We start from the raw sequence: 72,089 nt of genomic DNA, 5'->3' as shown, positions 1-72,089 counted from the left end.
ATTTTGCTGAACACAAAAGAATGGAAAGTCAGAAAAGAAAAGAAAAAAGGAAGAATGATGGGCTGTGAAATTGGAAAATAATATGTACTGAACAAGTAGGTGAGATAGGTGAAATTTATCTTGGACATCTTGCCACTTTCTCTATTAGCATCTGTAACCTCTTTCCTTCCTTACTGGTACTCTCCCCACAGGAGCGCCATCTTGATTCTTCGAAAAGAAGGTAATTAGAGTTATTCTTAAGTACTTTTCACACATTCAGCCCTTGGTCCCTTCACAGACTCTCAACTATTTAATAAGGATTTGTGAGGTGTCCATTATATGCCAGAATAATCTTTCTATTGTTGTTGTTGTTCCTTTTAGAACGCAATTTGAATTTGTAATTAAGTTCATAATTATAATTTAAATTGCTAATCCCTTCTATTTCTGTGAGCATCTGGTCCTCACAGCGTCCCCACGTGGTAAGCACAAAAGAGACTGTTCTGCCAGACATCAGAGGAGAACCAGGATGTCTGCTGTGTCTGCACACCTAGTCCAGTGCCCAGCATGGAGCAGAGGCCCAGTCAGCAATTCGCAAATGAGTAACAGGAACATCCTTTTCACAGAAAAGGAAACAGAAACTTAAGGAAGAGATACAGCAGCCCAAGTGAAAATCAGGTGGATTAGAACCATGTGTGTGTGTTTTTTTAACACTTCCTTAATCCAGGATGTCTGCTCCTACAACCCACTCCATTCTGCCAGCACTTCACTGCAGTATACCCTGCCTGGCTGCAGTTTTACAGTCAGAAGCTGGGCCACCCAGCCTCGTCTCCAGTCTTCTCTCTTTCTTCAACCCCAGCTGGAGAGGGGTTAGTGTACCACACGGAAGACATACATAGCATCCTCTGCCAGACATATGCCCAATGAACCACGGACCAAAGTGAGACAGGCTGACAGTGGTGGCTTTCTCATGCATCCATTCCTTGGATTTCTTTTGACCCACTCAGATCTAATTTTCCAAATTCTATCAGCATCATTATCATTAACATCACTGATGTCTGCTGAGTGCTTACTATGGATCAGGCACTGTCCTGAGCTGTCTCACTTGCATTACCCCATTTCATTCACCAACAACCTTAAGAGGCTGTTATGATGATAAAAAGGATGAATTATTCTCTCTTTGCCAATGAGAGAAGAAAGGCTCAGAGACAACTACAAGGTCATGTAGCTACCTATTGGCAGAACCTAGGTATGAATTAAAGTTTCTCTTATACTCTCTCCTCCCACCAAGGCCTGAACTAATCAGTAGACAATGCAACAATCAAACAAAAGATATCAGTTTATCCAGCACAGGCAGCCCTTACCTTCTCACCTGCTTCATTTCTTTTCCTCTGTAACAAACTTGCTGTGTGACTTTGGGGAAGTCACTTGGTCTCTCTGGGCTTGGGTCTGTACATCTATAGAAGTGAGAAACTGAACTAGAACTGTCTGGCCTGAAAATGTTTAAGTGTCCTTCTAGCTCTAACATGTGTTCAGATTCCTTCCTTCCTGTTCAAATGCCACCTCTACCTTTTGGGAATGAAGAATGCCTTGTTAAAAGTGAAAAATACCTAGCATTGCCCCTTTGCAGGAATCCTTAAGTGGAACTGAAGCCTAGAGAGCCAAGAGAACATTCTAGTTGCAAATTAATTATTTAAAAAATCTAATAGCTATCATTTATGGGAACATTTTGCTGAGTACTCCATATATTGTTCCATGAAATTTTTGAACAAGCTTGTAAGATCTGTGCTTGTATTATTCACATTGTACAGAAGAAGAAAAGGAGGAATAGAGTGGTTAAGTAACCTGCTTGAGGTTACACAGCTAGCAAGTATTGAAATTCAACTGGGTCTTACTCCAAAGCATCTCTCAGAAATCTCATCCAAGTGTCCAATCCAGAGCAGAAATTGTCTCTGAGAATCCCAATTGCCAGGCTCTGCCTAAAGATCTGCAATAGTGAAGAATTTCTAAAATATTTAGCTTTTTAGAAGTGGAGATCACAGGCAAACAAAACGTATAGCCTTAGGTCCCAATTAAAGAGAGAAGAGAGGTATGTGTGCCTCTTTCTGAAGCAGTCCACCAAAACAGAAGGAACTCTGCCTTCTTCTTGTTGTATCTGTTTGTAGCAAAAATGGTGCTTAAAAAAATGAAAAACATTTTCTAAGTGCACCAATCAGTCTCCTGTGCAACATTGACATCATTAGTCTAGCTAGTTGCCATCAGGATGACCATCAATAGACCACTACATTAGACTGTATTCCTTGCCTTTAAGCAGAGATAGGTATGATGGTAATGATTCCTATGGCAACCACCAGGACAGGAAGGCAGTGTATGGAAGAATTTTGCCTCAAAGACCAGGTCTCCCATCCTCTCCCAGATTTGAAAACCTGTATACATCATTACAAATGCTGCTCTTCTACTTCACACTTGTACAAACCCTCTCAGGTTCAGAGAGTTCCAATCCCTGCCAGAAAGCCTTCCCAGAGTTTTCCAGTGACCACTGGCTTAGCTTTTTATTGCATTCTGATTCTCTTGTGGGATAGTTTATCTCCACTGCCCCCAACCAAAGAATGTGTGGTTCTAATTACAGCTCAACAATGTGACCTTGGGCTAGTCACTTTCCCCCTCTAAACCTTCATGCTTCATCTATAATAAAGTGGTTGGATTAAGAATGGCAGATCAGTTTTCTTCCATGAACTTTCTCCATTCATTGGCTAGTGGCTGTGCTCAAAAGGATTATGAGGTCAACTCTGAACTCAGCATCAAAGACTGTCAAGATCGATTGGTGATGTCTGCCATGGCCATAAGAGGAGTAAGAATCTAGTCCTGTGCTATGGCTGTGGCCATCCATGGACCAGATGATATCTGACAGTTCATCCTTTTTCTTCTTTTGTATCTACAATATTAGGAATACATTCAGTCAAACTTTCTCAAATTTTTCCAACAAAGTATTTCAAATGGAGACAGATGGAATAAAGATATATAGGAAAGCATAATGGAAGAGTCACTGGTTTTAGACTTATCAGGTCAGCCCTACAAAACCAGCTGGATTGTATTTCCCATCTTGGGTTGCCTAGAGATTACCTACTCTATTCTTCAATAACCTGCCTTTATCAAGCTCAACTGAGTTGAATGTTGTTGCTTACAACCAAATTAACTCTGCTTTTTAACAAGAACTTATAATAGTTACCACTTACTGAGCACTTACAGGTACCAGGCATCGTGCTAACAGCTAGACTTAATTACATTCAGTCTCCATTATCATCCTAGGAAATAGGTATTATTACCCCTATTCCACACATGGTGAAATTGAGATTAACCACAAGGTCTGTGTTCCTAACTGTACATTTGCTAAACAGCTTCCAAATTATATCCTAGTAATTTTAATCTTTAAGAGAGGAGGAGGTGTCAAGACCAACTGGTACTACAGAACATGTCATGTTTATTCTGTAACCTCATATGCCTCTGAGGCTCAGCACCATATACTCCTAAGGATACACATGTGCTATTTGGAAACACAAAAAATCAAGTAGGTCCATCAAAACTTATTCATGAAGGGCTATTTTGACATGTTTTCATAGAACATTTTGGAGAGTCTTCTTGCCAGCTCCCCCAGGCTGGTGACTGAAGCACCTACTCCATCTCAGCAACCCCCACCTGGCTGTGGCAATGTGACTGCACTCACTGCAGAGCAAACTCCTGGCTTTGAGTCCTCTATGCCTGCCCTCTTCTTGGAAAGCCGTCTATCTTCCAAAAAGGCAACCAAAAGTATTTCGTGTGTTTATTTGGGGACAACTTAGAAGTGGTAAATTTAATTCATTCTTCCATTTTTTAATCAAGAGTTTGATTTTAAGACATCAAGTTGGCAAGAGCAATAATAATTTGCCCAAGAGTGGAGAAATAGTATGCTATTAACAAGTGCCTTCAAATTAATCTGAGGATATTTCAAACATGGAAACGCACCTCTTAACACCCTTATCTTTTTGGACCCATGCACCTGGCTGTGGAAGAAATTTACACTTGCAAATTTTAAGCTCTAACGGAGTAATATTTCTGCTTCGACCAAGCTTCAAGCTGTTCTTAAAAGAAGAAAAGAAAGAAAAAGAAAAGAAAAGACTTTGTTGTATTTGGCATTGAGATTTGTTCAGGGCAAAGAGGTGGCATTTGCAGGGATGAAGGAAGAAAGAATATTTAAGAACTACTGTAAAAAACTGGAAAAGTTTATCATCCATGGGACTTCAGAACAGACCCAGTGGGAAGAAAGGCTTTTCTATTTCTGCAAATTTAGTTTGTTGTTATTGTCTTTTTTGGTGGACTGAGTGTGAGGTTTGATCAAAAGTGTAGATTCCCTCCAGGTGAGAGGAGGGAGCATAATAAGAAATACAGGAATAATTATAGCTGCTTACTATGGATGCACTATATGCTGGGCACTGTGTTAAACTCTCTACTTTGTGTTATTTGATTTAGCTTGAATCTCCCCAGCAACTCAGGAGGTAAGTCTTATTATCACCACTATTTTACATATGATGAAAATGAGAAGTGGATAGACTCAAAACCTTGCCCAAAGTCACACAGATAGTAAGCAGCAGAGCTGGGGCATTCTGAGCCAGAGGTGGCTCTACTGGCAGCTTTGTTATGCTACCACTGTGGAAAAGTCCCCAGGCCCCAGAAGTTCCAGTCCTGACCAAGGCCACCTTTGCCAGCACTGGAAAGGTGAGCCTGGGCTCCAGGCTGAGGCACACCTGTTCTGTAATAATTCTCTATACCTCCAAGGACCCCAGTTTTAGAGGCTTTTATAGTTCAAAAAGACCTGAAATATAATCAACTCTCCTTCCCCACTCCATTTTACCATGAGGAAACTGAGGGTCAGCAAGTCAAAAAGAACCTGTTCAAAGTCAGAACCAAAAGCAGTGTCTCCAAAGTCATCCTTTCCTCACTTCCTTATCTCTGCTGCTTAGTCACACCCTTTACCACCTGGGACTACCTATTACAGCATATCTACATTCAGTGGTACTTCTCTTACACCCACCCACCCCTTCAACAAAACTCATCCACCAGCATCCCAACACTACAGGTTTCTGCTAGTTGAACCCTATTGTGTTGAGAAACTGAATTTTAGAATGTCAGAGTAAGAAAGTCTCAAACATTTCATCTTACTGATTTCCCTCCCAACACCGCCCCCCCCCCCCGTTTTAAAGATGGGATACAGTATCCCAGAGAAGAGAAGGGACCGATAGTGACCAGGAACCTCAAGAGGCATTGGAGTACAGGAAGAAAACAATTCAGGACTTCTCTTATATTAAGTTTTATTTTGAAATTGAGAAATTTAGCCTTACTACTACATAATATGCAGGCCAGCACTGGTTCTTTCCATTTGAGGTGAGGACTCCAATGTGTTCTGAAAGAATGGAGTTACAGTGCTCAGAGAAGTCAAAAGTGGGTCTTCTCTTGTTTGCTTGGGTTTTGAGTATTACAATACACTGAAATTTATAGGCTCCAGGATATCACTAAAGTTGTTAACTGATAAAAGAAATAAGACTGCTGAATAGCAGAATATTTATACTACTCGGTAATGAGGTAGGAAGTAATCATGAAAATCTTTAGTATCCCACTGAGATTAGCTGATTATTTTACAGGAAAATACTGAACAATTGTTGAAATTAAAGTTAAGCAAAAAGGAAAAGAAAGAAATTAAAGTTAAGTTACTCATTTTTTATGAAAAAAATTAGAATCTTCCAATTTTGGTGTAAAAAGAAAGTAACTCTATGGAGAGAGCATTTTGAAAACAGATGTTGGAAATGTTGCCCCATTTTATATTGCCTCAATTGTGTCCTGAATAAAAACTTTGTTTCTTAACCTGTTTAAAAATCTCCCAAATGAATAATTTAAGTGGTTTTAACCCAGTTTTTATTAAACTTTTTAATATTTATTTATTTTTGAGAGAGAGAGCATGAACAGGGAAGGGGCAGAGAGGGATATAGACACAGAAACCAAAGCAGGCTCCATGCTCTGAGCTGTCAGCACAGAGTCTGAGTTGGGGCTCAAACTTACAGACTGAGAGATTGTGACCTGAGCCTAAGTCAGATGCTTAACTCACTGAGCCATCCAAGTACCCCTAAACCCAGTTTTTAAAAGATAGAAATTTACTAGCTAAATTTCAACCAAAACCTTTATGTGAGGTAGTGGATAGAATTTTAAAATGAATATCATGTTTTACAAAGTACATCCAATTATACCCTTTGGTGGATCAACATATTTCTGTGCAGCATATTTTCTATTTTGATAGTGAAAATTACATGTCAAAATAAACACAATTTGGACAATAATTCATAAGTATCAAAACCTTAAATAATGATTAAAAAAAAAAAACATAGTGAAAGAGCGCCTGGGTTGCTCAGTCTGTTGAGCATCAGGCTTTTGATTTTGGTTCAGGTCATGATCCCAGGGTCGTAGGATTAAGCCCTGAGTCAGGCTTTGTGCTGAGTGTAGAGCCTGCTTGGGATTCTCTCTCTCTCCCTCTGCCCCTCTCCCCTACTCATGCTCTTTCTGTCCCTCTCTAATAAATAAATAAATAAAATATAGAGAAAGAAAAAAAGTATTTTCTTTTAAAAAAAAACATAATAAAGCATAGTTCAACTACACTGACCTCTCTAAAATAGTAATAGTATGTAAATATTTTACATGTTTTATTAACAATATTTAACTGAGAGCAAAAAGATTTTGCTTTTATTTTAAACTCTTTTACTTCCATTCTCATGCTTTAAAATTTTCTATTTGTTTTTGATTTTATAATGTACCAAATATCTAGTACAGTAATAGTTAAATGTAACTTTAGAATTGTGCATATATTTAGCACTCTCCACAATAGCTAAAACATGGAAAGAGCCTAAGTGTCCATCAACAGATGAATGGATCAAGAAGATGTGGTTTATCTATACCATGGAATACTACATGGCAATGAGAAACAATGAAATCTGGCCATGTGTAGCAACATGGATGGACCTTGAGGGTGTTATGCTGAGCGAAATAAGTCAGGCAGAGAAGGACACATACCATATGTTTGCACGTATAGGAGGATTAGGAGGAACTTGACAGAGGACCAAGGGGGAGAAGAAGGGCGGAAATGGTGGGGGAAAGGGAGAGAGGCAAACCATGAGAGACTCTTGAATGCTGACAAAAACTGAGGACTGATGGATGTGGGGGGGAGGGGGGATGGGCATGTAGGAGGGCACTTTGGGGATGAGCACTGAGTGTTATGTAGAAACTAATTTGACAATAAACTATTTGTAAAAAAAAACAAAAATAAATAAATAAATAAATAAATAAATAAAATAAAAAAATAAAAAAAAAAGAATTGTGCATATATTTGAGGTGTATGCACAATAATATTTTACAGAGAGAGGAACTGGTCCAGAAAGTTTGGCAGCTTCTGGTGTAAAGGCTCACAGCTGGGGATGTGGAAATCCAGGGCCCAGAAGCACTCCTGGCCTCTGGTCATCTTTGCCAGAGTCACTGCAGCTCACCTTCAGATGCCAAGTTCCTGCCATGGCAGCCAGTAGATGAGAATAACTAGGCCATTCGAGTTCCTGAATCCAGAGAAAACCCCAAGGGTCACCCTCCAGCCCTATCTCAAGCCTAACAGGCTACTGGCTCTTAGAAAAGCCTCACGGAGTTTAAAATTTTGTGCCAAGCTGCTACCCACTCACATTAATCCTCTCCTTGAAAAATCTTCTAAATTTTCCTCCTGCCCAAAGTTTATAGTCCATGGACCTTTACCTACATTCCACTTGTTTTGTGGAACAAATCTTACAGTAAGAAATTGATTAAAGACTTAAGGGTACATCAGCCCATTGGAAGTGTAGAAAGCCTTTAAAATAATGAGGTAGACCTATAATTATTGATATGATGAATTACATCCATGATATATTATGAAGCAAAAAAGCGTATAAGCATATGTACAGGATATGTATAAAACATGTGCAGAATAGCTTCCTTCAAAAAAAAAAATAGCTCTCCTCAAAACACACACACACACACACACACACACACACACACACACACACACACACTTCTAACTATAGTTATCTCTGAGTGATGGGTTTAGGGACGATTCCTTGCTCATCTGTATTTGTCTCCATTACAAACCTGCATCATTTGTCCAAAAAAATAAAGAAGTTTTTATTACCTGAACTGATCAAAATAGATATTGCTATTGAATGGCTCCTAGTAAGGGTTTTACTTACTACAATAAGAATGACAATTACTCCTTAGCATAAGATGCTGGTTTTGCTTAAAAAGCCCATTTTTGCCCATTATCCCTGTCAGTCTTTACAACATAATGATATTCCAAAAGCAGTATCTGAAATTATCTCTCTCCTACTCAAAACACCTTCTAAGCCTATCTGCTCTTACCGAAAAAAAATTCCAAAATCAATTGTGTAACATTCAGATCTTTTATAATCTAGCCTTATCCTACCACTTCAGCTTTGTTTCCTTCTGCTTCTCACCACCATACATATTCCAGCCACCCTGCTTCTGAATTCATCATGTACTTTCCAGTCTCTTTCTATGCTTTTCTCTCTAGAATGTCCTTTCTGTATGTTCTGCCTTATAAACTCTTGTCAGTTCTTCAAACCTCAGTGTTTCTCTATAGAGAAATAATTACCCAAGCATTCCATTCTCTCTATCCCATAGCCCTTTCTTTGATCTCTCTTCTATAGTATGGTTTCCTGAGGTGACAGCAAACTCCTCAAGAGCAAGGGTCCTGTTTATTCAATTATGAATTCTTAACAACAAGCACAATTCCTGGCACATAGGAGGTACTCAAGAACTAGTACCTGCCTTGAGGAAAGGAAAACTAACCCTTAGATTAAAATAGTATTCCCAAGAGACCTGGCCTGCCTTGATAAGAGAAATCTCATGTGGTTCTACAATAAGTGACAAGACAGAACCAGCAGGGGAAAAAACAAATCCATCAGCCAATCAGGATACCTAAAGGTCTCAACTTCCCAGAGTCTCTGCCCTTTCATTACAAATCAGAAATTGAATCCATTTCAAGGAAGTTTGGGAAGCCCATAGATTTAGTGGGAGCTTTCCATGGTGCTGAAGCTGTTAAACTCATCCACCCATTTCCCTTAACTCATTCAATAAGGAATTATTGGTGTCGTCTGTAAAACGATTTTCTAGGCTCTAGGCTATAAGTTCAGTGAATGACCAACAATATAAATAATAGTTCTGCATTCCTGGAACTTACATTCTAGTTATAGACAAATACACTAAACACAGAAAGAAAAAATATATATACCAAATTCTGATGAAGGTGATACAGAGAATTAGAATAAGGTGACATGACACATAAAAAGTGACAACTGTGAATAGTCAAGAAAGCCTCTCTGATAAAGTAATATTTATTACAGGGTCTTGAGACAAGAATCTTCCAGCCAAACTAAAATTATTCCAGGAAAACACCTTAGAGAAAGAAGAAAAAACTTGGCGTGTTCGAAGAACAAAAACAAAGCCTGTGTAGCTGCAGCACGGTGACTGAGGGAAATAAGACTGAGAATAAAAAATAGGCATGATCAAATAGGGCTTTTTTATGCTACAGTAAGAGATTTCACTTCTTTCCAAATGTGATTAGATAATTTTGCTAATGAAAACTTTCCAGACAGAGCTTACAGATGGATGAGGGGCTTCGATCCTCCTCTGGACAAATCCCGAACCTTAACTTTTGGAACTAGCCAATCTTGCAATTTCTCTAGTTATGTTTTTGACCCTTAAGATCAGACATCTAAAACTGAGTTTATCAATCAAGCCAGAAATAATATAGGTAAGGAGTACACAGAAATGAGAGAGTAGATAGTTTATACATCTATGAAAGACAAACATAAACCTCAGGGGAGTCCAATGGAAAGTTGATAATCAGACCACTGCAATGTAAGCTTATTTAAGGCAGAGACTTCTGTTTAATTTATTACTAGATCTCCAATGCCTTAAGGGTGCCTGACCATATTAGATGCCCAATATATACCTACTGATTAAAAAAGTGAAAAAAAAATGCACTAAAGACATGGTGGCCATGCAAGTGTACTTCACATATCTGCAGCTACAGGGGGCATAATTCAGCAAAGGCCCCTGCTGATTAAATCCACTAAGTTTCAAATGGACTGCTCCAAACCAATGACTGAATGTAGCAGGGATATTATGGAAGCCCATTCCTGGAGACACAGGACTTCTTGATAGCCTTACTGAGCTTTCCTTTGACTGAACATCAGTCTATGATGCTTTTACAAAGGATTCTTTCCTTCTCTCCTTCATTAGGAGTGAGATTTGTGTTTCAGTCTGACTCCTCCCCCAGACTCTCCTGCCTCCCTCTGCATTTTTTTTCTAAGTTGTTTTCCCTAATGAAATACTTGGACATTTAATCCCATATTGACTTCTGTTTCCTGGAAGACCTAAACTAATGCAAAAGATTTAGGGTACTGCCAGCTGAGCTACATACTAAAAGAATCTCTTGCTCCTCTGGGGTTATCTAGTTATGTACTTCCTTTCAAAGCACTAATTTAGCAACCTTGGAGCCAAAGGGAGGACAGGCAAACAGCTGCTCCTAATGGAAAGGGAAATTAAGAGTGAGAAGTTGAAAAAAGATTCTGAAAAATCTTCCATCTAGTTCCTCCTATTGCTTACTGTATAAGAGCTACTTTATATCCCTGGTTTAAACCCTTAGTAAATTCTATTTTTAATGTCTTTAAAAATTAGTTCCTCTATAACTATAATTTCCATAACTCAAAGTGTTTGAACAGGCAGCATTTTCTCATCCAGTCTTTTGAATTACAATTGGTTGATAAAGGAACCAGTGATTATGGATTAGAAAATATTTGTGGTATAGTTTAAGATATGCACATCTTTTATACATCCTTGATCAAAATTTATTCTCCCAACAGCCGTATAAATTAAGTGGAACAAGGTATATTATCCCCACTCCACAAGTGACATTTAAGAATGTAAAATAACTTCTTAGTAATTTATAGAATTAGAGTACCCAGATCTAGTCTTTTGGCTTGGAGCACAGGGTTCTTTCTCCAAATCATACTGCCTGTCATACCTGTCATAGCTAGTCCATGGTGTGAACATTTTTTTCTTCTTTCTCTTCTTTTTCTTTCTGTTTTCTTTTTTGTTTTTCTAGGTTTTTGTTTGTTTATTTGCCTTCCCAGCAACCATTCTACTTTCTTCTGATAGAAGCACCTCTATTTTCAAAAGATGTGTTAATTATGGGACTAATTCCACCACAGCTCCAAAAGTGAACATGTGACCTGCGATAGGTCAGTCACAACACTGAATCCTCCATGGATAGGCGCAGGCACTGGAAGCCACTGGAAATCCTTGCTGAATCCATTAAGGGAAAGGTATTTTTTTTTAAATTTTTTAATGTTTATTTATGAGAGAAAGAGAGAGAGAGCACACAAGTAGGGGGAGGAGCAGTGAGAAGGGAAGACAGAATTGGAAGCAGATTCTGGCTTCCGAGCTGTCAACACAGAGCCCGATGCTGGACTTGAACTCATGAACTGCAAGATCATGACCTGACCCGGAGTCGGATGCCTAACCAACTAAGCCACCCAGGCACCCCAGGAAGTCATTTTCACAAGGGTTGCTAAGCTGACAGACTCTAAACCATATTATCACCACATGGAAGAATCCCTTCCTTAGTGAAGCAATATAGTAAAAATAAAGGCTGAGAGGTAGAGAAACATAAATTCCGGTGATTTCATTTGATCACCTAGATCTAGCTATGCCTGAAGCCATGAACTCAGAGCCAATAAATGCCCTTTTAAAGATTTAATAGCTTGAGGGGTGTCTGGGTGGCTTGGTCGTTTAAGCGTCCGACTATCGCTTAGGTCATGATCTCGTGGTTCGTGGGTTCGAGCCCCGCGTCGGGCTCTGTGCTGACTGCCAGCTCGGAGCCTGGAGCCTATTTCAGAGTCTGTATCTCCCTCTCTCTCTCTGACCCTCCCCTGCTCACGCTGTCTCTCTCTCTCCTAGAAATAAATAAAAATATTAAAAAAAAAAGATTTAATAGCTTGAGTTGTGTTTCAGTTAATTTCCAAAAGCTTGACAAATTGGAGCAATATTATATAAGTAGTGATAGGAGCAAAGTCACCTCAGAAAGGAAAAAAATAGTAACAGTAAATACTTTTCATGGTTTAGATATACAATGTCTTATGACTTCATACAAACTAATGCCCCCACCATTCATTTTTATTTCCCATTGCTATCAGTGAACAGAGAATAGAACTAAAATCAAACAATTTCAAAAGCATTTTTCTTGAACTTCAAAATATCAGTTGGATAATTCTCCCTAGACATGTTAACATCTGCACCAGAAAGATTAAAATACAGTGTCTTTAATTCCATGAGCTCTAGATTTTGGGGAGAAGAAATAGATAGTCACTGAAGTAATGAGATGGAAAATGGTCATAAAAGTATCTCTCCATTAGGTTCTCAGAGGAAAAAGAAGAAAGACTTTAAATCACTAGTGGATAATGTTAGAATTTATGAGTAACGCCTCCCTCAAAATGCTCTATCCCCCTTCTTTTACTTTTCTTCACAGCACTTCTAATCCAACACACAATAAGTTTATTTGTTTAATTATAACCTACCTCTTCAACCAAGAAAGTGGACTCTATAGGAGCAGTGACTTATGCCTGTTTTGTTCATTATTCTATCCCCAGCTCCTAGAACAATGCTGCTGCAAAGTGAGTACTAACAGGTAATAGCTGAGTATTTGTTGAAAAGTCTTTGCATTTCTACCACTATTAAATTATGTTTTATAATAAAATTAAAATATTATAGCAATACCAACTGATGGGCATGTTTACATTTAAGTAGAGCATTCTACCTTCACACAAAAAGCAGAAATGTATGTTATGACCACATCTCCATTTGCTATATAAATTGGAATTCTAGATGACTGAATCACGAACCAACTCAGAAGAGGAAAACAAGCTGCAGAACTGTGCTAATATATTAACCATCATCCACATGTAGCTATTGGGCACTTGAAATACGGTGAATCTGAAATGAGATATGCTGTAAGTAAAAACAAAACAAAACACACACACACACACAGGATTTTATACACACACTGAGTACAAAAATAAAGAATGTAAAATATGTCATTAATAATTTTTACTTTAATCCCATGCCAACATGACAATTTTTATGTATTTGGATTAAATAAAATATTTTTAAGTGAATTTCTCCTGTTTCCTCTTCTTTTCTTGAATGCAGCTATCAGAAAATTGAAAATCTGTGGCTTGAATTTGTGGCTTCCCTCCTACTTCTGTGGAACAGATTCCCTACAAGGTGAAAGCTCTGTAAACATAAGTCTGTAAAGTTGAGTGATGGACGCTGACCCCCTTTTCTGTCTCTGGCTTGACCACTCCAGGAAGCATTAAGAGCCACTGTAATAATAAAAACTTTCTCTTGGCTACATTCTTTTTTTCCTGAGCCAACTGTTTAATATCTTCAAAAGGTGATGCCTTTTTTTATGCCAAGGATTTCTGGGTGTGGAATTCCTGACAAAGCCAATGTCACAGAAGGTAGCCACAAAGTGTCCTGGGTACATGACAGTTTTGACTTCTTCATTTTGATGCCACCAACAGTTTGATATCTCTCTGTTAAAAATCCCCAACATCAAATTAGCAACATTGAAAAAATTTGGCTTCTCTCCGTCCTAAATCCTTTGCTACAATGCAGTTCAGAATGTTCTCTTTTATTGAAATTCCTATTTCATTTTTTTGTCAATTTTAAATGTTTTCTCATCTAGCCATATTAACAAGGAGCCTCTAATGGTTGCTTAACTACTCTCAGTGTCTATTTGTTTTGTCTCTCATCACTCAGAAGCAGATTAAATTTGGGTTCACATTGCCCTCTCTAATTCAGCAACAGTCTCAGAAACAATACCTTCTAGTTCTTCACTTAAACCCTGGTTCTCAGGAGAAAACAGTTGGAATGATTGAATGAATCCACCTCAGCCCTCAGGAATACTATCTATATTGCTCAGCTCATTTCTCAAAATCGAATGAAGCCAAGAGGAACTTCTCTGATTTCCCACAATCCAAGGTTTAGATGGCACCTGCATCCCCTTTCCAGGTTACTCAGGTCAAGTCCAGTGGGAACACTTACTTATAAAAGACTGGGAAGCAGGGAGATCAGGTAGTATGGTCTTCAGACAAGTCACTTCAGAATCACTGGGGATCTTGTTAAAAACACAAATCAGCCTACAGTTGGAAAACCAAAATGAAGTATAACTAAATGTCTGGAAAGGAAAATATAAGGAGAAAAAACAAGGGAAAAGCAGACAAAAAGGGTCAGCGTGCACCTTCTCAGTGGGTGGTATTGCCATAACATAGTAGTTGGACCCTCATTTCCACACCACTTTATAAATTTTCCTACCTCAAATGTTTTTCTTTAGAACACATTGCTGAAGGGCACCTGGGTGGCTCGGTTGGTTGGGCATTGACTTTTGGTTTCAGTTCAGGTCATGGCCTCCCTGGTTTGTGGGACTGAGCCCCACACCAGGATCTGTGCTGATGGCATGGAGCCTGCTTCAGATTCTCTCTCCCTCTCTCTCTGCACTTCCCCTGCTCATGCCCATGCTCTCTCTCTCTCAAAATAAGTAAATAGACATTTAGAGCACATTGCTCAGTGCACAACACTGATGAATATATTGTCTCCCAAAGTGTCTTTACCAAAGATGGCTGAAGCTTTGTGCCAATGTTTGTGGAAAATACATAAGAGAAGGCCATAGCTACACATAAGGAGCTATAGATCTTTCTTAAAAGGAAAGGAAAATAATGAAGGGGAGATCATAAGGACCTAGAATCACAATCTTGAGCATAAAGGCACTTAGGAACAGCAGCCAAGATGAAAACTATAAATATGCATAAGTATCTAAAGTAAGGAAATAAAAGAAAATTCAAAAGAAACAAACTTTAAGAGTTTAAAGACACAAAGTAAAGGAAAAGAGAGAAAATGTTCATCTTATTAGAAGTTGATCTGTACTTTGGGGTCTAGAGTGGAAATAATAGCTATGGCTGAGAATTTAAAGTCATGAACAAGTTTTATTTGAAGGCACTGGTGCTCCTGTGGACAAGTTCACTCTGAACCTAGGAAAGACAGCTACCCTACCTCCTGGGGATCTTCCCCTCTTGTTGCCTGATACAAGAAGGTTTAGCTTGAGGACCATTAGTCAGAGTTATCCAAAGAAATTCACCAATAGAATATATATATTCTTTTGATAAAGAGACTTACTATAAGGAATTGGTTCACATGATTATGGAGGCTGAAATATCCCAAGATCTGCAGGGACTGGACAAGCTGGAGACCCAGGAGAGTCAATGGTGTAAGTTCCAATTTGAAGTCCAACAGGCTCAAGGAAACAGGAAGAGTTTATGTTTCAGTTCAAGTCTGAAGGCAGATAAGACTGTTGTCCTGGCTCAAGGCAGTCAGGCCAAAGGATGATCAGACTTTTGTTCTATTCAGGGCTTCACCTGATTAGATGAGACCCACTCCCATTAAGGAGGGCAATCTACTTAATTCAAATTCAATTTGAATTTGATTCAAATGTTAATTCAAATGTTAATCTCATCCAGAAATACTCTCAAACACCTTCAAAGACGCACCTAGAATGTTTGACAAATACCTGGGCATTCCATGGCCCAGCCAAGTCAACATATAAAATTAACTATCACTGGACTCTTCCAACCTGTTGCAAACACACCTCATACTAGCTTCTACTACAGTTCCAACTATAGGACCCAGGATGTAACTTTAGAATAACAGCATCATCAAATCTTGCCCAGTAAAAGCTGATTTTTGTAGAAATATATCACAAAAGTTAAACAAGATGATTTGAACATCTCACTTAAGTAAGCCATACCTCAATTAAAAAAAAAGGAAGTGGAATGATGGTAATGTTACTGCCACACTATCTACAGTGAAACCCTCCCTACTGCTGTTAGAGCAACTGTAGGCTATGGATAAATGCACAACTGGAGAGTCTAGAGTCCAAAGCTGAAGAATCAGTATGTTAGAGAGGGAGGATTCCCCATGACCACCCCCAGTTTTGATCATTTATGAGAATGACAGGACTCAGCAAGTATCTAATATTTATTGCAGGAAAACTTATCATAGGATACAAAGCAAAACGAGAAAAGGGAATGGGCATATGGGGCAAAGTCTAGAGGAAACCAGGAGAAAGCTTCCAATAGTCCTCTCCCAGTTCAGTCACATAAAACTGTGCTTAATTCCTGCAGCATCAAATTATGACATATGTGAGGTGCTATCTGTCAGGAAGTTCATTAGAGACTCAGCACCCAAGGCTTCTGCCTAACACATTATAACATTCCAGACTCCCAGAAGGAAAGCAAGTGTGCAGAATAAATCACATCATTTGTACAAACAGTTTAGGCACAGTGAGAGAATCATTTAAGGAATTATGGGAACCTCTCAAAATCCAACTTTTCAAACACCAGCCACAAGTCAATCTTGTAAGTAGGCCTCTTTGAGGACAGTATTGTTTATTAACCTTTTCCTGCACAATCAGAAAAGATTTCCCGCAACCACCAGGTCCACGATGAGAATGAGAATGCAGAAAAGGTGCTCACTTCAGAAAGGGATGTAGGAAAAATGAAACAATCACAAAAGGTTGGACAAAGCGGGACTTACTTCTGCCACAATATAAGAAGTTTGGAGATATGATGCCCTCAGCCCAGAGGTCTGGGGAAGGCTGGAAAGGTACCAGTTATTTCAATGGTCACACAAGGAAGATGACAAAACTTCCAGAGAATGTGGCTGCTCTGCTGGGACACATGGACAGAGGTCACAAGGTCCTCACTGAGCTACTCAGTACATCCAGAGGTCCTATCCACACCAGTGACCTGCTACCACAAAAATGCCAAATCTGAATGCTCACTTGGGATATCTGCAGTGGTTTAGACAAAACTGAGCCTCCCAGCAGGGATAAGGGAGAGAGACAAAGTTTGTAGGGTTGTAGCAGGGAGAAGAAACACAATTACCAAATACTAGCAATTGAATGAACTGATCTTCAGGATGTTCCTATTTAATTATTTATTGCACACAAGTTCTATTGATGTTAAACAGGGTAGAATTTGATATTACCAGAGTTTCTTTGGTTGTAATAAAATATTCTCTTTTTGTCATTCAGAAAATAAAATATCTACTTCAAGAAACATTTGCAAATAAATTTTTTCTTTGGTCATGAGGTTAGAACTGCGAATATATATCATATGTTAGAAGAAAATTGCCCTTAAGTCAAGAAGAGACAAGGGCACTAGGGACCAGAGATCTTAGTGGAGGGGGTGGGGGAAGAAAATCTCTGATAGTCTACCATAGCTCTTGCTTTAGGATTGGGGTTTAGGATATTTAAAAGGTGATTGTTTTTATTTTTTAAGGTGACTGTCTAAAAATTCTTGGCATCGTCTGAGAAGAACCACAAGGACAAAGGGAAAATCTAAAGGCAAAAATTCCTTGGATGGTGCTGATATCTCTCTATCTCAGAAAGAAGAGATTTTCAATGCTTATGCCCAAGTGGTTTTTGCATTTTAGCTAGAGAGACAGTCCCATTAAACATGTAAATACCTTTCATCACCAGAAAAATACTTCAGATACCAACCCCAGGAGAAGATTGAAAACCAAGATGGGCCCATCTGTTAGCTTGATAGCAAAGGCTTGGAGCTAGGAGGGCATAAACAGTGTCTTCCAAAGAGTATCTTACTTCTTCTCTCTGATTCTATTACACTGATAATCATCTATTAAAAATTTCTTTCTTAAAAGACTAAAAAGTTCAATTCTGAAGTTAAGGGGGGCTGCCATCTTTGCTAGGTTAGACAGGATCTAAGGAATTGAGAATAAAAAAATACATTTCTGCCTCAGTCTATGAATGATAAAAGAGTCTGTCCAGAGATGTAATCATCCAATAAATACTGCTGTGTCCCACACTCATGGGAAAGATCCTCTAAAAGCTTTCATCATTGCGGATGTCTTGTGTCTTCCTCCATCATCCTTATCACTAACAAGTGGTAGAAATAGCTGTATTGGGTATTTACCTTTGGGGGGAAATCTTGTTATGTTAAAATGCACTTGATGATTCGATCTATCATAAATCTGAGTGTAGAAACACAAAACACAGAGGAAGGAAACTAGATTGTGTTCCTGCTGAAAAGCAGTGGGTGGGTGCAGAGATGCTGATCATGTTATCTTCATCCTTCAGCTTGGCTGGGGGATGACAGTTTTTCCCATCACTCTCTTGGTTCCCAAACTGTATTAGGCATCTTTCTGGCTGTCTGTAATTTCACCCCCGCACCAGATTTCTGTGCTGCATTAGAGACAAAAGGGAGCATATCTAGCATATTCTCATACTTTAGAATACTTATGATCAGAAATCTATTTGATTTTTTATGAGAAAATTTTCAGGGTCAAAGTCAGGATACAATGTGGGATAGTATAGTGTTTATCATCCCTTATACCCCAGGGTCCATTGGAGGTTCCAAAGCGAGTGAAAGGAAAACTGGAATGGTAGAACTGGCCATCACCCCTACTTTGATCAGAGTGACTCCACCCTTATATGTATGCATGTGTATGCATGTATATGTGTCTGTGTATATGTGTGTGTACATATTTATCCCTCATAAAGTTGATTTTGTAAAAGTCTGTTGTAAAAAATAATCTAAAAGTTTGTAAACCATTTATGAAGATGATGAAGTACTGGACTAGGAATCAAAAGATGAATTTCCTATGTGGCCTCACACAAGTAACTTCACCTCTCGAAACCCGTTTACCCTGGTCAGCTAAATAAAAAGAGTAGCCTTTCTGATGTCCAAGGTTCCCTGTAGCCCGGGAAGTTTATACTGCTTTGATAAAGGAGGGAGCACTCAGAGGGAAGGAGTCAAACTGTCATGAATGTAGAGAACTCTCCTTGGAAATAAGAGCAGCTATCAACACCTTCAGAAAAAGTGAATTGCCTTTTCCTATATTATATCAAATGTAATATTTGCTAAAATGCTAGTCCAAGTCATGTCTGAATCCCCAGACACTTTCTGACACAGCTGCGAATCTAGAGGAAACAGTGGTCCATACCTTGCATTAAATGTAATGATTTTTCTTCCCTGGAGACTCTATGCTTCACTTTTGTGCCCCTCCCCCAACACTGCTGTGCCTAGCACTAGTCCATCTATGTACAAAAAAGTCCCACGGCATCCTGGAACATTTCAGACATGTGGGATTGATGGGGAGCCAACCCTCTGGAAATAGCCAGCCTATCAGGAAATCACAAATGAAGTCAAGGTATCTTCAGCCTGTCAGCCACACTTTCTGAAACTTCTCCCTGTAGAACTCTTCAAGCATCAGGTATCAATTTGACAATTATGTGAGATGGTATGCTAGTAGCCAAGGTCATAGGAGCCCCTATCCTATGGGTAGGCATGGAGCACACACCCATAATAAAGTGCTGAGAATCCTGATAGATGAGAGCAGGAATGTTGGACATCACTTTCTACTTAGTGGCTAGCAAAAATGCGTGGTAAACAAATGGTAGGTACTTAATAAAGACTTGTAGAATGAGTAAATAAACCTATGGTAATGTAGAAGGGAGAGCAATTAGTTTTGACTAGATTTTGGGTAGAAGAGAAAGCAGTTGGAACTATACCACTTATTCATCAGAAGACTCTGATAAGTTATATAATGCCTAGTGAACAGTGTTGCTGTTCTTCTAAGTAGATATTCATCTTATCAAAATGTAGGAGATTTTTGCCGAAGGAATAAATCTCTAATATTAAAAATCTAAACACCACTGAGCAGGGTTTCTGAGGGTTGGTTTGTTTAGTTTGTCAGATAGAAAAAGGAACACTGAAATGATTACCTCATTTCTAATGTTTACCCCATGGGTGTACCCCTTTTTTGCATTGCCCTCAGCCACGCCTTCCAGGAATATGCAATAAATTATTTATAATTTAATGCCCCAAACACACTAGCTTAATCAAAATGTGCCAAAAGACTTGAATTTCAAAAAATATGATTAATATATTTCAGTTTACTCAAACCTTCCTCTCCAATTGTAACTAATAGTGTTAATGTTAAGATCTCCAGATAGAATACTTTCAGATAAAATAATTTCAAACAAAACAATGAATACGTTTTTGGTATAAGTATGTCCTAAGTATTGCATGGGACACACATAACCTCACATACCAGCTGAATCTGGCAACCCTAGGGAGAATAATTAAGGTAAACAGTAGAGAGCTGTGTTCCTAATAAATCTACCCCTAATCCCAAAGCTTGTGTGTTAAAATTGTTCCACACTTTCCCATATAGGCTCATTTCCTTGGCGTTCCATTAGTGCTACAATTATTTTTCCCTTCTTCTGGATATTCTTGTGAAATCCTGACCAAAATGGATTGAATCTAGATGGGCTATTCCAAGGGAAAGAGCTCAACAGAGTTTGGCTGACAAAGATAGCCTGTTCTACCCAGCCTATGGCCTGGCTAATGATAGCAACTATGCACCTCTTCACACTGTCTGCAAATTTCCCCAGCATCCCCTTAACTACTCTTCAGGTCATGTGTCCCTAGTAGCCATGAGTATACAACATGATTTTGTCCCCATGTCACAGATGCATGGCCCTTTTCTTTTGGAAATGGAATTGAGAGATTCTAGTTTAGGAAAGTCTCTTGAATAGAGCTTTGACATGGCTATAAACTGGCATCCCTGTGGTCCAAGAAAAAGAGAAAATTGCTCTTCAGTGTTAAAAAATTATAGGCAAGAGCAGACATTCGGAAAGGGAAAAAATTCCAAAGACCAAAAGTCTCATTTTCTTCATTCTAAACTCCTTCCTAGGGTCCAGCTATGTCTCTGCCTGTGATTTCCATAGAAATCACCCACAGCCTTACAGTAAGTTCCCCCTTTTACTTGATTTAACTGAAGCTCTACTACTCACAGAGGCCTAGCTAATACTGCAATTCATTCATTTATTTGTAGAGCACAAGGTTTAAAGACCGTATCTTCTTTTATTATTTAAATTTAAGTTAACATACGGTGTAGGGGGTCTGGGTGGCTCAGTCGGTTGGGTGGCCGACTTCAGCCCAGGTCATGATCTCATGGTTCGTGGGTTTGAGCCCCGCGTCAGGCTCTGTGCTGACAGCCAGCTCAGAGCCTGGTGCCTGTTTCAGATTCTGTGTCTCCCTCTCTCTCTGATCCTCCCCTGCTCGCTCGCTCGCTCACTCTCTCTCTCTCTCAGAAATAAATAAAACATTTTAAAAAACCATACAGTATAATATTGGTTTCAGGAGCAGAACCTAGTGATTTATCACTTACATATAATACCCAGTTCTCATCCCAACAACTGTCCTCCTTAATGCTCAGCACCCATTTAGTCCATTCCCCTACCCACCACACTCCAGCAACCCTCAGTTTCTTCTCTGTATTTAAGAGTCTCTTATGGTTTGTCTCCCTCTCTGTTATCTTATTTTTCCTTCCCTTCTGCTATGTTCATCTGTTTTGTTTCTTAAATTTCACATGAGTGAAATCATATGATATTTTTCTGACTAACTTGTCTTGCTTAGCATAATACACTCTAGTTCCATCCACATTACTGTAAATGGAAAGATTTCATTCTTTTTGATTACCAAGTAATATTCCATTGTATATATATATATACCACATCTTTATCCATCCATCCATCAATGGACATTTGTGCTCTTTCCATAAGTTGACTATTGTTGATAGTGCTGCTATAAACATTGACATGCATGTAACCCTTAGAATTAATAGTTCTGTATCCTTTGGATAAATATCTAGTAGTTCAATTGCTGGATCATAGGGTAGTTCTATTTTTAATTTTTTGATGTATCTCCATACTTTTTTCCAAAGTGGCTATACCACAATTTGCATTCCCACCAATAGTGCAGAACTGTTCCCCTTTCTCCACATCCTCACCAACATCTGTTGTTTCCTGAATTGCTAACATTAGCCATTTCAACAGGTATAAAGTGGTATCTCATTGTGGTTTTGATTTGTATTTCCTGATAATGAGTGATATTAAGCATCATGTGTCTGTTATCCATCTGGATGGTCTTCTTTAGAGAAGTGTTTACTCATCTCTTCTGCCCATCTCTTCACTGGTTTATTTGTTTTTTGAGTGTTGAGTTTGATAAGTTCTCTATTGATTTTGGATAATAACCCTTTATCCAATATGTCATTAGCAAATATCTTCTCCCATTCCATCAGTTGCCTTTTAGTTTTGCTGATTGTTTCCTTCACTGTGCAGAAGTTTTTTTCTTGATGAGGTCCCAATAGTTCATTTCTACTTTTGTTTGCCTTGCCTCCAGAGACATGTCTAGTAAGAAGTTGCTGTGGCTGAGGTCAAAGAGGTTGCTGCCTGTGTTCTCCTTTAGGATTTTCATGGTTTCCTGTCTTACGTTTAGGTCTTTAATCCATTTTGAATTTATTTTTGTACATAGTGTAAGAAAGTGGTCCAGTTTCATTCTCCTACATGTCACTGTCCAGTTTTTCCAGTACCACTTGCTGAAAAGACTACCTTTTTTCCATTGGATATTCTTTCCGGCTTTGTTGAAGATTAGTTGGGCATACATTTGTGGGTCTGTTTCTGGGTTCTGTTCCATTGATCTATGTGCCTGTTTTTATGCCAATACCATACTGTCTTGATGATTACAGCTTTGTAGTACAGCCTAAAGTCTGGGATTGTGATGTCTCCAGCCTTGGTTTTCTTTTTCAACATTAGCTATTTGGGGTCTCTTGTGGTTCCATACAAAGTTTAGGATTGTTGTTCTAACTCTGAGAAGAATGCCAGTGCAATTTTGATTGGGATTACATTGACTATGTAGATTGCTTGGGGTAGTATTGTCATTTTAACAATATTTTTCTTCCAATCAATGATCATGGAATGTTTTTCCATTTCTTTGTGTCTTCTTCAGTTTCTTTCATAAGCTTTCTATAGTTTTCAGCATACAGATCTTTTACCTCTTTGGTTAGGTTTATTACTAGGTATCTTATATGGTCTTTGGTGCAATTATAAATGGGGGATCAGTTCCTTGATTTCTCTTTATGCTGCTTCATTATTGGTATATAGAAATGCAACTGATCTCTGTACATTGTTTTTATATCCTGTGACTTTGTTGAATTCGTGTATCAGTTCTAGAAGTTTTTTGGTGAAGTCTTTCAGATTTTCCATGTAGACTATCGTGTCATCTGTGAAGAGTGAAAGTTTGACCTCTTTCTTGCTAATTTGTATGCCTTCTATTTCTTTTTGTTGCCTGATTGCGGAGGCCAGGACTTCTAGTACTATGTTGAAGAATAGTGGCCATCCTGAAGAATCCATCAAGAAGAGTGGACATCCCTGTCATGTTCCTGACCTTAAGGAAAGCTCTCAGTTGTTCCCCATTGAGGATATTAGCTGTGGGTCTACTAAAGCAATACTGCAAGAAATTTTAAAGGGGACATTCTGGGTGGAGAAGAAAAGAAGAAGAAGAAGACCAAAGCAACAAAGACTACAAAAGACCAGAGAACATCACCAGAAGCATCAACTCTACAGGTAACACAATGGCATTAAATTCCTGTCTTTCAAATATCACTCTGAATGTAAATGTACTTAATGCTCCAATCAAAAGAAATAGAGTATGAACAATAGCCAAAACATGGAAAGAGCCTGAGTGTCCATCAACGGACAAATGGATCAAGAAGATGTGGTTTATCTATACAATGGAATACTACATGGCAATGAGAAAGAATGAAATCTGGCCATGTGTAGCAACATGGATGGAACTTGAGGGTGTTATGCTGAGCGAAATAAGTCAGGCAGAGAAGGACAAATACCATATGTTTGCACGTATAGGAGGATTAGGAGGAACTTAACGGAGGACCATGGGGGAGAAGAAGGGTAAAATAGTGGGGGAGAGGGAGGGAGGCAAACCATGAGAGACTCTTGAATCCCGAGGACAAACTGAGGGCAGATGGGGTGGGGAAAGGGAAGGGGTTAATGGGCATGGAGGAGGGCACTTGTGGGGCTGAGCACTGGGTGTTATATGGAAACCAACTAGACAATAAACTATTTGTAAAAAAAAGAAATAGGGTATCAGAATGGATTAAAAAACAGGATCCATCTATATGCTTCCTGCAAGAGATTCATTTTAGACCTAAAGACACATGTAGATTGACAGTGAGGGGATGGAGGGCCATCTATCATGTTAATGGTGATCAAAAGAAAGCCAAAGTAGTATTTGATCATATTTCTATCAGACAAACTAGATTTCAAAACAAAGACTGTAACAAGAGATGAAGAAGGGCATTATGTCATAATTAAGGGGTCTATCCATCAAGAATCTAAAAATTATAAATATTTACGCCCCCAATCTGAAACATCCAAAAATAGAAATCAACTAATCACAAACATGAATAAACTTATTGATAATACAATAATAGTAGGGAACTTTAATGCCCCAGTTATAGCAATGGCCAAATCATCAAGCAGAAAATCAACAAGGAAAGAATGGCTTTGAATGACACACTGAACAGGATGGGCTTAACAGATATATTCAAAACATTTCACCCTAAAACAGCAGAATACACATTCTTCTCGAGTGCACATGGAACATTCTCCAGAATAGATCACATACTTGGTCACAAATCAGCCCTTGACAGGTGCAAAAAGATTGAGATCATACCATGCATATTTTCAGATCACAATGCTATGAAACTTTAAGTCAACTACAAGAAAAACTTTGGAAATCCCTCAAATTTATTTTTTTAAGCTAACCCTTTTCACAAGAGATTTCAGGCACCTATGAATAAGGAATAGATGGTCATTGTGTTGCTGATTTTAGCCATTGACAGATATGAGGAGATATCTTATTGTAGTTTTAATTTGTATTTCCCTGATGATCAGTGATGTTGAGCATCTTTTCATGTGACTGTTGGCCATCTGTATGTCTTCTTTGGGAAAATGTCTATTCATATTTTTTTGCCCATTTTTAATCGAATTATTCATTTTTTTGGATGTGGAGTTTTACACATTCTTTATACATTTTGGATACTAACTCTTTAACAGATATGTCATTTGCAAAAATCAACAACACAAGAAACAACAGATGCTGCCAAGGATGTGGAGAAATAGGAAACCCCTTGCACTGTTGGTGGGAATGCAAACTGGCCCAACCATTCTGGAAAACAGTACGGAGTTTCTCAAAAAGTTAAAAAAATGGAACTACCTTATGATTCAGAAATTGCACTACTAGGTGTACAAAATATACAAACAAATTTTGAATACAAAAATACTAATTCAGGGGCGCCTGGGTGATACAGTCAGTTGAGTGCTTAACTCTTGATTTTGGTTCAGGTCATGATCCCAGAGTTGTGAGATTGAGTCCCATATCAACCTCGACACTGAGCGTAGAGTCTGTGTGAGATTCCCTCTCTCTCCCTCTGCCTTTCTCACCTATGTGCACATGCTCTGTCTCTCTAATATAATAATAAGGAAAAAACTAATTCAAAGGGATACGTGCACTTGGATGTTTATAGTACCATTATTTACAATAGTCAAATTATGGAAACAGCCCAAGTGTCCATCAACTGTTGAATGGATAAACACACACACACACACACACACACACACAAAATGGAATATTTTCTCAGCCATGAAAAAGGAATTAAATCTTGCCATTTGTAACAACATGGATGGAGCTAGAGAGTATTATGTTAAATGAAATAAGTCAGAGAAAGACAAACACCATATGATTTCACTCATGTGTTGAATTTAATAAATAAAACAAATGAGCAAAAGGGTAAAGGAGAGAAGAAGCAAAGAAACAGACCCTTAACTACAGAGAACAAACTGAAGGTTGCCAAAGAGGAGGTGGGTAGGGAAGACGCATTAAAAAATAGGTGGTGGGGATTAAGGAGTGTACTTGGGATGAGCATGAGTTCATGTATGAAAGAGTTAAATTGCTACATTATACACCTGAAACTAATATTATACTGTATGTTAACTAACTGGAATTAGTTAACATTTATTTAAAAATAAAAACTTTAAAAGAAAAAGAATGAATAGTCAGATCGATAGATGATAGACCGATTTCTTCCCAAGAGGCAAAGCAACTAACCACCCACCTTTCTCTACTAATCTATTATTCATTTTAAATTGTATCAGTTGAACACCTACTCAGTTCAGGGTCTGTTCTGGGTGCTGGGATACAGTAGTCAATAAGATGACCAAAAATCTGCCCTCCTAGAGCAGTTTATGAGCACACACACACACACACACACACACACACACACAATGTGGCAGCAATCCAGACTCAGATGATATGGAGGAGAAAGTAAAGTTCAAACCCCAGATGTGTTTCAAAGGAAGAAATGGAAGCAGTTGACCCACTGAATATATGAAATGAAGAAACACAGATGAAAGGATGATCTCCATGTTCAGGAGAATGGAGGTGCCATTTAAATAACAACAACTAGAAATCAGGAAAGATTCATAATCTTCATTATGCTCCATATACAGCACAACTGTTTCTATCACTATCTCCAAATTATCAGCAGTCCTGATCTTTCAACAGAGCCATGTTCTTCCCAGATATCAAAAAGTTAATTCAAAAGCTACCTCCTCAGATCTAATTAGAAAATCAGAAAAAAGAAGAGATTATAGGGATAAAAACTGATAGAACTGACTATACAAAAAAAGAAAAGTATATGGAGTTCATAGAAAAAGATAAATATCTCAGTATAAACATCCCAGAAGAAAACTGGACCACATATGGACAAGGAAATATAAAATAGCCTGTTGGTAAATTGAAAGTATCTTGATCCCTCTAAGAATAACAACAACAACAAAGGTAAGTACACTTATTTTTCACCTACCAGACTGGCAAAGTTGTAAAAGAACAGTAATATTCAGCATTAGAGCTATGGTGAGAAATATATCATGGTGGAGAGAAGGGAGAATTATTAACACATCACAAAGAACAGTTTGGCAATACATATCAAAACAAATATGTTCACTCTGTGACCCAATAATTCCGTTTAGAATTAGTCCTCAGGAAATAGGGTAGTGACACTTACTTACAACTACAATATATTCATTGTAGATGTGTTTACTATAGAAAAAAAGAAACTTTCCAATATATCAGTTGGAGATTGATCAAATAAACAAGGTATATGTCTAGGCAATGCAATACTACCCAAATTGTAATGATGATAAGTTTATATTACATTTACTGGCATGAGAAAAATGTCTATAACCTTCTATATGAAACAAAGCAGTTACAAAATAATATGGAAATTGTGGCCCCATTTTTCCCATTTTTGACATATGTACCCACTTAAATTCACATACATATATATGAATTTATATCATTTAAATTCATATATATATATATATATACATCAGGAGAGAAAAAGCTATATGGATATTTACCATAATATCAACAATATTTATCTCTGGATTGGTTAGATTATAATTGATATTTACTTTCTTTTTTTAAAAATGTATCTTCATTTTCTGATTTGTTTCAAAGAGAAAACTTTTTAACAGAGAAAAATAGCTATTAAGAATCATCACTATATAAAGAACTCATTCAATAATAAGAAAATACTATAGGGCACCTATGTGGCTCAGTCGGTTTAGGGTCCAACTCTTGGTTTCAGCTCAGGTCATGATCTCACGGTTCGTGGGTTCAAGTCCCATGTCAGGCTCTGGGCTGGCAGCATGGAGCCTTCTTGGGATCTTTTCCCTTACTCTCTCTCTGCCCCTCCCCTGATCTCTCTCTCTCTCTCCCTAAAAAATGTTAAAAAATTATTTTAAAAAATACTATAACTTTAATAGAAATAATTGGCCAAAGGATGTTAGTGAACAATTTATAAAAGAAATTTAGTATATGTGCTGCCGAAGCGAGCACTTATAAAAGAAATTTAAAGAGTATACAAACATATGGAAAAATATTCAGCTTGACAAGTAATCAAAGAGATGAAAATTAAAGTATTTATACCTTTCATGTTAGCAAATTTTTTTTTAATTTAGAATACACAGTGCAGGCTAGAGTTATTTAAACAAACATGATCAAACACCATCAACAGACATGTAAAGTAGTATCACCCTTTTGGAAAGCAATCTTGCAATATTTTCCAAAAATATTTAATTTAACTTTTTAATTTATTCATATACTTTGATGCAATATTTTTACCTTGGGTAGTATTTAAAACAAACAAATCTAAATATATGTATATCTCCCCATACAAAATGTTTACCAAATTACATTTAATATAAATAAAAATTTTAAAACAAAATAAAAATCTACCAACCAGGGAATGCTTTGGTCTATCTTAGAATATTATAAGACATTAGATATTATATTTATAAAGAGTTCTATATAAAATATGTATGCAAAAATTAGTAAAAGAAAATAAAGAAAAAGAAAAATTATAACAAATTATCTATGACTAGTAGGACTAAGACTAATTTTTTTTCTTATACTTTTCTGTATTTTCTACATGTTAAACCATGAACACAGACTGTTTTCATAGTTGAATTTTCCCCCCAGTTTTCTTCTCTAAGTTTGGTAGATTTTCTACTCAGCACTTAAATAGCATTCATCATATATGGTCGTGCCCATTTTGTCATGTTGTTTTCTTGTCAAAAACTCTCCCTGGTTCCTCATTGGAAGGATATTAGGCTCTAAGTCTCCCAGAGACTCAATAAGAGGCCCTCAACTCTCCGCCCTGCCTCATTCCTTACCCCCCTCCTAAATGGTACCCACACACTCCTTCCTGACCATTGGTTCGTCCCTAGTCTCAAAGCTTGGTCCAAGCTGTCTCCCCATCTCAATGGCTTCTCACCCACCACCCTGCCTCTCTAAGAGCTATGAGTCTTTGTATGGCTTAGATCAGTCCCACTTCTTCAGAAAGCTTGTCTTGATTGCTCTGGCTGTCCTGATTTTATCCTTCTCTATTTCAGTCTATATGGCTTGTGCCTCACTTTGGCCTTTACCTTGCAAAGCTCTCTAGCTACCTGGGATAGCATTTTTCATGTGGGATGTTTACTGGCTTGAAGATCCCATACAGTGACATCTACTGAACATTTCTGAATACTTGCTAACATAAATCAGAAATTTAAGCCAAAGGAAAGTGGCCATACAGTGTAGCATCTTCCAAATGACCCCCAAGTCCCCTAAAGGAAGACCCTCAGATACACCTGTCTTTCTCCACCAATACGAGAATCTTTCCTCCTCTGAAAAACCTATTTTAGCTATACTAAAGTCTGATTGCACTACAGTCTCACGTCACCATTCAGGAAGAATTTACTCAAATACTCTGTGCATTTGAGGGAATATTTCTAGATGTTAGGCACTCTGGGTCTTTGAAACAATCTCAGCATCAGTGGAGCCATATCTTCACCTGTGAAGGCGAAAAGGAGAGTCTGTGCCCAAGAGTTGCTGAGGAGCATAGCTCTTTCAAGAACCCCAGGTAGCCATTGCCCTTCCTTGGTTATTGGTAATTCACAAGCATAAGGCTTTACCCCCACTGAGACCATAAAGGTAAGGGAATGAGAACCAATGCTTATTGATCACTTGTCATAATCATCAGGATCATCATCATATCAAAAGCCACCAGGCTTGAGCCTTTCATGTGAGCCAAGAATATGGCATACATTATCCATTCCTCCTGACAATGCTGTGATGGGATATATCACCTCCACCTCTTCAGGTAGAGACTCAGGATTTCAAGGTCAGTACCTGACCCAAGGCTCCATACCTCAAAAGTAGCAGAACCAGATATAGAACCTCTGCCTTCAAAGCCTGTGATCTTTCCACTACCTTATGGGCCTCTCTGTAAATCCTTCATCTCCACCCCAGTGTGTTCAAGATCAACTCAATCAAGAAATCCTTCCATATGTCTAACTTAATTCCTTCATGCCACAGTTTCAGGTCATTTCCTCCTTTTCTGTTCTTGGAGGAAGTGGTCCTGGGCTTTTAAATAATTGCTTTTCTGCAAAGATTGGTAAATCACCCCGTGACCACTTTTTTAGATTAAATCATTCTAGATCTTCCCGGGCCTGGGTTTTCGGGGCAATTAATCACTTCCATTCTGTTATCCCAAACACTCTTTGATTCCCTGCAGCCCTTTGGCATGCCCTCTACCTTTTGAAAGGTACCTAAGAATTTCTAGGTTGTTTTTTAGGGGCTTGTGGTGGGGAGGCATGATGAATGGGAGTAGGGAAACTTTCCTTCTCTTCAAATAGAATTCTGAAGTAAGAGAGCTCAGAGGAAAACTCAGAGAGCCAGGGCCAGAGAAATAAAGTAAAGAAGGAAAATAGAGGAGTTCAAATGAAGTCGAATCAGAAACACGGGATTAAATTTCCCTGAGGCCCTCAATCTTGCAGAAAATGTGCTGGATAAAATATATTTGGATTTGATTTATCAAATACAAATTGTTTCTCTTCCTTTTAAGAAAATAGGCAAAATGCTGAGTACCTTCCCAGGCCACTCACTGCCAGAATTAGGCCCCACCAAAGCCAGCACTGCCCCTGAGTAGGAGTCAGGTCAAGATTGAGTGCCTAGCTGAGCTTCCCAGGACCCAGCATTTTCCAACATAGTACCTCCCATAACACCAGGCTGGGAATCAAGAGACCTGAGATCTAGCCCTGGCTTTTCCACTGACAGCTCTGGCAAATCACTTCATCACCTTGGGCCTCAATTTCCCCAAATTTAAATCCAACAGCTTCAGACCACGTAACCTCAAGAGTCCTGTCCACGTCTCACTTTTCATAATTCTTCACTGAGCATGAGCAGTTTGCAAAAGGGGATCCACTAAACCCTAGTCCTACCAGATGCTGGGAGAAAGGACAGTTCAGTGGCCCCAGAAGTTTGGGCAATGCTGCGTATGTGAAATTTCCCCTTAAAGCTTAACTCAGCTAACCCAACATTCCCCTCATCTGATACCACAGACCTCATTCTGTGTACTACTGATGACTCTAGCAGTGTATTTTGGGAAACACTGACATGTAAAATTCTATACCTCCTCCTTCTCACTCCTGGGGCTTTAAGAGCACGTGTGCCTCTCCTGCCCACTCATGTCAGGGCTTGAAGAGCACCGCCTGGGAGCTGGAGGCTCTGGGCTCCCCATGTCTTTTAGGGAGCATGTTGGACAGCATGCAGTCAGCCCTAGAATATCCGTGTGTTTGCAAACAGAACCAGGGCTAATGGCAGGATAACACATTTTAGCTATATATGGGTGCTCTTGTGCCATAGGTTACAAGAACCCTATCCCTGAACATTGCCCGTTGAGGACCTCAAGGCCTACTCCCTTTCCTGGGAGCCTTGGGTGTTTGGGGATAAAAAAGATCAGGGAAGTCACCAAAAGAATGACTCTGGGGCTGCCATAACAAAATACCACAGACTGGGGGGCTTAAACAACAAAAACTCATTCTTTTAGAGTTCTGAAGGTTCTGAGTTCAAGATTAAGATACTGTCAGGGCTAGTTTCTGTTAAGACCTCACCTTGGGGTTTGCTGACAGCTACCTTCATGGCCTCTTCCCTGTGTGCACACATCCCTGGTGTTTCTAAGGACACCAGTCCTATCAGATTAAGACCTCACCCTTTGACCACATTTAACCTTGACTACCTTCTTGAAGACCCCACCTCCAAATACAGTCACTGTATTTCAAATACAAGTTCATGTATGGGGAGGGGTGGACACAATTCAGGGGATTCCTCTGGATTGTTACAGAGAGGAAAGGAGAGGGGGGAGTCTGAGAGTTGAAAAACAGAGTCAGAGGGGAAGCAATAGTAAATTCCCCCATGGCTGAGGAGGGTGAAGGACAGCAGTATATAGGTGCCTCAAGCCTCTTGCTGGGAAATCAAAGGGGTCACCTTGGAGGATATCAAAGGGGCACATCTTAAGAGGCTGTGTGCAGTTGCTGTGTGTGACTTCCAAGGACCAGTTTGGCACAGAAGGTACAGAGCTCTCTGCCTGCAAGTTTGCATAGACTTGAACAAAGACAGTATCTGCTCTGACTGTGTGGAAACAAGTTTTGAGCCACTCAGCAAATGCACCACACCTCAGACATTTCCCCATGCACAGAGACAAGGAAGAGCCCCAGGGATGACTGAAATTGAATTTCCTGCCACCCAGAAAAATGAAGTCTTACAGTGGATTCAAGTTATTTTAGAGAAATAAAATAATTATAGCATGCACCTGTGTTTGGAGTCAATTTTTCACCTGACACTCTGATGCTCCTAACTATGGGCAGATGTACACTCACATGGAGCAGAGTGGGAGGCAAGGCCATGAGGGGCCAACTGAAGCCATGGTGAAAAAAGGTCTGCGGATTCCCAGACCTTTTCCCAGTATCCCAGCAAGGACCCTCATTACACAGGATTTGTATGAATAAACAATGTAGTTGGTCCTGACCCCCTCACGACAGCCAAACCCTAGTAATTCCCAATACCCTGGGTCACTTCTCTCCTTGATTTGCTTGGAGGCATATGTGTTTCCAGCAATAACAAATTACCACAAACCTGGTGGCTGAAAAGAATAGAATTTTATGTTTCCACAGCCCTGGAGGCCAGAAGTCTAAAATCAAGGTGCTAATAGAGCCATGCTCCCTCCAGAGGCTCAGGAGGACGTGTTCTTTATCTTTCTGTCTTGTGGTGGCCTCCAGCTCTCCATGAGGCTACATCACAGCCTCCATGGCCTCCATCTCTACATCGCCTTCTCCTCTGCTATGTGTCTGTCTCAAATCTTCCTCTGCCCCTCTCTTATAATCTTAAAAGGGTACATGTGATTGCTTTTAGGATCTACTGGATAAGTCAGGATAAATGCCTCCTCTCAAAATCCCAAACTTAATCACAGTGTTTATGAACTAAGTTCCCTTCACAGGTTCCAGAGATTTGACATGGATATCCTTGCGGAGCCATTTCAGTCTGCCATGGGCAGGTCAAGGCCTTGGGAAGCTTGGCTAAGTGTGACCCATTCCACCACTGGCCAGGTTCACCACTATAGCTCCTGGTACCATGCCTGGCACAGAGTGGGCTCTTGATATTTGTCCAAAAAAGAGTTTGTTGGATAGAAACAAATATTATGATAAATAAAACCATGAGCTACTTTCACTCTTGAGAGGACTTACCCAGTGGACCCCACCATTTTGGATTTTTATTGACTAAATTCACACACCAACACAAAGCTGGGGAGGGGGAGGAGCATGCATGGAAAGGTATCCACATAGAACTTTCAGCTTTTTAAATTGCTAAGTGAGAGGAGTGAAAGAAAATGCCATTTACTTTCATTATCATTTCATAAAAGAAAGAACACTTTAACACTAAAAGGAAGGTCATTGCCTCAGAATAAAGAAGAGTCCTTAAATTAAGTAAATCTAGCCTCATTAAAAATTCCAATTCAGTCTTTTTTTTTTCTTTCTCAGTTTGCCATGGACAAATGAAAATTACACACACGTTGAAAAAGACATTTGAAGCAACCACAGGGGAAAAAACTGTTGGAAGAGAAAAGGCCACCTAATTCTAAGAATGAAGGAATGAGAATCTGTTTTTCAGAAAGCCTCCCCTCTCCCCAAAATGCCCCAAACTGGCCGACAGAACCCCATGGCGGCAGCCTGTGATGGACCCACTGAAAGTGAATGTGAGGAGCCTCCTTGGGGCTGCCACTTGTAGCATTAGACTCACTGATATCAGACACCATGGACCTCTCCCTCCAGCCTCTGCCCTTCAGGCTGCTTCCCTCTCAGGACCAATTCAACCTCTGCCCACTTCTGCTTCTCACAAATACCGTCTCTTCCACTAGACCCACAGCACTGCTAGGATGTTCCAGAGACCTTTGCCAGATCAGTGCCTGTCACCACCCTCTGCCAGCCTCACCAGGGAAGTCTGTGGTGCCATGCATGTACATGGGCTCCTATGCCTCTGTGTGCAACTTTCAAGAGCCTCTCCCCTCTCTAGGAAACCAGCCCAGGGCTGTACCAGCAGCATCCATTCCTAGGTACCTAAGGTGTGTCTGTTCCCCATCACTAGGTCCAAGTGAGATGAGCTCCAGGTACTACTTCAGGGAAAGCCATCCAGGGAAGGAGGCATGTTCCACTGGGTTCCATGTAGCTTTCAGAGAACCCACAGAAAGAGACTGCTGTGCCCAAAAGTTGGGCTTGGCGAAGACCCTAGAGCCAATCAAAAAGTCCTCTCCTGTCCATGAGAAGAAGTTAGGATTCTGACATATTACTGATTGACCTGAAATTTGCACAACAGTCTGGAGGACAAGAAAAACCAAATACTTCAGTCAGAGAAGGGACTGAAGGGATGGGGACATGGGAGGCACTGTTCCATAGGTCACAAAGTTTCAGTTCTGCAAGATGAACAGTTCTAGAGATCAGCTGTACAACATGGCACTGAGAGTTACTACTACCCTGCGTACACTTAAACATTTGTTAAGAGGATAGAGCTCACATTACCTGTTCTTACCACAACAAAAAAGTTAAACAAATAAAATACATATATATTTTTAATGTTTATTTATTTTTGAGAGAGAGAGAGACAGCGGAAGGGGGAGGGGCAGAGAGAGGGAGACTCAGAATTCAAAGCAGGCTTCAGGCTCCGGGCTGTCAGCACAGAGTCCTATGCAGGGCTCAAACCCATGAGCCTCAAACTCAAAAGCTGTGAGATCATGACTTGAGCCAAAGTCAGACACTTAACCGACTGAACCACCCAGGTGCCCCTATATATATTTTTAAACCTAGACCCTCTTCCAGTAATTCTGAGAAAACATCAGAGATCTGTAATTTAGGTACAAGAATGTTTATTCTAGTTACATGCAATAGGAAAGCCTGAGAAAACCAGAAATATCTATGCATTGGGAGCTCCTGCAACTAATAAAGGTTATCCTGGAAAAGAATTCATAATGACATTTAGAAAATAGTCACAGTGTAATAATAAGTTAAGATATTCGTCAGTGTTGTTGTCACTGCATAGAAGAATCAGGGAGAACAGGGGCTGGTGCATTTTCTCCCTTACAAGTGGGGACCGTGCTCACTGGCCTCAGGGGAGATTTGTGTTACAAGGCAAACTCCTTTCTGGGTTTTCAGGGGACAATTTTCAGGGGAAAGGGAGAAACTATGGATGGGAGAGAAAGACTTGAGGGAAGAGAGAGGCATGTGAAAAGTCTGAGGGAAATGTTTATCCCTCCTCCCTCCCTGGCTCTATCCCCTGACAACACCTCAGGCAGATGGTGGTTCAGGAGAACTGTGATGGCCTGCCCCAGGGGGCTCTACCTAAATCCAGCCCTGCCCCTCCCCAACCTGACAAAGAACCCTTTGCCAAACCCGACACAAACCTGCAGCAGGCCCCTGAGCCCATGTCATGGCATGTGCATAGGCCCTGAGACCAGCTTATTATCACTCTTTCCAGGCCAGTTCTAGGGGGACCCAAGGGTGACATGGAGATCCCACCAGTGAGGCAGAGTGAATGCACAGAGTGAAGAAACATTTGATTTATAGAGCGAATCTGCCTCCTCTTCCATGATAGATTTGTGGAACGGAACCCACACGGACCGGAGAAACATGAAAGAAATAGGTCACGAAATGGTGTGGTCTGTACCAACTCATAAGGAAGGCAGTGCCATTAATCTCATTTTCCAGGTCAGGAAACTGAGGCACAAAGAAAGGAAGTAGCTCCCTGAAGGCCATGCCGCTCACAAGCCACAGAATGAGGTTTTGAATCCAGGTCATTCAGGTCCAGGGTGTTCCTCGCCTTCCCCTGCCCCCCCCCCCGCCCACCCATGTCACACCATGTGAGCACAGAGAAGACACCCAGAGGCATATGTCCTAAAATCTCCATAGCACAATCTTGGTGGTAATCATTTTTCTCTGCATTCTTGTCCATATTTTCTGCAATTAACACTCATTTCTTTCATAATTATAAAAAACAGAATTGTATCTAAAACAGAACAGAAAGCCCTCTGTGTTCCCTGAGGTCCTGAGAAGCTCCCAGAGCTCAGAGGGGTCCCAGAAGGATAGCAAGTTCACCTGAAGCACAGCCCCCAGCTGGCTCCAGACCCTGCTTCTCACCCAGCAGGACTGAGCCCAGCTGCCTCTTCGGGGCTCAGGGGGGAGAGCCACACAGACATAGGGGTTAGCTGAGGAGGCTTCTCGCCACTATCAGAGGGTCTAAAAGGAACTCCAAAGGGCAGCTCCTCAGTGTTCTTTCCCCTCACCACTCACTGAGACCCAACACCCTGAATCTGTTGCCTCACTGGGTAGACAGCCTCCTGGGGTCTGCGGGATCTGCCCTCCCAAACCTAAGGCTGGAGGGCATCCCGGCCCCTGCCCTGAAGTCAGGTCCCAGCCAAGGTGAAGCCCCCATGCTCCCATCCTGAGTCCAGATTAGAACTGGTGAAGGAGGTTCAGGCTCTACTGAATGAGTGCTGAGAGCTCCTTTGAGAGGGGAGTGTAGAAATTTCCCTTACGGTTAGAAACAGGTGTAGGCAGTGCCCAGCAATTTCCATCATCCCCGAGGACCAGGTCAGGCTCAGAGCATAAATGCCCTGGGGAGTTCTTGGCTGCCCAAATCATTCACTCTCTGGGCGCTCTATCCTCTGTTTCCCATCCATAGGGGGTTATTTTGGTTGCCCCAGTGGGGTCTCTCCTGCTTGTTCCAAAATATTCTCTTTCCTCTTCCCAATGTGTAGTCTGTCTTGAGCACTCCATTCCACAAGTAGCAGGAGAACGGGAAGCCCTTCACTGCCTCAGGGTCTTTGCACTTACTGTACCCTCTGCCTGGAGCTCTCGTCACAGGACGGGCTGGGCCCTTGGGTCTCAGCATGGAGTCACCACCACCAGAGCTTTCTGAGCACCCTACATAGGGGACCAGACCTTGAGTACAGCACTGCCAAGTCAAAGGTCGCAAACTCAGAAAAAAGGAATACAACTCACACTGCGTAGGTGGGTGAATAGCTATGGTACTAGCTTCTGGGCTGGATGGCTATATCAGAGGAAAGTGGGTGCCCCATCCAAAGGAGGCAGCTGCTGCGTAGCCCCAGGTAGGGTGCTGCCTTGCAGGAAGGCAGGCCTTGGTGCTGAAATTCTAGTCGACCAAGAAAAGCCAGAGAGTTGAATTTCCACCCAAACTCTTCCGATTGTTTAGATCAGCTTCCATGCGCTGCCAGAGGCACCCGCAGATTGCCCAGGTCTCTCCTCTGAGTCCCTGTGGCTGAGCTCCATCCGCTACAGCCTGAGCTCCTCTCCAGGGTTTGTGCCCCTCACCCAGCTCCCAGTCCCCACCCCACACCCAAGGTCAGGCCTGACCTTCCTCATGTCTCTCCTCTGCTGCACACACACACCCCCACCAAGATGTGCCCAGTGTCCTGGCTGTAGCCTTGCTGACCCAGCAGCCCAGAGGGCATGCTGGTGGCCCTACCTCTGACCCTACAGAAGGGAAGAGTTGGGGCCCTGGCAGATTCCTCAAAGGAACCTGTGAGTGCCCAGCAGCCTCTGTTGCCAGATCACCAGGGAACACAGGCAAATGCCAACCCCGTCCCTGGAGTCGGTGAGCTGTTTCCCACCACATCCCGTCCTCCCACCCACAATCTGCAAACCAGCTTGCATGCCTCCACCTCACTAACTGCAGGCTGACTGATGGTGCCGGAACTGCGTTCTGGCTCCCGAGTACCGGCAAGCAGAACCCACGCCAGAGCCTCAGACCCAAGTGGGCTGGAGCGTGGAGCTGAGCCCTGTCCTGGTCCCATGAACCTGGGGTCCCTTTCTCTCTTGTAGCCTGGGGCTGATTCCACCATTTTGCCAGCTCTGGAGCTCAGTTCCCAAACTCTCCAGCAAGGGACTTCCAGACGGAAAAAGGCTGTCACTCTGCAGACCTCATCAGGACCTTCTTCCACTAATCCACAGGGAGCTGGTCGAGATTCCAGCTGTGGAGGAGACAACAGGGACAGTGTGACCTTTCCAGCTGGTCAGTCAAGAATGGAGATGCCCCATCCTGGATGCCAGCTTCCAAGATGAAATCGATGTGCAAAAGCAGGGGTTTGTTGGTTAGTCAACAGCTGCCAGGAAGCACACTGGCCGTACTGAGCGGTGTCTGCGGGCCACCTGTTTTGCATGTATGAGCTCATGTAATCCTCACAGCAGCCTGGTGAGGTCAGCACTATCATTTCTTTTTATCAGACAAGGAAACTGAGGCATACAGCAATTAATTAAATTTTCCAAAGTCACATGGCTGATAAATGGCAGAATTGGTATTCACGTCAAGTAAATGAGACCCCCCCAAAGCCTTAAATGCTGCGCTGCACTTGTGAAGAAGCTAGTGTGGCTATTGTAGATATATACTTAATCCCCTGGAAACATTCCCATAGTCCATTACTAAGCGAAAAGAAAGCAGCAAAAGAAAACATAGAGTGCAACCCCTTTGGAAGAAAAAAACACACACATACAAATAAGTAGTTGCAGAGGCCAGGACATGAAAAGGCATGTCCCAATGACAAGGCGGTGAAGGATGATCGAAACCTCCATTGAACCCAGGCTACTCCCTCCACTTACTCCCCAGGGAGCCACTTTCAGGAAGTCACCTACCCCCACAAACACTCAGTTTCTTCACCTGGAAATGAGAAGCTGTGCCCACCATTACCAGTGTATAAATCAAACACAAAAGATCACCTCATGTATTCTTCCATTTATATGAAATGTCCGGAAAAGGCAAAACTGTACAGATGGCAAATAGATTAGGGATTGGCTGGAGATTAACTGTCAATGGGCCCGAGGGATTTTACTGGTGCAATGGAAATCTTCTAAAACTGAACTATACCAATCATTGCACAGCTCAATAAATTTAATAAAAATCTTTGCATTAGAATGATTCATTTAAAAAATGATTCATTAATCATTATATCAAGGGGGTTTTATGGTATATAATTATACTTCAATAAAGTTCTTAAAAAATTATGTAGAGCTGTGAATACATAGAGGTGGTTATTGCCATTATCACAGCTAATAGAATTGTCGACAGGCTTTCGAAGTGGTATTTCCAGTGAGTTAAAATGTTTTTGCTTCTCTGTGTTCTTTACATTTGTACAATAAATACGTATTTCCTGCATAATAAAAAGAGAAAGGGGAAAACTCAATTCCATTCAATATCAACGAAGAAAAGGACGCTATTATCATGGGGGTGATTTTAATTTGCTTCCTTCGGCATATTTTCTGTTTCACAACTGCTAGGCTAAAACGGCAGACTGTTGTTTTCGTATAGAGCTTATTTTATATTCAACCCTGGGATAAATACCACAAAGCCTGCACAGGAACAGAAGACATTGTCCCCTAGGGTCTTTCCATCTGGAGTGGAGGCAGGACAGACAAAGGACCGATCTGGAACGCTGAAGAACAAGGAGACAGTCTGTGCTAAGAAGCTGAACGCTTGCCCCCAGCAGGGCTAGAGGAGCCTGAGGATGCAGAATGCCTGCTGGCTGAACGACCAGGGAAGGGAGCTTAAGAAGATGAGAAGAAGAATGTCCATTTTCTCCATAAATATTAACTGGGTGCCAGCTCTCTGCCAGACCATGCTCGGAGCTGGGGACGCATGGTGACAGAATCAACAGGGTTCCTGCCCCACACACAACGTCACACTCCCTGCCACGCTAGCCTGGCTCTGAGCACAGCACACACGAACAGGCCTGTGCCTGGAGGGGGAAGGGAGGGATGCTTCCGGAAGATTCCCTGCTGCCCAGGGTCTCATCCATAGCTGCTCCAGGGCATGAGGTAGCTGCCCCAAATTCTGAGAAGTCCTGGAGCCTCGTCACAACACTTCCATGGACTCCCAAGGGGGAATCCTTTCCTTCTCCAGACATCAGTTTCCCTGCCTATATAGGTGAGCTAGCAATGGTTAAAGGATTATATAAATGAGATGATAATGTTATATGCACTGGTCTATGGCCAGAAACTTCTAGATTCAAGCAACTTAGCCTCTCGGAGCTCCAGTCTCTTCTGAACAAGTGGGTAGAATGATCTCAGCTAACATGGAGAGAGTCTGGGGAGTAGGGAGGCTCCAACCAGATCATGTGTGCGAAGCACCTAAGGGCATCAAACATGTACTTGGCAAATATAAACAGGCTGCTGCCTCTGGCTTCCAGCCTACCACCAGACCACAATTCTGGGAGACTCAGAATTCCTGGAGTGTCCCAGCCTGGGAGCTCAGAACTGAAGTGACAAACAGAAACAGTTCAGCAGCTGCAAATCTAACAGCCTAAGATGACTAGAAGGTGGGAGGTAAAGAGCCTATAAATCCGGCTGAGGAAAATGAAAGATCATAGTTTTCCAACTAGCTTTTCCTGCCCCTTAGCACATATTCAGTCCAGCACTGCCACCTGTTGGCAGAAAAGGAGCTTTGCATGAAAAGATCCCTTTACCCCAGGCTGGGGGATGATCTTTAACCCCAGCTGGAAAAGATGGAAAGGAAACTTTAGAGAAAGGAGTGGGATGGGGTGGGGCTGACTTCACTGGAAACGTTTGGGTGGAAGGGATTGGAGCTCCAGAGATATTAGACCTGACTTCAAGTCCCAGCTTTGAGACTTTGGATAAACTGTGTAAACTCGCCAGACCTCAGTTTTCTCATCTATGTGATGGGAATAAAAATGTCCCCTTCAAGGGTGATTAACACATGTAAAGTAACTGACATAGTTAGGACTCTTTCTCTCTGGACCTCTGCCCCCACCACACCACGCTATGGGATTTAGAAGGGCTGTAGAGCTCTGACTTGAGTGCTTGGCAAAAATACAGATGCTCCGCACTGGGTGTTGTATGGGAGTCACTGAATTCTACTCCTGTAACCAACAGTGTACTCATGTTAACTAAAATTTAAATTAAAAATAAAGTAAAATAAATTGTCATGTTAAAAATAAATACAGATGCTCACGCCCCACTGACCTTGCTCTGAATCTGGTCTCTGGAGTGATGGCCTAGGAATCTGCATCTTACACTCCCACGTGAGTGTTAGGCCACTGTACATTTTACAGCCACAGCACAGTGTGAAGAACACCAAGTGTAGTTCTGAGTCTACCAGGAGCCCGTGATCTTGGGTGTCTCTCAGTCTCCATGTCCTCACCCGTGAAACGTGGCCCAGAGTCCCACCTGCAATGCCTCCTAGGGGTGGGGGGTGTGCTTCGGAGACTGATGCCAGTGCTGGCATGAGAAGCAGGAGTGGTCAGAGTGGCAGGGGACTGTCCCCTTTGTAGGCCCCATCCTGGAGAATGAGAGGCCTGGGCAGGGGTGAAGGCATGGGGTCAGGGTGGGAATGGAGACAGGTGACAGGGGACAAGGAGGAGCAGGAATGGCTCCCTCAGGCCCCTCCCTCCAGGAATGGCCAGGGTGCCCAGGACCCCTGCTGTGCAGGACAGATGAGCCCAACACTCAGCCAGAGCGGGAGCTCTTCACTTGGGACTGTGTAACCCATCTCAGCAAGAGAAAGGGAGGAGAGACAATCCCAGCTTCAGGAGCCACTGCAGCTGCCATACTGGTCCTTTCTGAGAAACCAGTGAGGAGAGGGGGGAAAGAATCCTGGTTATACCCTAGAGCAGTGACCCTTCCACTTTTCCCAGGCCTCCCTCCTCTTCCTTCCCGGGCACCAGCATCCTGGCTAGACTCACAGCCTCCCTGCACCCGGGGACAGATGGGATCTCCATTCCACAGACAGTAAAAATCAAGCCCCATAGAGAAGGCAGCCCCTTGTCCAGCATCTCTTAGCCAATCCTCAGCCCAAAGCTCACTGAATCCTCATGACAACTATAGCATAGTGCTGGGGAGGAAAACTTTTCCTTCTTCCCTTCTGGGTGCTTTAGCTGGTCTACTAATTAAATTGACACAAGACAGACTGACAGGAGAAAAACAAATTTAACTTTATAGGAACCAGAGCCTCATTGAAAATAGGAGACTCAGAGAAGTGATCAAAGTTTATACCTTTTAGACAAAGAAACAATAAATTTGTGAAGAACTGGCAAGGCAAAGAAAGTTGGGCTTGAGGTATTAAATTACTGAGGAAATAACAAGTTTGTTTATACAGACTCCGCAGCCCTGATTTCCCTATCTCTGGCTCTAAGGAGGTCTCTCTTCCTCCTGGTAAAGAGAGAGTAGCTTTTACTTGGGAAATTTAGTTCCTGATTTCAGGGGGAGAGAGAGGAGGGTCAGAGTGTCCTTCTTGTACTGGCTGTTTCTCAAATAATTTTAATTCAAGGTAATCCATAAGCCAAAGGTGGATCATTGGGAGTGGCATATTCGGCTCCCCTTCAGCAGGCAGGGTGAGAATTAGTATTTCCACGATACAGAGGAGAAATCCAGCTCAGAGATGATTTATAAATTGCTCAAAAACACACAGCAGAGACTCAAACCAGGCTCTTATTGCCAACGAGTCACACACTTGTATTCCCACTGCCGGTAAGAGAGTGGACCAGGTGACCCCAGTGGCCCCTCCAGCTCTACCTTTTATGACTCCAGAGCCCCACCCTGTTCTCGCAGGTTTATCTCCCTCTGGTTTCCCCAACAAACCAGATGGCCTCCTCTCTGTCTCCTGAACAAATCTCGAGATTCACCACATGCTTTCCTCTGTCCCCAACCCCCCTCCACTCCATCCAATTTCAGGCCCACTCTTGCATATTTGTGAAAGTGTTCCTATCCCTCAAAGCCCAGCTCAACTCCCACCAGGTGCATGAAGCTTTCTCTAATCCCTGCCATGAGAAATAGCACCAGCCTGGTGTGGACCAGGGCAGCGGGGTCAGAAACGCCAGCCGTGGAATGCACATGTGCGTCAATCACTATACATTGTGTGCATATACACACATTCTCCCACGTGTCCTGAAGCCTCCCTGCGGGTCACGAACAGTGGTCTGGCCATCTCATAGGTGCGGAAACCAAGCCTCAGATTGCTGGCATGATGCACCTGAGGGCACCTGAAAGGCTGTCACACTGAAGAGAACAGCTCCAGGGGAAATATGAAGGCTCAGTGTGCGGAGGGAGGGTTATAGGGAAGCAGGCTTCAAAGCAATATAAAATAGCCTGAGGATGCAAGTGGGGGCCCAAACCCTGTGAGCCCCTGTGGTCCAGGGTCCAGATGCCCGTGAGGTGGTCATTTTCCTTGTGTGATAGCAGCTGGTTAATGAACACAGGACTTTGAGGAGCCTTGTCTCATTTAATGCAATAATCCCTTTTGACAGACAATAGCACTGTTCTATGGGGAAGGAGCCAAAGTCTCTCCATCCTGGTGAAGCTCACACAGTCCAAGGTGGGACTGGGACCAGCAGCGAGATGGACTCCAGAATCTGCGCGTTTTCTGATACACAAGTGATGGATCATTTGCCATGTTGCTTAGAAATATTGCCATCAAAGTCTCCCTCGGCTCCTGCCCCGGCCCTTTGTCACAGTGCCGGACCTGCCACCATTCGGCCCCTCTCCATTTTCAGCTGACTCTGACATTCCACAACTGGCTTCCGTGAAACATCACTCGTGAACTTTCAAAAGTTTCTTTGCTTTCCAAGAGCTCCATATGAAAATAAACCTGCTTCTAGAGTGACTCTTTCTTCAGGAGATTCATGGACAGGTACCAAAGGTCTTGCACACACAGAGCGCAGAGTGGGGAGACAAGAGCTCAGAAGAGGATTCAAAGGCCTGCAGGCCCTGCTGCAGGTGTTGGGGGTGCAGTGAGAACAGGACAAACACACCCTCTGCCCCCTAGCGTCCCGGGCACAGATGCTTCCTCCCTCACAGGTTCGCTGAGGGTCAGCCACAGAGCACCTGCCAGCCTGGGATCCTGATGGTCAGCGGAGTCCCCATGCAGGCAGCAAGAAGGCGGTGAAGGGGGTCAGGGCACCTGTCAGGGGCTGATCTGCCACCACCACCCAAAATCTTTGCCCACTCTCAACCACAAGTGCCACCTGTCATTTCTTGTCACCCATCTGGGCCCATCTCTATGACCACGGCACTCTGCCCCCAATGGAACATGAACTGTCCTGCCTCTGTGGTCCCTCTGCCATTGTCCCCTTCCCTGTGTGCCCATGTGATCCACCCAAACAGACCCCACACAGGGCACATTCTGATTCCCTCAGGGAACCCTCCAGAGAACCATGGAGGTGCCAGAAACATCTTCCAAAAGGGTGAGTGGGTGGGTAAGTGAGTGAGGTCAAGCAAGGATGTGGGACTAAGACAGCCAGCTGCTCCATGCTCCTGACCCTGTAAATGCAGCTCCTTAGTGACAGAGCATGCTAAAGTCCTGAAGGAAGGAGAAGGTGCGCCATATGGGCCAGTCTGTCTTGTCTACTTGAGAAACCAAAACCACCGGCAGGCAAGGCCACCAAACGCAAATGAAAGGCAGCCAGTTATGTGCTCCACAGAAAGCACTAAAAACAAGAGTAACAATGGTCAGTGGTGACACGGTTATGCAGTGGGTACGGCAGCATTTCTCAAGGAAGTGTCCGTGGAAGCCTGATGTGAGAGCTGAGTGGTCAGAACAGAACCCATGGTCCAGTTTGTGTAGTGAGTACAGCACATCCCTTCTCTTTTTCAGTGCTCCCCAGCATGTTAAGGCTCTGAGAAGTCACACTGCACAGACAACTAACCTTAACCTGGTGCTTTCCACACTTAACTTTGTTGTTGTTATTGTTGTTGTTAGTAAATCCTATTTAATATCCCAAGGAACTAGCATTCCACCAGGATGCACTTAGAAAATGTGAGGGTGCTGGTCATGCAAATGTTCTGGCTCAAGGAGGTCATTTAGGATAGTCTGGGAGGCCTTCCTTCACTCTTCCTCAGCTCCCCTTCTGCCCAAAATTTCCTGATTTTATAGGTTCACAGCCTTAAGATAACAGGACAAGTTTCCAATGGTGGACAGTTAGGCACTGGTCAACCGAGTGGGAGGGGAAAGAATCTGCCAAAAAATCTTCTTTGTCCTCTGTCTGACCATAGACATGACCTCTATCTAGCATGTGACAACTTTCCTGCACCCAAGTTCCTGCTCTGTATGAGGCCATGAAGACCAAATGAGTTGCTAGATAATGAGCACTTAGAATAGCACCTGGAAGATTCCCAGAATCCAAATAGCATTCTACATCACGAAGAGCTCTTGTTGCCTGAAGCAATATGGATTTAGTGATTTCCTTTTCCTCTCTCACGACAAGCTTCATGGCCTATAAGTTAGTGTAATAGCCCCTTATGTGACATAAGCACATGACATGCACGAAAGGATGAAAGAGAGACAGTAAGCACTAAGAAAGTTTAGAAAAGAAAGGATCTGTGTGCACTGCAGGGTGGGTCATTAGGACGGCTTCCCGGAGGAGTGGAACAGTGGGGCGTGGCCTGAGCAGAGGTCGGCGGGGACAGCCCAGCAAGGGAAGAACATCAAGTGAACACAGGCCTGGAGGTACCAGCATTCACAGCCAGGGCCTCATTAACTCAGCTCCGGGTGAGCAGGGAGTCTGCTCCACCAGCCAGAGACCAGCCAACCACTGGGAGCTGGCAGCTCTGTTGATGTTTGCTGAGGAATAGAGTCATCTCCAGGTCCTGGAGGTAACTAGAAGTGACAGATGGTCTGTTGAGCAGAAACGAGCGTTTGCTTCCCCAGCTTGCAACATGTGTTTCTCAGGCAGGTCTGAGGGTCCCCTACTCCCTCCCCAAATCCTCCTCAGGCTTTGCTGGGAATGGGTTCTTGCAAGAAGCAGAGACCCACTGAAGCTCGCTCAAGTGTAAAGGTGGCGGGGGGGGGGGGGGGGGGGGGGGGGGGGGGGGGGGGGGGGGGAAGATTCAGCAGTATCTCTGGGAAGACAAAGGCAAGGAGGTCAAGCTGAAACTGGGGAAAAAGTGGGGAAATACCAAATGCCAGGGCAGAAGCCCTCTCTGTTTCTCTGACTTTTTCTTTAAACATCTCTCTCTCTCTCTCTCTCTCCAATCTCTATCCCACTCTCCCTCTGTGTCTGTGCGTCTGTCTGCATTTATACCCTCTGTCTCGCTCCATCTCTTTGTATGTTTCCTGTGTCCATCTGTCTCTCTGTGTCCTTTATTCCAATCTCTTTCACTCTCTGAGTGTCTCTCTCTCTCTCTCTCTCTCTCTCTCTCATTGCACAATCTCCCACATGGTCCATCTCTCTCTGTCGATTATCCTTCTCTGCTGGCTCTTCAGCATGCATGGTACACAAATTGCTGTCCCAACTCTGGAATCGACTTGACCTCTTAGCCCCAGTGCTTAATAGCATCAGCGGACCTCAGCAACAACTTTGTTTCAAGAGAAGGAATGAGGTCAAATGATTACTCCTGGTCCCATCAGTTCTGGCCAGAGAGAGCCATGTGATGACAGTACGATGATTTCGGCTAAGAAGGGGCCTGGGATGGGCATTCACCCTACAACGCAGCTTTTAGAGCAGGAAAGAACTGCACGGTGGGAAAAGTACTCAGTAGGAGTCACGGCATTGCATCTCCTCCCAGCTCTCGTGGAACCGGCGTGTGGTCTGCCACCAGACACTTTCTTCTCTGGGTCTCAAATACCCCGTTCTATAAAACGAGGAATTGGAGAAGGCACCCTGTTAAGAACACTTGTAGCCCCAAAATTCTATGATGTTCTATTTACAAAACAGGCATGGAGACCAGGAATAAGAGAGAAGAACATAGGCAGTAGCGAAGGAGCAGAATACTGAGAAAAGAGAAAACCACATCCTCTCAGAAACAGTTGGTGGAACTGTCCCCACGGCAGGAGATGGGAACGGGGGACTGTCAATCCCAGTCCAACAGAAGTGGACCAATGGTTCCTGAAGTCGGCCTCACTTGCAGAGGCTGTTGAAGATGCAGATTCCCAGGCCCATCCCACATGGTCTGATTCAACAACTCACCCCAGGTGACTCTGATGCAAGCGGTCTCAACACCACCTTCTGGAAACACTGAAGGCAACATACTCTTCAAAGAGCTGTCTTAGGAAGAACAGGGCTTCCCAGGAAAGGCAGTGATCCCGCACCTTTGGGGCCATACAAGAAAGGCCAAGCTGTTACAGATGATCCCAACCACCCCTTCTCAACCCCTGTTTCTCCAACACTCAGAAGTTCAAACAGATTCAAGACCATCCTGGGAGCTCAAGACCCAAGCAGGGAAGGCTTACAGCCTCTTCAAACTGCTTCTCTGGTCCTTATTCATTTACACTAGAGGCCATGGATCTGATATTCAAACAAGAGAAGAGGAGATACAGAACAAACCGATGCTCCTCTGCCTCCCCCATTACATCTCCTGGGCTTTTAAAGGCTGGATCTGGGTCAGTGCCTCTGAGATGTTCTCTTGGATTGTGCCCACCCATCTTCCAGAAATGAATGGGATCTGGGCAGGAGGAGGGAGTTCACCTCTAGTCTCTGCCAAAGGACCCCAGATTCCAAAGCCAGAAGATTAGAAGAATGGCCACCTTGGGTCCTCCCCAGTCAGCACTGGAAGATTAAGTAGTGCTTTTGCATCAACAACTTTCAGATTTCTCTAGCTCTCCATGAATCTCCCTCAGCCTGTGGACTCATTGGGTTCCAATCAACATGTGGGAACCTATGTGGCTGGAGGAGGACCCAGACACATTTGGAAATTTAATACATTAATAGAGGGTTCAAGCATTAACAATGCACCTTCACGCAACCTATCCATTTAATTTTCTTAGCCACCTTGCATGGCTGATTGGTTGTGAATCAGATGGAGAAACTGAGGTTCACAAGGCTGGGCTACAAGAAAGGCAGGGCTGGGGGACAATGCATGTCTCCACCTCCTTCTTCCTTCCACGTCCCCAGTCCATCAGGAAAGTCTCCTGGCTTTGAAGGGTGTAGGGACCACCTCACCTCGTCAGGGCTGGAGCTAGGACCAGGAGAGGGTGGGCTGTTGTGGCAGCAGGTGGATGGAGCAGTGCACTTATTAAGCAGCTGGTTCTGTCTCAGAGGGAATGGGAGAAGTGACCCACTAGGATGGACACCTTGGAGAAAGGGGAGGTAGCTGGGCAGAGGAGCAGGGGAGAGGCCAGGGAATTCGGAAGATCTGGGGCCTGTCTGTGGACTGTAGTGGGTGCCTGCTTCTCCCTAGACCTTAGTTTCCTCTCCTGTACCTAGGTGGGGTTAGACTGCATGGCCTCTAATGTCCCGTCCTACTGGGGCATTTGGGGCTTCTCCCCCACTGGCTGCTTCCTTGAGTCTCTACCGAGCTACTAGCAGCAGAAAGCCAGTGCCACCCAGAGACCACATGGATTTTCCGTCAGCTCTAGCTCTGCCTAACCCCAGCCCCAGCCCCCCCAACAGCAACCAGAAGTTTCCCAGAAACCTCAAAATTACCTGCGGTCCACGGTGGATAGGAACACCGCAAAAAGCTGCAGTGATAAGAACTGACCAGAAGATGGAGCCAAATGCCCTGGAAACTGAAACTTCTATTTTGTGAGTTTTTATTTCCGGGCTACAGGGGCCAAACTAAACCACAGAGGTGGTTAGAGATGGGCTCAGTCTTCAGGCTGGAAACCAACCCCTATCTCCTGCCGTGGGGCCAGCAAGCATCCTTCTATCCCAGTCTCCTCCCTGCTTATGCCTCAGGGCTCTGCTCAAGCCAAGATGCCCTGATCTGGTTACAGCTCACCTGTGTTGTTGAGTTGATGGGGCTGATGAGCTCCCTGAGGGAGATGCAGTGAAACTTTAAGTGGATGAGGGCAGGTCTTTCATGTGTTTCATGTGTGGGTGGGCAACATGGTCAAAGATCCCCACCCCACTTACCCCACCGCCATGTTAACTCTCTGCAAGATTCTTACAGAGACCTGGTTCCTTGTTAGTAATTTTCAGTGATAATACTGCAGGATTACATTAAATAAATGAGAATAGTGCTGAGCACCATGACTGTGGTATGGTAGACGCTCAATAAATACTAAGGTTGTATTGCTGTGAGGACACTTATGTCAAAAATGACCTTAATGAGATGGCAAAGATGAACACAAAAGGCTCTCCTGGTATAAGTGGACAGTTTCATTTTGTGACATTCCACCTTCACCAAGTTTCTTTCCATTCCCCTTCCTCCCATCCCTCCTGGGATCCAGCTCCTGGCTCCCTTGTCAGCCAACCTCCACAGTTAATTGAAGCGTTTCTTCATTTTCATAGTGATCACCTCCTGGTTCTGTGTGACAGCAAAAGTCAGATCTGCCCAAGGAGACAAGACAGAAGGAAGTGGCAGGGACTGTGTGGCCAGAGCATGTGGGAACTCTCAGGCTGGTTGTAGAGGTCCCAAGCCCTGACCTCAGACCCTGCTTCTTAACACCTTGAATTTCTCCAGAATTCAATTGCTAGTCCCTGTTTCCATATCCCTCTCCACTCCAGGTGAGCCACCCTCATCCCTCCATGCCTCTGACCCTCTCTTGCATATTTTTCAGGACCCAGCCAGAGAACTTCCTGTCTCCTCACAGCCCACGCTAATCCCCACCTTCCCATGGGGTATTCTATGGCTTCTGCTTCACAGAAAGACCTGAAGCTTCCTTCTGGAGACAGAGGGGCACTTTCTTTCCTTGTCTCCATAATGCCTGGGGCTCAAGGCCAGGAACTCAGGCTGCTTAGGGCAGTAGGGGGGAGCACCGTACTAGGAGTCAAAAGACCCTGTCTGGGTCTGACCCTGCTCTGACACCTGCGTGATGTTGGGCACTGCCTCTGGCACCCTGGGGTGACATCAGCCTCAGTCAGAGCCTGCCCAGAGTTCGTTTCTGCCCTGGGATTTAGCAGCCCTGAAGACCAGCCCTGCTCTGCTTTGATTCTCAATGTGACCTCTGGCAAGTCCCTTCCCCTTCAGGACTCAGTTTCCCTGGTACTTTCGGTGCTTGAGTACAAGGCCATAGTCTGGTTGGTGCCTCTTACAGGCAGTTGTGTGGGGTCTGCATCACTGGTGCTGTCACACTCACTGCCTTTGCCCTCCTGCCAGGGAGAAACAATGTCCCTGTGGGGCTCCACCTTGTCTGGAGCCCTCACTGCCCTCAGAAGACCTCCCCCTCCTTCAGCCCCTCAGCTAGGTGTGGAATACGCCCAGGGCATCGAACATGATAAGCCATGGGGTGCGCTGGGGAACAAATACAACCTGGTACAGCAAAGGCCAGCAAAAAGGGCATTGTGAAGCTTTTCCAGCTTCCTCAAAGTGTGTTCACGTCCATTCTTCCATTTGAACCCTATTGCTGTTTTCAGAACTGGTGGGGAAGAGTTTATGGACCCATTTTACAGAGAAGGAAACTGAGGTCCAGAGAAGGAAAGGGCATCCCTAAAAATATATCAGAAAGTTGGTGCTATGGTGGCCGTAGAAGCTTGGATTGCTTCCTTCCAGTTCAGGATCCTTCCTCAACCAAGTAGGCCATGACTATTGACGAAGGAAATATCCTGGCTCCTCCATCAACATTGGATGGTGGCCCTCCAGGAAAGACCTGGAGCCTCTAAAAGCACTACATAGGCTGGGGTCAGCCTTTGGGGCTCATGTGGGCTGTGGGAAGGGTTGCATGGCACCTGGTATGTGTAATGATTAGTGAGTCCACCTAGGAGCTATATGCATGTGGCATAAAAGAGCACGTGCTTTCCAGCTTCTATGTGTAAGCTCCCCAGTGGCCATCTCTGCCCACAGCTGGCATGGCCTCTCGCCCCAGTATCATCGGTCTATTCCTCCAGGTTTCCTGTGAGATACTTCATTTTCTGTAAATACTGATCAGACCTCTGGCAATTCTGGGGGCAGTTTCCTGCTGAGCTGGCCCCTTTTCCCATCATACCTCTAATCAGGGCCTCCTTAATGACATGCCTGGGTACAGAGGGAAAAGCCCATGTCAGCAGGAGCCCAGGAACTCACACTCTAGGACAGAAGCCACCTTGACTGATTTCTTGCTTCTGTCACACCAACCTGAGAACAAACAGAATAACAGGAGCCAGCCTCTTCTTATCATGTTACAGTTTACAGAGCATGTTTAGGTTGTTTTCTATGAGGTGCACATCAGCCCTGTGAGGTCGGCACTGTTAGCCCATTGGACAGATGAGGAAACAGAAGGCCAGGGAAGTGAGAGAAATTTCCCAAGAACCCACAGAGACTCAGTGCTTGCCCACATAATGTTCTCTTTGTCTCAAACCTCAGATCTCTCCTGACTAAAGAAGACCCAGGGTGGGTGCAGAGGAGGGATGCTTTGACAATCCATAGGCCTTCCTTGTTTCCCTCAGCAAGGCCCACAGCACAGGCCCAGGGACCCACAGCCCCAGACACCTATAGCAGAGCAGGGACAATAACCACCAAGGCCCATGCCTCCATTGCTTCCTGACTCCATTCCCAGCCTGCACCAACAACAGCCATGCTGCTGGATGAGCCAGGTGTGCCCCTTCTCAGCCTTGGTCTTGAGAGTCTCTCCTAAGAACACTGACCATCCCCCTCCTGCTGTCCCCACCAGAAGACTTGCCAGGTAGCAAGGAGGAGTCCAGATCAGAGCAAGCCAGACTTTGAAAATGAGACCCCAGGATGTGAAGACTGAAAGGGTGGCTGTGTAGATGCAAAAACTGTGCACCACTCCTCCCCCCCCTCCAACCTGGGATGGAGAGACAAGGACTCGCTCAGAATCTGTAGGAGGACTAGATGCAGAGCCGGACAAGAGCCATGATGTCTGGCCAGGCTTCTGCTCAGCATCCTCAACCCCCACTCCATGACCACAAGAATTGGTTTTCACACCCCCTTGACTTATCCAATGATGCCCTTGCTACTCCCCAGGGAGTTTGCTTTTTGATTTGAAAACCACTCCAATGTGAGGGGGCATCCACCCCAGCAAGAAGCAGAAATGAATTTCTCAAAGCCCAGCCAACTCAGAGACATAGGTGTTCTCTGCCAACACAACCTTGACTCATAGAATCTGATGACAACAGAATTATCAAGTCCAATTGCCCATCAAAGGCTGGAGAAATTGGATTTTCTCTGCATAGCCCTGGTGGGTAATCCAGTGGCTGGAATTTATACAGAGGCAGATTCCAGAGCCACATAGCAGAACTTCCTTTTAGTTAGAGCTGTTCTAAAATGGAACAGGCTGTTTCCTCAAGTGGTGAGCTCCTCAACACAAGAGGCAACCAACTTGCTAAGGATATTATAGAACAGAGTTCCTCAAAGTGTAGCTCCTCTGAATGAGCATGAATGATCTAGGGAAGGGAGGATTCTTTTTTTTTTTTTTTTTAATGTTTTATTTATTTCTAGGAGAGAGAGAGAGAGACAGCGTGAGCAGGGGAGGGTCAGAGAGAGAGGGAGTCANTTTTTTTTAATGTTTTATTTATTTCTAGGAGAGAGAGAGAGAGACAGCGTGAGCAGGGGAGGGTCAGAGAGAGAGGGAGTCACAGACTCTCAAACAGGCTCCAGCCTCCGAGCTGGCAGTCAGCACAGGGCCCGACGCAGGGCTCGAACCCACGAACCGTGAGATCATGACCTAAGTGGAAAGTTGGACGCTTAACTTAACCGACTAAGCCACCCAGGCGCCCCTAGGGGCGGAAGGATTCTTAAAGAAGCAGATTCCACTCGAGACTCAGAATTAAACTGAGTGTGGGCCCAGGAATCTACCTTTTTATTTTTTTAAGTTTATTAATTTATTTTGAGAGAGAGCGAGCGAGCACCACTGCAGGAGGGACAGAGAGAGAGGAAGAGAGAGTGCTGTCAGCACAGAGCCCTATGCAGGGCTCCATCCCACAAACCGTGAGATCACGACCTAAGCTGAAATCAAGAGGTAGATGCTTAACCAACTGAGCTAGTCAGGACCCCAATAATTACTTTTAAGTTAAAAAGTCAGAAACCCATGACGGAAGACAGTTGACAGGGCATATTTGGGGGCAGGGAGACCACAAAGACAGCTGTTAATCCTCCCTTGCTCCTCTGCCCAGCGCTGACCTGAAATGACAGCCTGGTATCAGGCTGGTTATTTAAGACTCAGTTATCCATCCAATTTCATCTCAACTTCCTTGCACCCAAGGCCCAAATTCCTTAGTCATCGCAGGAATCAAGGAAGAGAGCACCGGAAAATATCCACTTAATGTTCTGGAGCTGGAGGGCAAACTTCTCTTTCTCTGCCAAGCTAGTGGAGCTTTTCTGGGTCCCTCCCTACAGGTTTATACTCCCCCCACCCCACCTTTCTGTTTTCAGCTCTGAAGTGGACAGACTGGTTGTCTACATGTCCTCGGGCATCATGGTCCGTTCCTGACAAATGTTTCCAGCCAAAGCCTGGGGCTCAGTGCCACCATCCCTCCATCCCCTTGTTCTCCCTGCTCGCTGCAGGGCACACTCTCCATAAATTGCGGACACCTTCCAGGCCAGCCCTGAAATGCTCTCCCCTCAGACTCAGTGATGCAACTTCTAGGAAATTATCACTTACATGTTCAAAGATGTGCATAAGGTGGTAGCAACTGTAGCATTATCCAAATAATAGAGCTAACAGAATAATATTAGTAACACATATATGGTCCTTATTTTTTTCATTTCTTAAATTCTATTCCTGTATTTATTTAATCTCCACAATGACCCATGATCCAGGTACTACTATGATTGTCCTGTTTAGAACCAGACACATAACCTTTCAGAAATTGACAAGCAGAAACAACCTGTTTGTCTAATAATAGTGGATTGGTCTCATAAATTATGGAGCTTCCCTAAAATGAAATTATTATGGAGCTATTATAAATAAGGTTTAAAAATATTTAATAAGACAGAAATATGCTCATAATGTTTGGCATCCAGGTTGTTTAGTGGGTTAAATGTCCTACTTCAGCACAGGTCATGATCTCAGTGTTCCTTGGTTTGAGCCCCGCATTGGGCTCTGCGCTGACAGCTCAAAGCCTGGAGCCTGCTTCCGATTCTGTGCCTCCCTCTTCTCTGCCCCTCCCCTACTTGTGCTCTATCTCTGTCTCTCTGAAAAATAAACATCAAAAATAAATTTTTTTAAAGGTACAATGCCCAAGGTAACACAGCTGTAAGTGGCTTCGGCAGAAATTGAACTCAGATCAATTTGACCCCTAAGGCTGTGGTCTCAACACTGTGCTACAGGAAGTCAGGGTACTGAACAACTGGGGTATTCCCTCCAGAGCAGTCGCTCCTGATGCCCTCCAACCACAGTCAAGGCCATTACGACTCACACCAGGGTCAGCCTCTCCCCTGCATGGAGAAGCAGAGACTAGCCTGTCTTAGGAGAGAATTAGGAAATAAATTCTCTGTCAGCCAAGAGGTGCCTACCTGACCCACTGGGAAGAGGGGTTCATCTGGCTGTGTGAGATTCTACTCTCTTGAGGAACTTGAGTGACCCCATAAAAGATCCATAGGGAGAACATTTCATTAGAGCCACCTACAAGCTAAGTGACTTTGGACACTCCTCTTGACTCCCTCAGACCTCAAATGCCCCATCTTAAAATGGGAGTGGAAGTTCTTTACAAATGGTAGGTGGCACAGTTATCAGCAGACAGCATCGGGCTTTACGTGTATTGACCGGCGAGGACAGGTTGTAAATTGGCTCCTTTTACTGTACTGGTAACTTGTCTACGCAAGAGCTGACGTACTATGGGCGCTGGGCACTAGAAATGTGACCAATCATGCCTTCTGTGGGGCAGTACCAAGAAAGAGCCCCAAGGGAAACCAACTACACAGAGGAATATCACTGGGCCTCCAGAAGTCCAGGATCCCAGGACCCTTCCTGCCATTCTCTAAAGTAACTCTCTAAGCAGAGCTCATTAGTCACAAAGTGGATGGGGGTGAAGCAGGGGAAATTAAGACCAACTCGTAGCTTTGACTCCAGGAAGGAAATAAGCAGAATCCAACAGGTTCAAACTGGCTGGGGGGTGGGGCGGGAGTGGCATAGCGCTAGAATGAAGCTGGTTATGGGTTTATCTCACCCTGCAACTATACTCCTTTGCTGCTGTTGGGTCTTACACTCCCAGACCAGAAACTTAGGATTGTGTAGCTAGGACACGTGACCACGGTGAGGACAGCCTCAGGGGAAAGACAGAGAGGGAGCAGATGCCAGATTGATACTGTGCTCCACATCAATGCTCACTCTGTGAGATACTGTTTACATTACAGTCTCAGAGTAGTAAGCTTTTACTCCAGAATATCTTTTAACATTCTAGGCCTTATGGTGCCTATTCTCCTTAAAGTGCAATTATACACATTATCTTAACACATGTACAAGATGCCATGAGGCAAACAGAGGCGGATGTTATTATTCCCATTTTGTGGGTGAGGAAACAGAGACTCAAAAGAGATGCCAAAGGACTGAGGCAAGAAGCCCAGTTTTTCTGTTCTCAGCCTGTAAGAGTCCCCAGAGTCTCACCATGAAGACAGAAACAAATCTGGCTTGCAGAACATCAGGAAGCTTTTGGAGCCTCATAATATCCTCTGACATCTGAAACTAATCATCAGAACTAACATGTATGGAGTGATTACTGTGGCCAGGCTCTGTGCCAAGCACATGAGTACATTACCTGACCCAGCTCTGTGAGGCAGGTGCCATCCCCATTTTACAGATGGTGCGACCAAGGTGCAGAGAGGTTGGCCAACTCTGCAGGTCACTTCCACCACCCAGGAAGAGGTGATGAGGGGACTTGAACTGAGGTTGGCTGCCTCCAGAGCTTCACCCTTGCTCTTGAAACCCTTCGCTGTTCTGCCTTCTCAGGGGAAATGAGCAGAGAAAGGATCACAAGCTGACATGGATTTTAAATGGCCACTGACAATTGAGGGGTCCACCAACACCAGGTAGCAATGTTTCCCCATCCCAATTCCATTTGAGCAGCCTCCTTTTTAAGCCATGCAAACCCTGATGACGTAAGAACCAAGAACCACCCTGAAGGGCTCCTCTGATCCTGAAGAATTACCAAACGCAGAAGAAGAAAAACAACTCAGCAGCATTTATTTGTGATTGATGCTATTGCGTATACTGTGTATTCTCTCTCCTCTCATGTTGGATCTTGGTTCTCTCTCTTTCACTTTGGACTTCACTGCATCCTAAAACCTGCTACCAAAGGGCCTGCTTATTGAGAGAAGCCTGACAGAACCACATTTGCCATCATCCCTGCTGTGAGTGGGTGCCTGTAATAGGGATGCTCACGTGAGGGAGAGGCCCCCTAGGGCTTTTTCAAACCCAGACATTTTTTGACTCTTCAGCTGCCTTGACCCAAAGCCCTCTCCTTTTTTTTTTTAAATTGAAATATCTAATTGTAGATTTATATGCAATTATAACAGAGAGATCCTGTGTATCATTCAGTGTCCCCCAATGATAACATCTTGCAAAACTAAATTTTACAACCAAGATATTGACAATGATACAATCCCCCTATCTCATTCAGATTCCTCAGTTTTCCTTGTATTCATTTGTGTGCGTGTATTTAATTCCATGTACTTTATCACACAAGTAGGTCTGTGTGTCCACCAGTCAATGTACTCCATCACAATGACCCCTTCTGTTGCCCTTTGATAGCCACACTTAACCTCTCTCCTCCCTCATCCCCATTCCTAACTTCAGAGCAATTATTAATTGGTCTCCATTTCTACAAATTTGTCATTTCATTGTTATATAAATGGAATATACAGTGTATAACTTTTGGGGATTTTTTACTCAGCATAATTCCCTCAAGATTCAGCCAAGTTCTTGCATGCATCAATAGTTTATTCCTTTTAATTTCTGAGCAGTTATCTGTGGTGTGGATGTACCACGATTTAAGCATTCACCCACTAAAAAGATCTGCATAGTTTCCAGTTTGGGGCTGTCACAAATAGAACTGCCATGAACATTCGTGTACTCCTCTCTCCTTTTTTGATCACTGATTGATACAGATGCTCTTACTTCATGGAGATCTTTGTTCCTGCTGTGGCAAACATGACTTGTCACCACACTATCCTTTCTATGCCAACTCCTAGTGACTTTAGATAATGTGCCCAGATGCTCACCTACAGGTATTTCTCACTAGACAGGCAGCTCCAAGCCTTTCCCCTTAAAAAAATAAAATAGACAAACCTGAGTTTGGGGATCAAAATACCTGGGTTCACACAGCAGGCGCTCTGTCACTCATAGTTGTGAAATCCCGAGCAAGTCACTTAACCCCTTGAGCCTGTTTCATAACCGTCATAATCAAGTAGCTAATAGCTGTTAAATGCTTCTATGCTGACAGGTTATGGTGGCCGTGTGGTGTACTAGTTAAAGACAGAATTCTGGGGCCAAGCTGCCCAGGTGTGAGTCCTAACTCTACCACGTGCTGACTATGCGATGTCAAGAGAGCTGGTTACCCTCTGTGCCTCAGCTTTCTCATCTGTAAATGGGAATGCCAGCAGTGCCTTCTCATGGAGCTGTGAGGTAAAATGTTCAGAACATTGTCTGGCTAATGTGCATTCAGCTCGTCTGGCTTATGTGGCAGGCGCTTTCCTAAGCACGGTGTATAGATCACTTATTTAATCCTCTCAGTGACTTTCTAATGCAAGTGCTGTTTGAAATCTATTTTACAGATGACAAAACTGCACTTTAAGGGATTAAAGTCACCTGTTCATGATCACAGGCTGGAACACGAGGGAGCTGAGGTCCATTTTTTGAGTCTGCCTTTGCTCCTAACTTCTACACCAACCTGCAGCCCCATAAACCAGGGTGCCATTGCCCTACCCCCGCACCCCCTAGAGCAGTTGTGAGGATTACAAAGAAGAGTGTATTCCGTGGTGTCTGGTACTCAAGCTGCTCCACACATTAGCTTCCTCTTTCTAACTACTGGTAGTTGATGAACAATAGATTATGTAGTTATGTAAATGGCAGAAATTGGCCTCTTAAAACACAAGCCACCAAAAGTAGCAATTTGAAAGTTTCAATGGTTGTATCTGACAAACATTTGCAAAGCTGAAGACCCAACAATTACAACTAGATTTGAGGTAAGTCTACCCAACTCAGCCACAATTCATTACAACAGAGGAACGGCCCCACTTCCTTTCCTGGAGAGCTCTGCAGCTGACAGGCAGTTTGTTCAGACAGTGGTACCACTGTAAGCTTATAGGACCAATGAGTTCAGAGAACACTTCGATTGTAAAAAAAAAAAAAAAAAAAAAAAAAAAGTCCTAAAGAATTGACTGGGGAAGCATCAGACATGAGGACTTTGGGATCTGGCCAGATGATGTAATAACAAGTAAGGATGGGCTGCAAGTAAAACAGGGAAATGAGTGCATGGTACTCACGGAATATCAGGTGCAAAGTGATACCACTGGGCAGGTTTTCAAATTTCTCATGTTAGCCAGAGACCCTGATGACACATTCAGGTTTGTTGTTTTTAGAACTGTTTCTCGGGCCACCTGGGTGGCTCAGTCGGTTAAGGGTCCAACCTCAGCTCAGATCATGATCTCAAGGTCTGTGGGTTCAAACCATGCATTGGACTTAGAGCCTGGAGCCTGCTTCGGATTCTGTGTCTCCCTCTCTCTCTGCCCCTACCTTGCTCATGCTCTTTCTCTCTCTCTCTCAAAAATAAATGTTAAAAAAAATGTTTTTAATTAAAAAATTAAAAAGAGGAGAACTCCGTTTCTCAAACACTTCATTATGAAAATAAATATCATGCTATATTGGTAAGACATAATACAAGATTTCAATCTTTGACATTTATGAAATATCATCCTTACTCAGTGTCCCCTGTGGGTATAATTTTACCCACAATTTTGACCTGGGCTTTTCCAAACTGAGGAATATTCCCACCTTTAAAATTCAGACTACATCTAAAAATACAAAGGATGTCTATCTTTCAAATGATGACATCAACAGCAACTACTTATAAAATATCTCTCCTTCAAATAGGTCTTTAGATTAAAAACAAGTACAAAAGAGAGGGTCCTCATTTGGGGTAGGACAGACAAAACTTGTTTCCTGATTGTAGGACTAGAAAATCCACATTTGTGCATCAACACTGATTTCAGATTCCTGTGAATGCCAGCCATATGATTACACTTTCCTATTTCAGAAGCCTGTCAATTTAGGTATCTCTGCCTTTAAAAAAAAAAAAAAAAAAAAAAAAAGCAACCTATCAAAAGCAAGTAAGGTAAATATAACTTATCCTTAACACATCTGCAAGGTGTTATATAAAGAAAAAACAAGAATTGGTTTGTAGATGTTTCTATTTCTTTTAGACCAAATTAATGAAGTCTCTTTTAATCCTAGCCTTTAAAGATCCTAATAGCAGGAAAAGCAACATTTTACCCCAGTACTAACTATACATTTTACCAGTACAGTGTTTAGTGACTTGGGAAGAGGGGAGCATAGCACATATTCAGATATTAGTAGTAAACCTTAGACACAAAAAAAATTTAAAAGAAACAGCACCAAAAGACTAGGTATCATCAAGAAACTACATCCCATACACACCCCAAACAGAATGAAGCACACAGCATCCAATAATCATCACCATAATCCAATAGGTTCTGTATATCCCAAATTTACCTTTTCACCTGCCAATGAATTCTTATGCTCCTATTGTTGTCTCTACTCAATGAAGGAACTTTCATTCTTTCTCATTATATTTTAGGTGAAAGGCAATTGTTACGCAGAATTAATTGGTCCTTACATCATTGTTTCACCAATGGTTCCCTAAAACCATTTAAAAAAAAACATTTGAGTGGGCGGGAGAAGCTGATGAGAGGGATAAGTGAAAAAAGAGGCAGTGAGTCACATCTGCCTTTTGTAAGGTCTAATCTAAAACCGGTCAAAATCAGGACAGGGACATAAAAAGTGTCACTGTTCTGTCCCCTGTATCTATATCTCTCTTCTTGAAAGAAAATCCTCAGCTAGGTTTCTAGACTAAAAGTAAAAACTGCAAACTGCCAGACATACCAGAGTACGAACGGGTGGTCAGAATGTGGCCAGTTCCTAGACCCTGCTCAAGGAATACCCTGCTCAGAGGATCCAGGTTCAGACACAGCAAGTGGGCTTGAGGCAACAAATCAGGGTTGGAAACACTGGCTTTATTTTTGTTTTCCACCTGAAATTTCAGAATTTTATTGGGAAGGGTGAAATTTATCTAAAAAAAGGAATGTTCAAAAACTGTTCTGATCATATTAGAACAGAATATAAGCAGAGTAAAACTGTAGTGCTGTTGGTGTACCTTTTTAGCTCAAACCTATTTCCTCCTCACTTACAACCTGCCCCCTACCCCCATATAAGGCGATTATGCAGAAACGGTATTGAGCTCAATCAATATTAGAGCTTCACTTTGCTATTCCTTTGGTTTGGAAAAGATACTGGGGCTTATGTATAGAAAAGTGAAATGACTGACTGACACAAGTATTCTATTTAAAGGTTTTAGAAGATGAGCAGTAGCGCTCACAAAAGTTACCTCCAACCACAAAGCTGGAGAATTTTTCTTAAAAAAGAGTGGACACCAAATAATTTTTAGGAAGGTAACACCTTATTAGTCTCTTACATTGTTGAGGAGACCAAAGGAAGGCTTAAGATCTGAAGGATAAAAGTTGTATTTATAAACATGCTAAGGAATACGTTAAAATCAAACAAAAAAGAGTGAGGAAAAACATACTGTGTCTTACAGGTTAAATCCTGTTATAAGTGAACATCATTTCTATGGGACTCCATAGTCCCCTTCAACAATGTTCAAATACCGAAAGCCCCATTACTAAAAGGGCTTCAAGACTCCATTGGAGCTGGCTGCTGCAAAACTTCCCCTGCACGTATGAGTGAGAAATATCCTGGAGAGACTCAAATACCTGCAAACATGAAACCGTTTCTCTAAGTTGCACTTACTGGTCTGGAACCCAGGCAAGTGGGGCTCAACTACCACTGACGCCTGTCACCTTAGGGTAGGAGAACAATTTGAAGCCAAAGGGCACTACTCTGTAGTTAATCCATGTGACTTCAAGTACATTTCCAAAGTTTCTCCTCAGTACCAAATACCTTCTGAGAATTAAAGAGCACATGAAACTTTCTAAACAATTCCAAGAATTTAGGCAATAAAAGGTGATCATTACAGTTTCTATATACTGTTTTCTCAAAGCCACAGATTTTATTATAGAAAGGAGAAAGGATGGCATTAACAGATCAAGCACATGAATTCTAGAATAGTAAATTGTTTCTTCTCTTGCTTCACAACCAATTATATCCACGGGCTGTAAAATCATATATAACTGTGACAAAGCTATTGGTGTTTTGTATCATGTCCAAGAAAGACCAATATTTTTGCCCGAATATTCCATTAACCTTTATCTAGAGCTATCATTTTTGAACTTTCCATAAAAGTTTCTTTTCAAATAATAATTATAACAACTTGGAAGAGCAGTATGAAGGCCTGAATACTTCAGCCAAGCAGGGAAGGCAACAAACCTCCTTTAAACACCTGCTCTCTTGCCTAAATTGTATACACTAAAAATAATCCTTTCTCCTTCGCTTTTTCAGGGGTACCCAAAAGAGAGTGGCATTTTTGGCCATCACAAGTTTTGGGTTGAATCTCCTCTGCTCTTCAATGTTCTGACAAAGGTCCTAGGCCTGCAGCTCATGCCTCTGGTAGTTCAGTCTTGTTCTCAATGAGCGAGATCTCCAGCACAGGTAAGAGCAGCTGAAAGGCATCCTGAATATAGGAAGCACTGTTTGATGCCTGTCAAGATTGGAAAAAAAAAAAGCACAGTCACTTAAAAGGGAAAATATATCAAATATATCAAAAGACAACAACAACAACAAAAGATTAACTTTTACAATCTAAGTGAATCTGTTGCCTGGCAAATAAAAGCACAAACTAACCATGCTAATAAAAGCTAGAGAGGAAAAAACAATCTAGGTCTTAAGATATGACAGTACCAAAAAAGAATGGCAGCATTTTTATCCAACTTGTCCATCAGGAATAGTAGCTGCTTTTTGACATCCCACTCAAATTCGGCATTTGAAGCTTATGTATTCCTTTACTAAATGGGTAGATTCGGCCATAGCATTTTAATCAATCCCTCAGCGGATTTTACAAGGCTGAATAGTACACCAATCAGGTTTCCATTATGTCCATTATGACATTTTCTTCTGTGGACTCAACACAACTAATGAATACAAGACAGGTACTACAAATAAAACCAAATGTCTGTATTTGTTCGGTATGAAAACTGTTTTAAAGATGATAACAGTGTAGATATATTTCTGTCTGGTACAACAGACATCTTTATGAGAAGCATCACAGAATCATGATGCTCAGAGTTTGCCAGACTTCATTTATATCTGACAAGTTCTGATCTTCCATTAGAATAATAGAGACTTTTATTATATTAAGATAAAAATGTATAATTTCAAGGACAAGAGTGTTTCAAATGAGTAAACAAAAACAACCAAGTCCAAGTAGCAATAAGGAACACCCATCAAGTGAGTTTACCATTTTTGGATTTATCAATAGCATGTCCTCCTATTTAAACTTTAATGTGACATTTGCTGCCAAATTTTCCAACCAAAAGAGACCCCAGAGATCATCTAGTTAAATCTCTTATGTTGCACATAAAGATAAGATTGTCAGGAAAGTACATGCCTGGTCCAGGGTCATACAGCAAATCAGGAGAGACCCTGGACTGGACTCCTGGTATGCAAACTTCTCACCTACACCCCTCTGCCATCTACTCAATCACAGACTATTAAAAAAACTATTTAAGTCAGCAGAATAATTACCCTGATATTCAAGGAAAACTGTGTAGTTAAGGAATTAAAAGCATTTCCTTGGTGATAATTTTAAAAGAATTTAAAACTAAAGAAGTAATAGTCTAGTAGTTAAAAATTGTTTTCAATTCATAACTGAAACCTAGCCAATTATCTCCCCCAACTTACATAAATACATTTGATTATTGATCAAACGTCTAAATTGTTGGCACAATTAACAAGATAGAGTTTTTAAAACATGGAATGCAGAAAGTGTCACACAGCAGGCAATATAATCGATCGTGTGATCCTCTGACATCCCCCTTTCCGAGGAACTTAAACCACCCACCTCCTTAACTCTAATGGACTGATGAGGATTATGTAAACACAGGTACCTTTGACAAAACAATGCAAATTTCTTGGCAAGGAAACGACACAACAAAATGTTCTGTTTTATAATAAATCTCCCCTGTATAAATGTTAGTGCTTTCAGAAGCAGTGTTTGCCTGTTTGTAATTCTCAGCCCTTCAAGTTTACTTGCTGGTCTGGAGAAGGTGTTTCATTACTAAGTACTGTCCATCAATGGCCAATGGATAAACTAAGCAATGACCACCTAATGCTTCTCTGAACTTTATGCAGCAGCTTCATCTTTATGCTTTGTAAATAATGAACAGGGATATGCATCAACTACACACCATTTTGGTCATATCTGCATCAACATGGCTAAATTACCAATCTGGTGAAAAAAACAAAAAAGGCCAAAAATACTTAAGAAAGAGTTGATTAATAATACATACTGCCCTAAAAGTTAGAGACTTAACACACAACTACTACTAACCTCTAGAAATACAGCAGTGATTAGGGGATTAAGGATGTCTGCCTTTTCTTTGACCTAGAATAAAGGATACAGTGTTAAGTGAGCACAGCAAACACCCATAACACCCATACATAACTTAAGTATAGAAAATGTCTGGACTGAGAAAGTGCAAAATATCATTTCTAAAAGTGCTTTAAATTTCCTTCTTTCAGGGCGCCTGGGTGGCTCAGTTAAGTGTCCGATATCTACTCAGATTGATCTCACAGTCTGTGGATTCAAGCCTTACAAGGGGTTCTGTGCTGACAGCTCAGAGCCTGGAGCCTGCTTCAGATTCTGTGTCTCCTTCTCTCTGCTCCTCTCCCACTCCTGCTCTCTCTCTCTCTCAAATAATAAACATTAAAAAAAAATTAAAGGGGCATCTGGGTGGCTCAGTCAGTTAAGGATCCGACTTCAGCTCAGGTCATGATCTCTCGTGGTTCACGAGTTCGAGCCCTGCATTGGGCTCTGGGCTGACAGCTCAGAGCCTGGAGCCTGCTTCAGATTCTGTATCTCTCTCTCTCTCTCCACCCCTCTTTCTCTCTCTCAAAAATAAATATACATTAAAAAAAAGGTTTTTTAAATTTCCTTCTTTATATCTTCCCATGCCATTCAACTGAGAGTGTACTCCTTTGTAGTTCTTTCTTTACTGACTTTAACAAGTATCTTCATTTTGGAAGAGAGGGTAGAAATGATGATACATGTGACCGAAAACTTTAGAACAACTTAAAAAAATGCAGACATGCATATGTATCATGTGATCAAAATATTCAATGGTTTTTAAGACGGGCTGTCTGAAAAACATGGAAACAACTAATGCAAAATTAGTAATCGCATGTTCAAGCACCTTACAGTTGACTTGCTGGGTTAAAGTATCTTTATGAAACACATGGAAAGATTCGGCCAGCTCCAAAGATTAACTTTGGGAATCCCAGACACTCTTTTAAAGACAATATTAAGGGGAAAAGAGATAACCCCAGGATTATCCCTTACAGGAATAATTTAAACTCACAAAGTAAGAAAAATTAATTTGGGCTATGCTGTTACATAAAATAAGTTTAAGGACCCAGAATCTGCTACCACACTGACCCTTAAATACTTACTACTAAGTGATTTCTTTAAATTGAGGTGTAAGTCACATACCACACCATACAAGTTTTAGGTGTACAACATGATTTGATATCTACATACACTGGGAAATGATCACCACAGTAAGTCTAGTTCACATGTGTCACCACACACAGTTACAAAAATTTTTTGTGAAGAGAAGTTTTAAAATCTACTCTTAGCAACTTTCAAATATGCAATACAAAATTATTAACAACAGTTACTATGCTGTACATATGCTGTATATTACATCCCCATGACTTATTTATAACTGGAAATTTATATCTTTAAATCCCCTACACCCATTTTACCCATCCTCTACTCCCCTGCCTCTGGCAACCACCAATCTGCTCTCTGTATCTACGAACTTGGTTTTACTACAAAGTGATTTTTATCTGCTCATAAAATGCCCTTGACTTTATCCTAATTAATGATTACTGATTTCTGAATCATGCTCCATAGTTTACACACCTTCAGTACATTTTTACAATTCCTTTAAGAAAGAAAAAAAAAGAACTTTAGCTGTTTTAATTACAACTGTGTTCCTGGCTGACAGCTGCAAAATATGAGGATCGCCATGGTCTAAGTAAGGTGCTGCTCCTTAAAACTACAGTCACTTGGCAGTTTTTATTTTATCAAGGTCTAAATTTCCAGTATAGGTCTCAGAGAGCAGCACAAAACACACTGCAGATTTCATAAAAAGAGAAAGCAAAAATCAGTTAGACAAAGACAAGCTGATCCTAAAATTCACACAGGAAATGCATAGGGCTCCAAAAAGACAAAAGATATGGAAAAAGAAGAACCACCTTGAAAGACTTACACTTCTTAATTTCAAAACTTACTACAAAACTATAGTAATCCAGACAATATGGCACTGGCATAAGGATACACACAAATAAAATCAATAATAGATATCAGAGTCCAGAAATAAACCCATATATCAATGGTTAATTGATTTTTGACAAAAGGGCAAAGACAATCAATAAGGAAGAGCTTTTCAACCAATGATGCTGGGCAAACTGGATATGCACATGCAAAAGAATGAAGCTGTATCCCTACCTCATCCCCTACATAAAAATTAACTCAAAATGGATCACAGACTTAAAATCTAAGAGCTACAAGAAAACTCTTAGAAGAGAACAAAGGAGTAAATCTTCATGATCTTGGGTTAGGCAATAATTCTTTTGAGACAATACCAAAAGTACAAGTGATAAAAGAAAACAATGACAAGTCAGTATTAACTTCTGTGCAGAGACACTATCAAGATTAAGTGAAAAAACAACCTATGGACTGGAAGAAATACATGCCTATCATGTATCTGATAAGGAACTTGTACCAAGAATATATAAAGCATTCCTACAACTCAATAACAAATAGTAAATAATTAAAATAAATGACAAAAATATAAACAATAATGAAATAACCCAATTTATAAAATAATAAAAATACAAATAACCCAATTTAAAAGTAGGCAAAACTAGAGAAGACATTTCTCTAAAGAAGAGATACAAATGGCCAACAGTACATGTAAAGATGTTCAACATCATTAGCTATCAGGAAAATGCAATTAAAAGCTGCAATGAGATACCACTTCATATCTATTACTAGGATTGCTAATTAAAAAAAAAACAATAGACAATAGTTAAGTGCTGATGAGGGTTTAGAAAACTGGGGACTTTATGCATTGCTGGCAAGAATGTTCAATGCCACTGTGGCAGTTCGTCAAAGGCCCACAACACCCATGTGACCCAGCAATTCCACTCCTACTAATGAAAACAAACATGTATGTTTATAGCAACATTATTCATTATAGCTGAAAAAGACACACAGTCCAAATGTCTAAGAATTGATAAGCAGAAAAATAAAATGGTATAGATCCCTAGAATAGATTATTATTTGGTAATAAAAACAAGTACTGATACATACTGCACAATGTAAATGAACCTCAAAAACATTATGCTAACTGAAAGAAAACAGACACAAAATATCACATATTGTACAAACCCATTTAGATTAAACATCCAAAATAGGCAAATCTACAGACAAAAAGCAGGTAAGTGTTGCTTAGGGTTAGGAGAGTATGGAGGGAAAGGGAACTGGAGTGACTGCCACTGGCGTGAGGTTTTCTGGGGAATGATGAAAACGGTCTAAAATCAGATTATGGTGATGGTCGTGCCAACTCTGCAAATACACTAAAAACCATTGAATGGTATACCTGAAATGGGAAAATGTTATGGTATGAAACTGTATCTCAATAAAGCTGTCTAAAACATACCCCACAGAACAGACATCAGCCCAAGAACAGGCATGAATTCTTACCCCAGCAGTTGTTAGGCAGGTGGTGAACTCTTTAGACAGAGAAGACAGCTCTTTACACAACACAACGGTCATCCTAGGAAAGAAGTGAGGAAAGTCAGGGGGTTCCTCTTTCTGATTTTTTCTTTTTTTTTTTTTTTTTTTTTTAAATAAGCTATATTTAACAACTGTCAAAAGAAAACAAATCACTCCTGGTGGTAAATGTGAAAGAAGAAAGGTTTTTTTTTAAAGGGAGTAAGTATGCCTTCATCAGCTACCTGATGTATTTAGGGACCCACCTGAGCAGACATTCATGCTACAGGAAGAGGAGGTTCAGTCCTTGGAAAAACTTTATTCTGCAAAATCCCTCTAGAAAGTACTAGACCTCCAAGTTAAATCAAAGAAAATAAAATACATTTTAAGGATATAAGATAGTACTTAAAAATCCTACATTCCATTTATAAATGTAGGTAAAATAATTATGTATTCATTCATTCAACAGATATTTACTGAAGTCTTCCATGTACCAGACACTGTTCTAAGCACTAGGGATATATCAGTAAGCAAGCAAAAGCCCAGTTTCTATGGATTCTAACTCACTTGATAATTAAGAGGGAAACTACATACATGTATATGCTTATATATGCACACACATAGACTGTACAGGTGTATATATATATATATTTATATGCATATGTACACATATAAACACAGATATACAAGTGGAAACTAGAAAAAGCCACTTTTCCAAAAAACAAGCTACTTTGGGGTCGAGTCCCTCACTAAGGATGTTGAAGACAAAACCAGCCACCTCTGTGGGATGTTGTAGAAGGGTGGTAAAGCTGCAGGTAAAGAGGAGGTCTGGAAAACACCAAGGGCCCCTCCCAACCCTAACACATTTTTTTCCCGATTAAATCCTCATTATTTAATTAGATTTATTTAGAAAGCAGAAAGCAGTAGGTCTTTTTTGTCTCTTATGACTACCTACTTTATATTATTTTTGAAATTCTTATTCAAAATCAGCAATATGGTAGAAAAGGGGGTTTGGGGACTTAGCCTGATGTGAGATTAAATCCCAGTCTCCACAGCCTGGGAAGATTATTGCATTTCTCTTGAGTTTGTGTTTCCTCATTTTTTTTAAAGCTGGACTAATCACTTACCTTTAGAGTTGTAAAATTAGAAATGATACATATAAGTCCCTTAGCATGGTACCTGGCACAATAATAAGCAGTCACTAACAAATATAACCATTATTAAGAACTAAGGTTCTTAGAACTAATCTCTGTTTTTACTTATGTAAAACCCTATTTTTATTAAAAACCAATAATCTGAGAACTAGTTTCCAGATTATCAATTAATAAAACAACCAATTGGTTAATAAAAAGATTTGTAATGTAGACTTATGGCTCAATGAAAAGAAACAAGACTTCTGGCTACTTAATAACTAAAACCCGAAAGGAACAAACCTCTAACAAGTGAATAGTACAACGTGAATAGCATCTTGTTGAGGGGAAAGTTTCTTAAAACTTTGGAAAGAGGCTGAGGAAACTCTTGAAGCAATATGCATCATTTACAGGGATATGATTTACACTTACTGGGAAAGGGCTCTGCTCCTTTCTAAGGCTGTCACTTCGTGCTTCTGGCCATGTAGAACCAGAGCCGCTGTTTTGTGAAACAGTTCAATTGAGCAGGCAGTCAGTTCTGCTAGGCTCCGGATAGCAAATGCATGGATATCCTGAACAGAAAAGCAAAACAAAGCATTGTTGTTGTTTTTAACCCAGAGGAAATGAAGAACTGACTCTCACATACTGGAGGATTCCAGATCTTGAAAGCAGCAAAGACAATGGCTGCCCTTTAATAAACCTCCTCTTCTACCACAGCAGTGATGTCATTTTATAGCTGGGCTCATAACTGCAGAAACAGAAGCTCCCCTGAAGTCAGGTGTGTCCATGTGACTAAGTTTGGGCCAAAAGATCTAGATAAAAAGTATCCTGTGGCCGCTTCTGGGAACTTTCCTCATGATACAACGCACATATGCCCTTAGTCTCTTTTTCTTCACTCCTTTCATCCTACAGTCTGGAATAAGGTTGCTATAACCTTGAATTACAAGGTTGACCTAATGGGTAGTGGGTACAAAAAAACAGAAGGTGCCTATGTCTCTAACTGTGATACCCCCATCTCAAAACCATTAAAAGAAAAAAAGAAGCAGCAGCAGCTTAGTGGCTTTGGTACCTCTATTGAATTTTTACTGATTTGCTCAGTTTTTTCTGTTTCCAACTGTTTTTCTCCTTCTTCCTTCTCTTCTAAGGGCTTGGCTAGAGATGTACTCATCCATTCATAGGCATTATTTCTTGCCTAAATAAAAAAAAGATTAGAGCCCATCAACAATCCAATTCAGCTCACCAAAAGGTTATCGTATGTATTATGCACCTACCAGGAACATGTTAGTGTCATGTAGGTCAGTTCTCACCCGAACATACATTTATCATACATCTATCTACTTACCTTACCACTTCTCTTTACAACACTTAACACTGCCATCCATTTGTTCTCCTTCTTGACATTCTCTAATCCTTTGGCCTTTTTTTAAACTGCAATATATAACTTACTTACATAAAGTGCACAAATCTTCAGAGCAAACTCAAGAAATGTTTATATATCTATATACCTTTGTAACTGTGACCAGATCAAGATACAGAACATTCCTATCAGCCTAGAAGGTGCCCCCACACCCCTTCCTAGTCAATACTGCTCAAAATGAGTCACCCTTCCCTTGCCCAAAAGTAATCCACTCTTCTGTCTCACTGTCAATTAATTTTATCTGTCCTTAAAATGTACACAAATGAAATTTTAAATCCATTGTAATTTGTGTCTAGCTTCTTATGCCCAACATAGTGTCTGTTAGATTTATCCATGTTGTTGTAAATATCAGTAGCTCATTCTTATTTCTTGCTATGTAGTTGCTCATTTTATACATATACCATAACTTATCATTCTCTGATGATGGGTCTTTGAGTTGTTTTTAGTTTTCTTTTACTTCTGTAATACGCCATCTTCCAGTTCTTCCCCCACCCTTATGAGCATTCCTCCTCAGGCTTTTGTATGTATTGATCCTCCTTTTTCTGCTTTTTAAACACCAGCATTACCTAGAGTTCTAGTTTGGCTCACCACTAGCCTCACCATACTCTGTCTTCCCTCAACCCCTCCTGTCTCTGTAATTTTAAATATTCCCTACCTGCTGTTGGCTCCTACATTCTTATTTCCAGCACTGACTTCTCCTGAAAACAACGTATTCCAACTGCCTGCTGGGCATACATATCAAGATATTTTGTAGGCTGATCATTCATCTTCCCTTCAATGGCTCCCCATCAACCAGATGATACTCTTTTACATGACTGAAGTACCAATGACCTAGACCCTACCTACTTCTCCAGGCTCATCTCTTCCCACTTTCCACTTTAAGATCTGATATGACTATAAGTGCCTGTTCTTCGCTCATGCTATTCCCTTAGGCTACAATGCCCTTTCCCACCCTTCTCTTTTTTCTAAATAAAGGCAGCTCTTAGTTTTCTTTCAGTCATCCACCCAGACATTGTCTCTTCCAGGTAACTTTCGAAGACTTTCCAGGAGACTGGGCATCTAAATACCCTTCCCTGTATGTCCGCAGTCCCCTGAGCACCCCTATAACTTAGTACCTACCAAAACATACTGAAATTAAATGTGTCTGTCTAACTCCTACATGAACAACATTACTATAGAATAGCTACAGACTGTCTTGTTTGCATTTGCACACCCAGGGTCTGGCATGCTATAGAGGGCACCTATTGCTTTTACCTGGCCAGCATCCCTATCTCCTTTCTTTTGGTAGTGGGTTCTAGATTTTTCTCGCTTCATGTGGTTTCCGTGGAGTGGCTTCCATCCTCTGGTTCCAATGGCTGGCAAACAGTTCAGGTTTGGTTACTAAGAGTATCCCTCTTCCATACAGTGATTATTTCATGGATGTTTTGAAAAGTGACCCAACCCAAGTCAATGGGCATCAGCCTCAGGACATCTGATAAAACTACTAGGGAAGGAAGGCCTCCTTCTGCTCGAGTTCTTCAACTGGAGAAAAGTCACCCTGACATTGCCAGTAGTCATCCTACCACCATGTGGAAGAGATTCTCTAAGAATAAAGTTATAATAGAAGAAAGTAGAGTCAAGAGATTGGTGTGAGGATTGGGGTCAGGGGTGGTAGGTGGGGTTCCTGGATAGAGAGCCATGTCTGAAGCTCTTGATTTTCTAGTTTCTTGAGCTAATGAATGCCCCTTTGTTCTTAAGCCAATCTGACTTGAGTTTCTGTCATTTGCCACTGAGACTGTCCTGACATCTAAGAAAAGGTTTATTGTCATTAAATGAAGGTATCCGCTTGAGGAACTTTATATAGACAGAATGTGTTTAGAGCTGTAACCAGACAATAGGAATTCAGAGAAGACTATGAAAGCCTTTCTAGCTAAGAACTGAGAATCACAGGTTTTATTACAAATATAGCACAAGGATTGAGGGTTTAAGGATCAACAGATAGGGCTTTCCTGAGGCTACAACATGAATAAGCTAGAGCAGAACCTACATACCCCGACATTCATTTCAAGGTTCTTTCTCTTACGACACAGGAACTCTCACAAAAACCCTCAGAAATAATCTGGATCTGATCTTTAACTTTCCTATGCATTACTTCTTAAATTTTAAAAAAAGAATTAACTACATAAAAGACTGGAAACAAGAAAACTCAAAAGTGTGCTGAGAAAACTATGAAGCAACTAGTAAGACCAGAGCAGGTGGTACATTTATTAATTAGTTCATTCATTACAAATATTTACTACACACTGTCCTAGGTGCTGGGAGTACAGTTGGCAAATAATATAAACCATGGCCATGCTCGTCTTTACTCTAGTGCAGAAAGACAATTAACAAGGGAACAAATGAGTGAAAAAATAAAATGTAGAGATAGAGAGCATGGACTGGATGAACAGAAGGCAGACTTGGTTTGGGTGGTCAGGAAGGGTCTCTGAGGAATGATATTTGAGTTGAAAACTAAAGTTTAAAAGGAGTCAGCCATGCAAATATTTAGACAAGAGATGTAAGCGGAGGGAAATCAAGTG

The 72,089-nt window shown here is 42.0% G+C and overlaps 1 protein-coding gene across 1 annotated transcript; it reads right to left on the bottom strand.

The window, feature by feature from the left end:
• Window positions 1–60,467: 60,467 nt before the first annotated feature.
• Window positions 60,468–70,845, bottom strand: LOC120227165 (protein FAM114A2-like). Its single transcript, XM_039225328.1, has 6 exons — window positions 70,786–70,845; window positions 69,184–69,306; window positions 68,547–68,686; window positions 66,976–67,048; window positions 63,535–63,588; window positions 60,468–61,686 (listed from the first exon to the last, which is right to left on the bottom strand). The coding sequence occupies exons 1-6, from the start codon at window positions 70,843–70,845 to the stop codon at window positions 61,585–61,587; spliced, it is 552 nt and encodes a 183-aa protein (XP_039081259.1). The 3' UTR covers window positions 60,468–61,584.
• Between the last annotated feature and the right edge of the window lie 1,244 nt (window positions 70,846–72,089).

This window comes from Hyaena hyaena, unplaced genomic scaffold (assembly GCF_003009895.1).
Source record: "Hyaena hyaena isolate Hyena2069 unplaced genomic scaffold, ASM300989v1 scaffold_2038, whole genome shotgun sequence".
NCBI lineage: Eukaryota > Metazoa > Chordata > Mammalia > Carnivora > Hyaenidae > Hyaena > Hyaena hyaena.
This window is presented reverse-complemented; position numbering and strand designations above follow the sequence as displayed.

Coding starts and splice junctions, on each gene's coding strand:
- LOC120227165 (XM_039225328.1), bottom strand. CDS start 70,845: ATGAAGCGAGAAAAATCTAGAACCCACTACCAAAAGAAAGGAGATAGG. Junction 69,307..70,785: donor GAGATAGGGATGCTGGCCAG/GTAAAAGCAATA, acceptor TTTTTTATTTAG/GCAAGAAATAATGCCTATGA. Junction 68,687..69,183: donor TCAGTAAAAATTCAATAGAG/GTACCAAAGCCA, acceptor TTTTCTGTTCAG/GATATCCATGCATTTGCTAT.